The 72,089-nt window shown below is 46.5% G+C and overlaps 2 long non-coding RNA genes across 3 annotated transcripts; both read right to left on the minus strand.

Moving 5' to 3' along the window:
- Window positions 1–15,268: 15,268 nt before the first annotated feature.
- LOC123387044 lies at window positions 15,269–17,683 on the minus strand. The gene is made up of 2 exons (XR_006601408.1): window positions 16,025–17,683; window positions 15,269–15,937 (listed from the first exon to the last, which is right to left on the minus strand). It is a non-coding gene; the product is annotated as an uncharacterized LOC123387044 (long non-coding RNA).
- Window positions 17,684–21,684: 4,001 nt separating this feature from the next.
- Window positions 21,685–56,875, minus strand: LOC106004539. Of its 2 annotated transcripts, XR_001177576.2 has the most exons (4): window positions 49,961–56,875; window positions 40,413–40,628; window positions 37,146–37,459; window positions 21,685–25,067 (listed from the first exon to the last, which is right to left on the minus strand). It is a non-coding gene; the product is annotated as an uncharacterized LOC106004539 (long non-coding RNA). The 2 variants fall into 2 exon arrangements; XR_001177575.2 differs by lacking the exon at window positions 40,413–40,628.
- Window positions 56,876–72,089: the final 15,214 nt, after the last annotated feature.

The following is a 72,089-nucleotide window of genomic DNA, read 5'->3' on the forward strand; positions in this document are numbered from 1 at the left end:
ACTGATGGCTGGCACTTCAGCAGCCATCTTTGACCATAAGGTAACTGAAGACATAAGCCAAATACTGAATACAGGACATATAGAAATCTGTGTCCGTAAACAAACCATAGAGATAGTTCATGGGTCCTGGCCTGTTCACATTAGGAATTCATCTGTGTGAAATAAAAAAAGCTTCTAACCTGTTTCAGTTACTATTATCATGGGTTTTTCTGAAAAATGCAGCAGAGGCATTGCCTAATTGATACAATGCTCTTGGTATAGAAGCTTCACATTTCCATGTAATCAAATGTCACGTTTCATCAACTCTAAGACACATTTTTTTTCTCAACAATGCAAGTGCATCTAAAATCCATATCAAAATTCACCATCTTCTGTTGAACAATTCAGTGGCTTTTAGTAGAGCCACAATGCATTCATGCCAACAGTACCAATTCCAGAACAGGAAACCATGTACCTTTTAGGTAGTCACTCGCCATGCCCCCTTCTCCCAGTCCCTAGCAATCACTAATCTGCTTTCTGGCTCTGTGGATTGGCCTATTCTGGACATTTCATATCAATGTAATCATACAACATAGGGCTGTTTGACTTCTTTTGCTTTACATAATGTTTTCTAGGTTCATCCACATTGTAGCACGTATCAGTACTTCATTTTTTATGGCCAGATAATATTCCATTGTATGGATATAACACATTTTGTTCATTCATCAGTTGGTAAATGTTTGGGTTATTTCCACTTTTTGGCTATAAGAATAATGTTGCTACGAGTGCTTGTGTATTTTTTTTTTTTTTGAGGCTATGTGTTCTCATTTCTCTTCAGTACATATGAGGGAGTGGAATTTCTGGGTCATATGGTCATTCTGTGTTTAGCTTTTGGAGGAACTGCTGAACTGTTTTCCAGCATGGCGGCAACCACTTAACTTCTCACCAGCAATGTACCAGGGTTTCAATTTCTACACATCCTCACCAACACTTATCTTTTTTAAAAAATATTTTATTTATTTGACAGAGAGGGAGACAGCGAGATAGGGAACACAAGTAGTGGGAGTGACAGAGGGAGAAGCAGATCTCCCGCTGAGCAGGAAGCCCAACCAGGGGTTCCATCCCAGGACCCTGGGATCATGACCTGGAGCTGAAGGCAGATGATTAACAACTGAGCCACGCAGGTGCCCCAATCAACACTTACTTTTTAAAAAGTATTTTTATTTATTTGAGAGAGTGCATGTGCACAGAGAGAGAGGGAGAAACAGATTCTCTCTTGAGCAGGGAGCCTAACACGGGGCTTGATCCCAGGGCCCTGAGATCATGACATGAGCCAATTGCAGACACTTAACCAACTGAGCCACCCAGGCATCCTATTATTATCTGTCTTTTTTTTTTTTAAGATTTTATTTATTTATTTGACAGATCACAAGTAGGCAGAGAGGCAGGCAGAGTGAGAGAGGAGGAAGCAGGCTCCCCGCTGAGCAGAGAGCCTGATGTGGGGCTTGACCCCAGGACCCCGGGATCATGACCCCGGCTCAGTGGTTTAAAGCAAAGGCTTTAAACCACTGAGCCACCCAGGCACCCTATTATCTGTCTTTTGATTCTAGTCATCCTACTGGGCATGAACCATCTTTTATTTATCCACACCCCAGCTGATGGACATTTGGGTGGTTTCCATCTCTTTACTATTATGAATAATGCCACTACAAACATTTGTGTACAAGTTTTTGAATGTATGTTCTCAATTCCCTTGGGTATGTACCTAGGCATGACATTGCCAGGTCATATGTAATTCTGTGTGTAAATATTTGAATATTTGAAGAACAGTCAAGTGTTTTTTTTTTTTATAGCCACACCATTTTTATATTCTTGCCAACAATGGATAATTCTTCACACTCTCATCAACACTATTTTTATCAACATAATTTAAATGACAGATTTTAAATTTAGAAACAGAAGCTAAGATGTATGCAAAGTTGTATTGTTGCTATTGCATTTGGCTTTGAGCAACAAAGAACCATATTAAAAGTGTGGAAAGACATTTATTTCAAGTGGTAAGAGGTCCAGGGCTGGTCAAGGAGGCAGTGGTGCCATTCTGGACCTAAGCTTCCACCAGATTTCTCTGCCATCCTTTGCCCATACGCCTATTTGCTCATGCTTCTAACCTCATGGTTACAAAATAGCTGCTGTGGCGACAGGATTCCTATCAATACTCAAGGCAGGAAGCAAAAGCAGGGCTCAGATCAGGTTCTTGTCACAGGCCAGCCCTGTGCTGGGTGAGTAGTCTTAATGGGAAATATTCTCTCTTATCCTTCAAACAAAATTGGTATTCTGTTAGGCTGGGAAAGGAGAAAGGAGATGCCTACCACAAGGGTTATTAGAAATGTGGATTTTATGTACATTGATTCCTAGTAGTTTCAGAGTAGGTGAATGCTGGGAACTTACTTACAATTCTTTTCAAAGATTGAAGACAGAATGTGTACACGAGTCAGCAGGGGGAGCAGAGCAAGAGGGAGAGAAAAAATCTCAAGCAGACCCTGAGCTGAGCACGAGCCCCATGCAGGGTTGGATTTCAAAACCCTGATATCACGACCTGAGCTGAAACCAAGAGTCTGATGCTTAACCAACTGAGCCACACAGGCACCCCAAATTTATTCAGAAATTTTGACTACTCTAAAGAACACAGAGTACTGAGTGTCTACTTTTCATTGCTTTGTTGGTCACTATTTTGTTCATTCTGCACCACCAAGTATCTGGATTTCACTTCTCATTGCCCCTTTTTACTAATTCAAAAAGAATGTAAAATGTTAGAACTGATGAATATTTAACTAGGCACATGCTATCTTATGATGAATTTTCCAGGTATGTCTCCTGCCATAAACGTGCTGAAAACTTTATAGGTATAGGCTGTGGGGGTGTGGGAGGCAAGCACATGGGCTTAAGAAAATCTACCTTGTCATTTATTGTTTTGTGTTTGTAAGACAAGTCTTCTTTAGTGTCTCATATTATTAACGTGACTCCTAAGTGCTCCTTTCCAAGTTGAAAACGCTTAGCAATACGTGCGGGCTGGACCAGAAAGGGTGTGGTGCCTTTATAGACCATAACCGAGAGCTGAGTCATGGAGAAGCTGCACTTGAAACAGGAAGGAGGCTATCTGGACATGAAAGGAGAACATACATTAGATTCCACAGCAATTAGACTTTTCTATAAAAGCAGCAGAGGGCTGCCTTTTTTTTTTTTTTTTTTTTTTTTTGGTTAGGGCTGGTTTTGGAACTTGCAAGAAGAATAAAAAGAATTCGAAGCAGCTCTGGAGGAAAGCATCAGGACTCTCGTTAAGTCAGTAATTAACAAGCAAGTCCTGTGAAGAAAACCTGGCTTGTGCAGTGTCCTCCCTGAGCTACTGCCCAGGAACACCCTGCAACTGGGGCTGCACCTGCGCTCCAGCACTGTTAGCACAGAAAGAGCGTAGGTGTACACATGTGGCTTTGAGTCACTTTTAATACTCATTTATTGCAGTTTGTTTTATCCATTCCCCATTCTTCAATTCTATCTATTCTAGTATAGATCAGAGAAGCACTTCATCATCTCTAAGTGTCTCCTTGAATAGGTTATCTTTCCAGTGGAAGGATTTAGTTCCATGCTTGCTGGATTCTGGAATTTTTGAAACATGGATAAAAAAAAACCAACAACACTTGGATGGAGTGCTCTCTGACCTCAGATGACACAATGTGTGTGTCAAGCTTAACTCATATGCCTCTTTAGGAACAAGAATGGTTTCCTTCCCCACGGCCTGGCATCGCATCCCTGTCGGTGCACATGTTCTTGTGTAAGGGAGCTAGAGAGCGACCACATTGGACTGCTGTGAGGATGGACGAAGGCAGTTTCCATTGTACATGTGCTGCAGGGGGGATGCTCAGTAGATGCCAGCAATCTTCCCCCCCATCCTTCCAGAGCCATCTGCATGCTAAGTGTGTCTGCATTTGTATGGGTTTAGCCTTTGCCTTAGCAGGGCCATTACAGAGGAAGCCCAGAGAGGATTCTAGGACCAGGAGCTCTTCCTCCAGAGTCCTGGGGGACAGCCTCCAACCTCGTCTTGGAGGAGGTCTCAGACACTTGGACTAACACAGCTCAGAGATAGAGGACTCTTCTCATGTCACAGATTAGCAGACATCAAAAACCCACATGGGGAAAGAACCTACATCCAAAGTCAAAAGACACTTGATGGGATACGTTCAGAGTGAGCCCTATGGCTGTGGAGCTGGGTGTGGTCCAGGTGACACCTGGAGATAGAGGTGGGTGTATTATGGCATGGAGCTGGGGTTCCTACAGTTTTTTCTGTGGCTGACCTGAACACTGGTCTGAAAGCCCACTTGAGTGGGAGAAGGAAAATATTTTTTCTTAAAGATTTTTTTTTTTAGAGAAGTTTTACATTTACTGCAAAATTTAGAAGAAAGTTCAGAGATCTCCCATAACTCCCACATGCATAGCCTCTCCTGTTATCAGTATCCCCCACCAGAATGGTGTGTTTATCCCTAACCCTTGGCAACCGCCGATCTTTTCACTGCCACCATAGTTTTGTCTTTTCCAGAATGTCATATACAGCCTTTTCAGACTGGCTTCTTTCACTTGATAATATGCATTCAAATCTCCTCCATGTCTTTTCATCGATCCGTAACCTTTTTTTTTTTTTTTTTTTTTTTTTTTTTTTTTTTTTGGTTAGGGCTGAATAACATTCCCTTGTCTGGATATACCACAGTTGATTCATTCACCTGCTGAAGGACATCTTGGTTGCCTCCAAGTTTGGTCGATTGTGAACAATGGGGCTAAAAACAGCCAAGGGCAGGTTTCTGAGCAGACATAACTTTTCAGCTCCTTTGGGTAAATGCAAAAGAGAACAACTGCTAGATGTATGGTAATAGTAGGTTTAATTTTGCAAGAAACCACCAAACGGTCTTTCAAAGTGGCCATATATACCAATTTGCATTCCTACCTGCAATGAAAGAAAATTCCTGTTTGCTCCATATTCTTACCAGCATCTGGGGTTGTCAGTGTTCTGGATTTTGGCCATTCGAAAATGTGTGTAGTGCTATCACATTACTGTTTAAAAGGAGAATTCTTCAAGTAAAGATTCCCTTTGTTTTTCTCCTGCACAGAGGACTTCCTGGAAGCCCAAATTCATCCTCTCTTTGGCTCTGACCATGGTGCTGAATCCTCTAATCTTGAAAATTCAACTCCTGCAACGGCAGTGGATTCAAAGCCTTTCAGTTGTGGGATGTGTTAAAGTGATATATGGTTAGGATATGTGCTCCTTTTCTCTTGTGTAATTCTACTAGTTACATATTTAAGCTATAGAGTTCATCTATGCTCTTGAACCCTTCTTGAGGAATAGGACTGGGGGAGAATTTTTGCCTACAATTTACAGATTCAGATGCTCCTAGTATCTGAACTACATCTGAATAGGAGTAGAAGATTTTTGAGTAGTCCGATAACCATCTGGCACCAAAGTAAACTGAATTCAGGTCAAGAAGATTTCCCCCCTTCAATCTCGAGGGAACAGCAGCATCTATACCATAGTTCCTAAAACAGTGAGCATGAAGAGGCTTCTGCCTCTCTGAGTGGAAATCCCTGACTTTAATGCAGTCTGTTTCACTACTGACATCCAGCAAATTTGTGTTTACATAAGGCTCTCTCCTAGGTTAGATAGAGCCTTATGTATGCCTACTCTCCTAAAGGTTTTGTGGGAGCAGAATAGCATTTTTTCATGCTAATTCATCACAGAATGCCTACACGGTGCTAGGCATGTGGACCCAGACATCAAGAAGCTTACAGCTTATTAGGTAAGAAAAACATGAATAGGAGGGACTCTAACGCAGGGCAGAATGTACTCTGTGCTACGTGTTAGAAATGCCACATGTGAGAAAAATTGTGACAGTACAGTGATCCATTCTGACCTGGGATCTAACCAGAGAGAGCTCTCCAGAGTCTTGAGCTCTGGTCTTAACTGGGCAGACACATCTGAGTTGATTAAGTCTGGTCAGCCATAAACCTCTCTTTAGAGGTTTACGAGGTTTATGATGATATGCTGTGCGATGATATTCTCAGGACTCCTGCTTGCAGGGAGCTGGGGTGGACAGCAGTTGTGGGGACCACTGAGGGGACAGACACGGGCAGGTTGGGCAGATAGTATTAAGCTGTCCTACGGGCAAAAATGCAGCTCCATCTCCACCAGCTCTGTGCCAACAAGCAAAGCAGGGAGATTAGGGTTGGAGTAAACAAAGGGACACACAAGTTTAGGAGGGACAAACCATATGATCAGCCTCCCTTCAGCTGACTTTGGAGGACATGGATCAGGAACAGGATCAGAGTGTCTTTCATCTAATTAAACATTGGCTTTTCCTCCTACTGTTCATAGGATCTCTTCCATCAAACTTAAAGTACTTCAGAGAGAAAGTTATGGCATGCTCAGCCAGATGCTAGCTTTGTCTAGGAGAACAGCACAGATTTTTAAAATAACTGCATGAAAAGATAGCACTTGCGATAAGTTTTCCAGTACCTGGAGAGGGAAATGGCCCTGAGGAGCACAGGGGGACCCCATAGGCAGTGCCTACAACATTGTAGGCATTCCACTAATCTTTATTCAACCAAATTATTGCTGAGATACTAAGTGAATGGGGGATGGTTGCTTCCCAAGGCCAATGTTGCCCTCCAGAAGGCAAAGAGGAACCATTCATGAGTTTTGGTCCTTGGGGACACGCTCACCATCAATAGACGGTAATTCTGACGTTCTGTAGCATTGAGGAATTCCTACTGCTGGGATGAGAGGTGTGAGCTTGGGAGCAGTGTGCCCAGGGACTCAGTCTAAGCCATCTCTGCCACATCGTCTTCCATTGAAAAAGGTGAGTATACACATCTAGAACTCAACTGTTTCTCTTTATGGATGTTGCCACTTTCACCTTCAAGACATGTCAATGAGGTATTGCTACTGGCCTCACCTTTCAGTAGGAAAAAATGAAGTTACTGGTTCTTTTCATGCACATCCACACTGATGACCTTTCCAAGGTCATTTCAAAGTCATTCCCAGGTAGAGACCTCCCAAGAATCTCTTATCTGCTCACTGTTGAGTTGTCAAAGCCCTGTTCCCTTACATGTGTCCCAGCCTTTTCCCCCGACCCAAGTCTCTAATTCTGTTTGCTTTGTTCTCCACGTGCAGGAAGTCAGCGAGCTAGGATTAGAACATGGCTCTATGTACAGTCCACACCTCCTTCCTCTGTCCTTGTTCTACTGCCTGCCCTTGACCTTCCCCTCTGGCCTGTTCAGTCACAGGAAGGAAGCTTGAAGGGAGAGGCAGCTGTTTTCATAGACTAAAAATGCCTCCCACAAAAGTATACCTAAGGGCCGTGCTTATTTCCAAGACCAGTTCTGACAGCTAAGAAGGCCGGCGCCCAGCTGGCAAGCTCCGATTCCTTTGTCCTGTCACCTCCTGCCACATCAAGCCTTTGGCACAGTCCTGGCTACTCGGCCTGTGCCAGGCCTCCCCCAGCTCTGCCCAACCCACAGCGGGAGGTGGCCAACATGTTCGGGGTTGATAGATTGGTATGGGGCCATACTTTTCTGGCCTTTTCTTCCCCCCCGCCATGGAGCCAGGATTTGGAGAAGCACCACCATCCTCTGCCTGGCCCCTCTGACTTCTGATGAACAAGGTCTCCGTCCCCCTGCAGGCCCTCTCACCACCCAGGAGGAAGCGTTCTGGGTCCACTGCCCCTTATCCCCTCTCTGCTTTTAGAAAGCGCTCATCTTGAGACAGCAAGTCTGTACAGTTTGGCCTGAAGCTCCCCGACCGCACCCACATACCAGGGCAGGGCCAGCTCAGGCACCTACCTGTGCTTTCCACACAGTGGGCCGGGCTGGCCATCGGGCACTCAAGGCCGCCCGGGTGGAATGAGCCTTTTCAAAGCAGGATGGCTCCAAAGCCATTGGCTAGAGTTTATTCCCTGGCCCTTAGGACAGAAAGAGCAAAGCTGAGGGGTGTGGAGCCCAGAACTTCCCTAAGAGCAGACCATGGGGATTAAAACAACAAAAACAAAAAAAGTCAGTGCCAAAAAAATTCTTCAGTCAACGTATTAACAAAACACACTTTCCAAGAGATTCCAAGCTCCGTGCTCAGAAAAATCAAAACCCACAGCAACGGGTGGCCATTATGCCTTGATGAGGCAGAACAGAGACGATGCCTCCTCCCAACCCTCGCCGACCCACTATGTAGGTGTTACCACAACAGCTCTCCCTTCAGATACCTCCATTTCACCAGCTGTAGAATGGGCCAAATACTATTTTTATTTATTTATTTTTTTAAAGATTTATTTATTTATTTGACAGACAGAAATCACAAGTAGGCAGAGAGGCAGACAGAGAGAGAGGAGGAAGCAGGCTCCCTGCTGAGCAGAGAGCCCGATGTGGGGCTCGATCCCAGGACCCTGGGATCATGACCTGAGCCGAAAGCAGAGGCTTCAACCCACTGAGCTACCCATGCGCCCCCCAAATACTATTTTTAAAAAAGGTTTTGAAATAGGTTTTAAAGATGGTTTGGCTAGTAGAGCTGCTGCTTTTATTACAGGCTATAGGAAATAATCAACACGACTTTTATTCACTCACCAGACTCAACTCTCCATAGAAAACTAGAGCATGCAAAAAGAAAGAAAGAAAGAAGGAAAGAAAGAAAGAAAGGAAGAAAACAGAACAAAATGACTAGAGCACAGGAGGATGGCACAAAAGTCACAGGTATGTAGCATCCATCCAATCAATAATAATCCCACTGGGGCAGGACACCTGGGCTTCTGAGGTGCTTCAACCACATGGAAAAGGAAGACAATTAGCAGCACAGGGCTGACCTGAGCTCGCCGCAGGTCCAGAGATAAGGAACGGTAACTTCAGTATCGCTCCTGTTTCTGGGAAATCGCTTAGTGGAGACCCTTAACAATTCCTCCGAACCTACACTACAGACTGTGCCATCCTCCTCCACCTCCCCGCACCCCCCCCCCCACTTTCCCAGCAATACAGAAAACCGCTCCATTTGTTAACCACTTAACCCTCCACCCAAAGCAAGCGCGTCTTGCTCCTTAGCCGGATACGGTAGATCGTGCCCAGAATCCCAGGAGCTGGGCTGCCCCTCGGGTCCCGAAGAGCTGGAAATAAAGACCAAAAATCATGTAGGGCTGTCGGTACAGGGTAATACTATTAGCAAGTCTGTAGTTCAGGTTAGCCTGTTTTCTGACTTCATTGTCAGAATTGCCTGCCACGAGAGAGCATGGCCGAGGACGCCACTGCAAATGTCGCCTGTTCCAATCCGATGCCTGCTGGCCAAGCTGCGCGTCGATTTCTCACCATGATTCATTCCATGGCGTTTGTCACGGTGAGCAAACGAGAGAGGGTTTCTTTCATCTCTGCTCAGTCCTTCCACTGGCCGTGCCAATTAGCCGCCATCCACAGCCACTTAAATCTCGAAGCCTCTTGATTCTCTGAACTGAATTCAGACTAACTCTGGGACTTCAGCTTTTTTAGGGGGGAGGAGGGGCGAGGGAGGTGGGGGAGGTTTCCTAACAGTACATTGAAACTAACTTTTAAAAAGGCCAGCTTCAAATGTCACCTTTGAAATCTATTATTTTTAAGCCAGTGGCTTTGGGAATCAGAATGTCCGGTCTTAAAAGTGACCTCAGAGATGATCTGAACCTGGGGGTTAATGCCCTTGGAGGGTTGGTGGAAGCGTTGGGAGCCCATGAACCTTCTAGAACACATTCAATTTTGTATGCATGTGTACTATTTTTCTTAAACAGAGAGAGACCACAGCTTTCTTTAGCGTCTATTTCGAGACCCATCAGGGTACCAACTTGCTTTTAGAGAGCAGAAAACCAGCTCCTCACAAGTAAAATGGTGAGACCGCTAGAATAGGCCGCCTGACTTTGCGCTCTTTGCACTGTAAGATTCTGATCTTAAAAATCGCACAGACTTTCACTTAAACACAGTAACTCGTGGGCTTGTGGATGTCCTTCTGAAATCCCACTAATTTGACGATCAAGAAACAACCGAAGTAGGGACCAGCAAGGATGTAGAGAACATGTACTGTAGTCACAGCAGCAGGGGAGCCCGTGGGAACGCAGAGCAGAAAAAGCTGAAACCCAAGCCCCCAGAGAAGCAAGCCCGCGAGAAGCAACCCGTGCCCCATGGAAAGGCTCAGGAGCCAGGGCGGGGCTGAGAGCAGGACCAGGGAAGGCTCCGTGGAACCCGCCCTTCTCTCCCCTCCTCTCCAAGCCCAGTTCCGCTCTGCAGGGCTTGCACTGGAGAAGCCCTGGACTTAGGAGTATCAGGCACAACCAAGGAAAGAACAGAGGTGTTGCTACAAAGAGGGGCTCAGTTTGAGTCCATATTCCAAACAGTAGGACTCCCACCCTTTCCTTAAGCAGTTCAGCCTCCAGGACCCAGCAGCCAGGCTTGTCCCTCTATGCGGGACTATCTAGGACAGTCAACTTGCCACCATCACCAGCCCACGTATGGGTGGGAGCCACATTTCCCAGAACCCTCTCCCTGCATGGTTCCACGCTCCTGTTTTTGCCAATGAGAGAAAGGTGCGTGAGATTTGGGAGGCAGAAGGGACATGAACCATTATTTCAGTGTTGGACGTGGCGTCGTGGACGGCTCCCCACCAGCTTCCTCTCTCACCCCTCCCCCCACCTCCCACCTGGGGGCTCCATGCCACAGTTTCTGGGATTTTCCCAACTGCCAGCTTTTCTCACCCCAGGGCTGCAAGCGCAAGTCTTTGGTGACAATTTCACTAGTTGTCTGGCTGTAGCTTCCAAGACCCTCAGTCCCTCAGCAAACCCTGCATCGTGGACGCCATCATATCCATAACGAGACCCTTTATTCTTATAAACTTCGGAGAGACTCTGTTTGAGCCTGATACCACCCCCAGCAAGAGACTAAAGGATTCATCTCTGTGGAAACTAGACCAGACCAAGGGAGGAAAAAACCCCAAACTTACTAACAACAATATTGGGAGTCCTCAGTGAAACAGCTGAATCTCCCGTCACCTTATATCAGCTTTCTATGTCTGCTATCACATTCCACAAACTGAGCAGCTTAAAACAACACAGTTTTCTGGCTTACCGTTCTGAAGGCCAGAAGTCGATACAGGTCTCACTGGGGTAAAAGCTGGGTCCACACAGCTGGGTTCTCTTCTGGAAGCTCCAGATGAGACTGCCTCCTTGCTTTCTGCAGCTTCTAGAAGTCGGCTGTGTTCCTTGGCCCGCAATGCCACATCTAACCTCTCTTCTGTAGTCACGTCTCCCACTGACCACAGCTGGGAAAGGCACTCTGCTTATGAGGACTCACGTGACTGGATTGATCCCACCTGGGTAAAGCACGTTTCTTTCCCCGTCTCAGGGTCCTTAACTAGAAACACCTGTGCAAAACCCCTTTCGCCATCTAAAGCATGTTTTTGCAGATTCTAGGGATTGAGATGTGGGCACCTCTGGGAGCTCCTTCTTTTGCCTACCACACATCCTACAATGAGGCCCAAGAGTTGTTAAGTCCTGACGAGGCATAGAGTTTCCCACAGTTTTTGTTTTTAATTTTTTTTTTTTTTAATTTACTTGACAGAGGGAGATCACATGCAGGCAGAGAGGCTAGCAGAGAAAGAGGAGGAAGCAGGCTCCCTGCTGAGCAGAGAGCCCAATGCAGGGCTCGATCCCAGGACCCTGAGATCATGACCTGAGCTGAAGGCAGAGGCTTAACCCACTGAGCCACCCAGGTGCCCCAAGTTTCCCACAGTTTTAAAGGCCCCATTCGTAAGTATAAGCGGACAGTCAAGAATCCACAGACCTCTGAGAAAACTTCTACCACGAAAGATAAAACTAAAACCAGCACACAAAGAACCCAGAAGACACAGAGACAATGTCATGAACAGAAATTGTCAAAAAGGAAAAAAAAAAAGGTTTAACATCCTTAGAAACATTTCTGAATCCTCAAAACAAAACAAAATGCTAAGAAAAACCTTTCAGATGTTAAAAATACATTCGCAGAAATCAGAATTCAGTGTCAAGTTTTGGAAATAGCGCGGGGAGTGTGGGGGGGGATTTCCCCAGAAAAGTAGGACAAGATCAAAACAATGAAAAACTGGAAAGGAAACAAATGGGAAAACTCAGCATTATTCCGGGAGGGCCAATGTACAAAAAATATAGATTTTTTAGAAAGAGAACGGTGAGAATGAGGAAAGAGAATTATCTGAGGAATAAGAAGATTATTTTCTAGAATTAAAGACATAAGCCTCCAGAATGAAAGGGACATTAAACTCTTGGCCAAATAAGTGAAGATGCCCTTTATCCCGGCACATAATTGTGACATTTAAACTCAAGGGATAAACTGACTGTTCTAAAACTTCTGGAGAAAAAGAGCCAGAAATCAGCACTGTTTCAGACTTTCCAATAGCACGGGGAGTCAGAGATGGACATTAAAGTTCCCTAGCAAAGACCAGGCATTAAGTAAGTACATGGAAAATTAAAGAATTTTTTTTTTTAAAAAGGAAATTAAAAATTTCAGAATTTAAAGAGTTTTAAAAGGAAATGTCAAACTGCATCGTTACATGGTCAATAATATCGATACAAGTCTGATTGAACCCAAAATCATGCTGTAATGAAGTCGTGAGGTGGACAGAGTCGGAGGCATAAGAATGGTGGTGTTAAGAGCTAAGCCTTCCTTTCCACAGTAGAAAAGTAAAATGAAGTCAAAAGCAAGAAATAGCCATAGGAGAGTTTTGGGTGGGGGAAACAAAAGGGACCCATAAAGGGGCTCCAAGTGGCTGCTTTGAGGGAGGGCAGTGGACAGCCAACCCTTCGTTCCTGTAGGACTCGGTGCCGCTGACTTGTTGGTCTCTGGACACGTAGGATGTTGGCGGGATAAAAACATACATGTAAAGAACCCCCCAAATGTCCATCAAACAGACGGGTGGGTAAACTATTCCCATCACCCACATGATGGTACAGGATTCAGACTTAAAAAGGAATGAAGCGTGGACGCATGCTACAACATGGGTGAACCTTGACGTTATGCCAAGTGAAAGACGCCCATCACGAAAGGCCACATACTGTGTGATTCCTTTCTATGAACATCTAGAATAGGTAAATGCACAGAAAGCAAATTAGCAGTTGCCAGGAGCAATGAGGAGGGGTGCATGTGGGGTGTTTACTTAACGGCTATGGGGCTTCTTAGCGGGTGATGGGATTCGTTGTGATGGTGGCACAGTATCATCAATGTTCTAAAAGCCACGGAATCGTACACTTTTAAATTGGCCAAAATGGTGAATTTTATGTGAATTTTACCTCGATAATTAAAAAAACATAATGAATATAGTATAATGGATTCTCCCTAGTGTACAAATTCTATTTCATTTCGGCCTAAAGGAGAACTGTTTACAAAGTCTCTACAACATGTTTATACATTTTTCGGTTTCAATGAACACAGGACTATGAATTAGACGGAAGCTTTTGATGATTTACAGTTTCCACAGTATCTGCGGATCACCTGTCATTTTGAATGAGCCAAGATTATATTTCAGGCACAATAGGCAGAAAATGAATTATGTACTAACCTCAAATGTGGTATTAGAAATATTTGTGTGTGCAGTTCTTCAGTTAACCTAACAGCTTGATTTCTTGTAATCTGACACTTTGATTTCAAAGTTGAGAAGCGCAGAAAATGTAATGAATTCGGAGTTCTGGGAAGTAGTATGCTGTAAGTGAGGTTACATTGTGTTTTGCTCCCTTTTCCCCAATTAGATTTCATTTCTCTCTCCTTTCACACTCCCTCCTTTTCAAGCTTTTCCATTCTCTGTTTTTCTCAGGAGTCAGCTATTGAAAATCATTGAGTCTTTCTGGCAATGGAGAAAAGCTGGGCCCCTAGAGTCAAGCCTAGAAGCAAACCTCGGCCACTAAGATTTGGGGTCTTGTGTGCAGTAATTTCCAGACTTCAAATCTGTTTCTGTTATTTTATGACTTATTTGGGTTCTTTGGTAGATCACCAAGGAGATTTTTAAAGTCCTGTCTTGCTTAATGGCTTTTAAGGATCTACACAAAGCTTAAGGTCACCTGATTTTCTCATTATTCACCCTGTTAAAAAATTCAACCAGATTGTATATGGAAGTAGGATGTCTTTTCTCTTTCAAGCAGCATCACTCACTTTTCCCCAAAAGCTTTACTTTCGTCTTGCTTGTTAAGGATCATCTGGAAATGCTGCAAAATAATGCAGCTCAATGTTTAAGCAATCAGGAAATAGGAGTTTTTATTACCATTTTACAGTTTTATTTACAAAAGATCTACAATGATTAAGCATCTGTAGTACATGATTAATTCGTTGTAAAACTCTGATAATACAAACTGATACTACAGGAAAATCCAAGAAGACTAACTGACTTGGCCAAGATCACACCGCATAGGAATCAATAAAAAAGGAAACTTGTTCTCTTAGATGGACAGTTTCCATTTAAATACTTATGAGAAAATTAAGTAATTACGTATTATATAAATAAAAGTTAATTTGTACCAACATGGTAATGCAAAATAACCACTAGCCAATCTGATATTTGATATTCTTATTAAATAAAAATCAAAGTCTTCATTTATTAAAAAAGCATTATTGATTTTTTAAGTCAAGGTAGACTTGACATTTAGAAGTATTTTTGACTTGTTAGGGTATCATTTTTAATTTATAGCCCCCCCCACCTCCCCCTCAGTAATTTCCCATAATAGATTTTTTAAAAAAATACTTTATTGAGGGGCGCCTGGGTGGCTCAGTGGGTTAAAGCCTCTGCCTTTGGCTCAGGTCATGATCCCAGTGTCCTGGGATCGAGCCCCACATCAGGCTCTCTGCTCAGCAGAGAGCCTGCTTTCTCCTATCTCTCTGCCTGACTCTCTGCCTACTTGTAATCTCTGTCAAATAAATAAATAAATAAATAAATAAATCTTTTAAAAAAATTTATTGATTTATCTATTTAGAGAGTACGTGGAAGTGGGGGAAGGGGCGGGGGGAGGGGCAGAGGGAACAGGGGAGAGACACTCTGAAGCAGATTCCCCACTGAGCATGGGGCCCAAAACAGGGCTCAACCTCACAACTCTGAGACCATGACCTGAGCAGAAACCAAGAGTCAGATGCTTAACCAACTGAGCCACCCAGCTGCCCCTAGACATTTTTCATTAATGTAATGGTTATTTTTCCTAGTAATTATAAACAAGACCCCAGTTAAAGATCTTGCTAATATTCCTTTATTATCTGTGAGTAGATCCTCCAGATTTGAGCAAACATATATGTATTCTTCTTTCTTCCTACACACACGCACAGTTATGAGGCATGGTAGCTACTAGGCTTTGAGCAATTCTGGGGTAGAAAAAGGACATCAGTGGGGAAACTAGTGAGATATGAATGAATAAAGTCCGAAATTCAGTCACCAGGAAGTGCTAATGTTGGTTTCTTAGTATTGACAAACGTACCCTGGTTATGTTAAGATGTTAGTAACAGAGGAACCTGGATGAGGGACAGAAGACAACTCGATTACCTGTGCAGCTTGTCTGCTAATCTGAAGTGATTCTCCAACACAAAATGTTTATCTAAAAACAAATTAGGTACCGTAAGCAAAGTCCGAGTCTAGGTAGGAGTATCACAAGCTATAACAGTCCTCTCTTGCTGCCTAACAAGTAACCCCAGCATGCAGTGGCTTAAAATGAAAAACATTTATTAGGGGACAATTTCTGGGTCTCCCAGGGCTGTAGTAAGGGTGTTGGCTGGAGCTGTAGTCATCCCCACACGTGCTGAGAGAGCGAGTTCATTTCCAAGCTCGTGTGGCACTAGGCAGACAAGACATCAGTTCCTATCCACCTGGGCCTCTCCATGGGGCGGTTCCTGACATGCAGGTCCTTTCCTTAGTGAGAGAAAGAAAGAGCGAGTGAACACAAAAGCGTGACAGGATCAGCCCTTTCATAACCGAATCTTGGCAGTGACTCCTCACCTTCCCCGTGTTCTATCCAAGAGAAGTTTAAGTCACTTGGTCCAGCCCACGCGCCACGGGAGGGAACTGCACGTGGCGTGAACGCTGGCCGGCAGGGACCGATGGGGGCCATGTCAGAGGCTGCCTGGCCAGAGCAGCAGGCCGGTCATTACATCAACCACTATGAAGACAACAGTACTCCTTAAAAGCACGGGAACTGGCTTCGTACACCTGCCTGAAAGCTTGAATGTTACGTGATCGGGGACAAATGACTTTGTTCTTAGTGGGTTTTTTTTTCTCATCTGCAAAATGGGAGTGATGATAATTATAATACCGCCCTCCCATAAATAAATGCCTATCTTTATTTTGAAAGTTAGAGTAAATTAGATAATTTACATAAAATGCTCAGCAAGGAACAAAATAAGAGCTCAGTGTTGGCTGCTATCATCATCGTCATTGTTTATTATCCAATTTAGAATGCAAATCAAATGCCAACGCATTGTGAAACCCCAGGCAAGTGACTTTTCTGTGCTTCTACTTCCTCATCTACGACTTGGGGGAACTACCCACCTCGCAGGGCTGCTGGGTGTGATGGGCGCTGACTGCCCGGTGGGCACGCGGTCGCTGTAAATTATGATTTTTAATGGGCGCAGCCTTCTCGGCAAACATTTGCTGCCTGTTAAGAGTTAGGGCACATCTGTTTTCGTGGTTTTGGTATTCTCTAAAACAGGGACAAACATCCTTCCATAATAATTATTCTCCCCAAGGCTAACTCATTAAATGTTCAATTCCTAATACTTATGCATAGAAGGAAAAAAAAAAAACCCACCCAGATAATCCACAGTGGAACATCCATCAACATCGTATTTAAGAGTTTTAGAAAAGGATACATGCCCTCTGAAGCCCATTTACTGTCCTCTATTTAATGTAGATGACGACATCCCTGAGAGCAGTTTTCGTTCTCCGTGCCTTTGGCAAATGACCATGGGAGAGAGACCCTGAACTGGCTGAAAGGGGGAAGCACAGCTCAGAAGGAACACCTGCTGAAGAAGGAACATCTGCAACCTGTGAACGGAACGTACAGTGTGTGTGACTCCGATCCCTCTCCAACGCAAGGATCTCAAAGGCCAGCAGGGAAGACATGGGAAGTCAGTGACCACAGGACAATGTGGAGCGTGCCATCAGGTTCTCAGGACAGAGAAGGAAGCCCCTGCCAGTGCTCTAACCCTCAAAGAGGAAGACCGAGTGAAGGCCTCACAGACATGCACACACGCCAGCCAGGGGCGAAGAATTAGCTGGAGCGCCCAGGACGAGGAGGAGGAGTGTGGGTCGGAGGAGAGGGCCAGGCAGGGGAAACAGGGTACGCACACGCTTGGAACTATGGAGGTACTGGGAAGGGAAGCAGCGGCAAGGGGCTGGCTGAGCTCAGGGAACAGGCCGGGAGAGGAGTGTGAATCACGAAGGATGGAGAAGGGACAAGGTTGCACGCGCGCTGCAGAAAGGTAACTGGTAGAAACAGAAGCGGGACTGACGGTGGGAGGTGGGACGAGAACGCCACCGAGGCGGCTCAAGGATGGCTTTTATTTTATTGTATTAAAGATTTTATTTATTTGTCATAGAGAGAGCACAAGCAGGTAGAGTGGCAGGCAGAGGCTGAGAGAGAAGCAGGCTCCCTGCTGGACAAGGAGTCCGATGCGGAACTCGATCCCAGGACCCTGGGATCAGGACCTGAGCCGAAAGGCAGCGGCTTAACCGACTGAGCCACCCAGGTATTCCAAGGATGGATTTTATATTATTTATTTATTTATTTGACAGAGATCAGTAAGCAGAGAAACAGGCAGACAGAGGGAGGAGGAAGCAGACTCCCCGGTGAGCAGAGAGCCCAACTCGGGGCTCCATCCCAGACCAGGACCTGAGCCGAAGGCAGAGGCTTTAACCCACTGAGCCACCCAGGCACCCCGCAAGGATGGATTTTAACGGGTGGAAGGAGAACAGCCACAGGACTTGGTGAGGAGGGTGTCAGGGGGCAGCAGGGTAAGTGAGCGAGACCCGTCCTGCAAGTCTGTGGGGTCTAGCCTTAACCACGGGCTACAGCAGGGAGGGCGCGGAGAGAGAACGGGCATGGCTTTGGCATATTAAACTGAGCCAGGTGTAGACTAGCAGGTAGAACTATCTAGGAGCCCCTGAAAACGTGGCAATGGAGAGTTCTGGAAAACGGTCTGTAGCTAGCGCTCGGGTTCCGGGAAGATCCAGCCCCACTGGAAAGAGGGGCACGGGCAAGCTTAGTCAGGGAGGAGCGCGCCGTGGAGGAAAGCAACAGAGAGGGTTTTGGGGAAACAGTAACCACAGGACAGCAAAAGAAGAAGGGACATGACCTCATGTCCTGTGGGTGGTAGAACATTTTGGTTGCCGATTCCAAGTGCATGATTTCCAGACAAAGGAGGAGGGGGTTAACAGGAGGAAGTGGGCATGAGAAGGGGGGGAAGGTAGAGAGGTGAGTCCCGGCATCCACCTGGTGGCCCCCGCCCGGGTCGCTGGGACGCTGCGTGGAGACTCGAAGGGACAGCATCAGGCTGACCCTGGGCCAGAGGCTCAGTACGTGTGGCCACAAGCAGGAGGGATGAGCCCTGGGAGCTCATTCCAAAGCCTTTTCTCCCCGCCTTGCTTGGTTCTAGAAACCCAGGGCTGTTTTTTTTTTAACCTCACCACTTCCCTTCCATGGTAAGAAGATGTAATTTAGAAGAATAGTCCGAATACCACCTCTGGCGCCCCTGACCTTGTTTTCTGACAGAACGGAGCTGTGTTCACTTAGTTCTGTCCTAGACACAGAAACCTAGTTCTCTGTACCATTTTTCCTCCTGTGCCTCGTTAGACTGAACTTCTAGCCGGCTTGAGCCTGGTACTGCCTTTTACGAAGGTGACCTGGTTAACCAAGAACTGAGTTCCCCGCCAGGCCGGAGAGGGTTCGTAGATGAGGTCACACACGCATGTGTCCCACGGGGAACAAAATTTACTCCCTCGCTGTGCCTTTGTTTTGTTTTGTTTTACGTTGCTTTGTTTTTCCTTGCTGCTCCTTTTCAAATGACCCGAGGCAGTCTTTGATTTTATCCATTTTTTTCTAGGTATCTAGCATCCAAACAAAAGTCTTCAGAAATTCTGTGGAGTTTCTCTAAAATATAACGATGGGCATCTGCTAACAGTTAACCAGTTATCAGCATTATAACACACGCAATTCAGGGCAGTGAGAGTTAACTTAAAAACCAAAGCACTATTCTGTTATTTCTGCTCCATTATTTCCACTCTCTTGGTTATTATTCATGGCCTCATAGGTCATTGATACATTTTCTCTCTTTTCATCGGCTGCACGGTGCTCTTCCCCAATCATTATAACCGATTTCAGATGGTGCTAGAAAATTATATTGACTCTGAACACCAAAAGAAATCAGTCATCCTCTAAGGGGGTCACAGGAGGACGGGAGGGTCAGGAGGGACCAAGGAGGGATAAATCCACCATACGTTTGTCCTCTGACCCTCAGACGAGGAGTCTGTCCTGCAGGAGGGTTACATAAAACAAGCACTAAGAATAAAGACGTCCGTATACTGAGCTTTGTTAAATGTGACACCACGGCCGGGAGGGTGAGCAGCGTGTCTGCCGCATCAGGCAGACTCCCGTGGCTGTCTGGGCTCTGCGTTCAGGCACTCCGGGGCTGTCCCATTCATTCCCTTCACCACACGCAGTGCAGCTGGTCTCCCCCAAGAACACTGATTTCAAATGGTGCTAGACAATCACTATTTAAATCTAAACCACCATGTGAAACCAGCTTCCTGAAGAAGTTTTGCCATCTATTTCTTCTTTACAGTGAGCTCTTGTAACGGCCTCCAGACAACCTAGAAAGGAAAATGCTGAAACGTGGCTGTGGCTATGTCACTCTGTGGTCTGCACGGAGCTTCCCTGAATCACGTGGGCATATACTGCTGTCACCAAATCTGTGGCTGGGTGGTGGTGGTGGTGGGGGGGGCACACGCCTGTGGTTCTTTACGCTTGATCTGCCCAGATGCAGGCTCCGTGTTGTCACCCACAGCCAAGAGCACAAGTCAACCCCTTTACTCTTGATGGGAAGCAGCAGAGCTCTTCCAGGTGCAGATCTCGAGGACGTGGTGCTGATGGACCTGACCATGTACATGGAAAGACACACTGTAAGCGGGTGCTCTGGGAGAAACGGGAGAAAACCCTTTCTTAAGACTGACTTTCTCTTTGGGATAGTTTTGTTTGATTCAAAGGTTTACTCTGACTTTAGGGTCCAAGGACGACAAAAGGCTAGCTCAGAGGCAAAGTCACAGGCTGACACTAATGAGATCCTAAGGTTGTTTTCCAGATTAGAATTCCTTTGACCACATCTATGAGTTAAAGACTTTTGTTCGCTTTACTTACGAGTCTCCTCCTCTACAATCCAAAAGTCAGGCCTTGACCTCTCAATTTTCCTTGGCAAGTTATTTTTTGCCAGTTTTCTCCTTCCCATTAGGATTCCCAGTGTCCTTTTATTAGGAAGACTGTTGTCATCCCCCTTAGTGTTCTGAACCCAAGAAGATACTTCGTGCATCCAGGCCACGGGCCATCTAAGAAGAAAGGCATTCATTTTTTTAATTGTTATGAAAAACTTCAGACATGCATTACATTAAAAATGACATACCACTTCAACTCAACCACTATTCATTTTTGCCATTTTTGCTTTAGCTGTGCTACGTGTATGTAAGAAATATGCCTCTTTCTTTGCTGGACTATTTGAAAGCAAGCTGACAACCATCCCAACACTCTGCTCCTAACTTGAGCAGGTCTAAAAACACGAGGTCATTCTTCTACATAATTATAATACCTTTACCATAACGAAGAAAATGAACAACTCTTGGTATCCTCTAATAGCCATGCCAAATGCAACTTTTCCCATCAGCCCAGCTCCCATCAGGGTTCACTCACTCGGTCTTTTCACCTAAAATGTTCCCCTCACTTTTCCTTGGTTTTATCATGATAGCATCACCTTGGGAAGATGGGTTCTAATCCGGGGCACACCATTCACCGAGCCTGTCTGTTCTCTTGGCTTAAATAAATCCTCCAAATTTCCCAGCTTCCCCTCTTGACTTTCCACATGCGTCCTCCTGATTTATCATCTTCAAGGAGCATGAGAAGAACTAGCAGGAGCTGAGTCAGGAGAGGCAGGGGGCTTGGCTCAGGTCTGACGAAAGTTCTTGCCCCTGACTCTTCCTAGGAGATCCCAATACAAACTCTTCCTCCTTTAAGGAAAAATATCCACCGAACAGGATGTTCAGGACGCTCCTGGTCCCGGGCTGGTTGACTCGTCCTCTGTAAGTAGGAGAGTGAACACCATGGGCTCTCAAGGACATACAGCAAGGACATCACCGCGATGAAGCTGCCACACACTCATGGACTGTGAAGGAATGCGTCTACTCTGTGAAGCGACAGGCGGTTAGGCACCTGTTTCAACCGGAGAGTCAATTCAAGCATTTAAACCTTAAAAAGTACCGAGACAGGGGCGCCTGGGTGGCTCAGTGGGTTAAAGCCTCTGCCTTCGGCTCAGGTCATGATCCCAGGGTCCTGGGATGGAGCCCCACATCGGGCTCTCTGCTCCGTGGAGAGCCTGCTTCCTCCTCTCTCTCTGCCTGCCTCTCTGCCTCCTTGTGATCTCTGTCAAATAAATAAATAAATAAAATGTTTTTTAAAAAAGAAAAAGTACCGAGACAGAAGAACCCCTGCAACCCTTCAATAACTAGTTCGTGAATTTTGTGACTCATTTAGATATCCACTGCCTCCCTCCGTGTGTGCTATTAGAATTCGTAGTATCAGACTGATGCGTGCAAGCTTATTCTCACCGGTTCAAAAAACCCAAAATCTGAACAGAAAGGTCTGCTTATTTTTATTTTTATTTTTTTACAAGTGACTAGTCACAGCTTTTCCTTACTACCAGTTGGAAGCATTTTTCAAGTGACTGACACTTCAGTTACGGGGACAATTTTTCCTGAAGCATGAATTTCTTCCTTTTGTTTATGTCTGATAAGATCATGTGTATCTCCCACCTCAAATGCACATCCCACCCATATATACACAGACGTGTTTCATACACACACAGATGTGTTCCATACATGACCGTCCAGAACGTCCAGTTTGACTCCCTTAGCAGAAACAGATATGGTAAGGTTTTCTGCATTCTACCTTACTCCGGCTTTTCAAAACCCTCAGCAGAAGAGCAAAGGGAGGTGGACTCTCTTTTGTCTATCTTGGTCTCTTCCTGGGAGTGGTCTGCCAAGGCGTTTCCAGCAGACGGACTTAGTAAGCACAGCCATTGAACACACTTCTCTGCAGGTTTTAAGCCCTTTGGGTTAGAAACTGAGATACTGAGCTGGTAAGTCTGAAATGACTGAAAACAGGCTGAAACAGAGGTCTCGAGCTCAGGCCTCTGTTTTCACAACTTCATCCAAAGCACGAGGCTAATTTCTTAAAAATAAGTCTATGGGAGGAGACTGGCGAGCCAAAAAACATGCAGGGAAGGCTACACTGTTCACCAGTAGGAGATGAAAATGAGTTCGTTGATGAAACCAACAGGGGCCCCTTCATTCTCCTTCCAGGACATGCACAGGGAAACGGGGGGCCAGCGACCGGCTCCTGAACTGGGGTGAAGAAGTCTCTGCTTCCTTTGTTGAGTCTTTCAGAGACAGTCAACGACCAGGAAGGATGGTCGTCCGTGCACATGGGCAGGCTTCCGTGCCTCCGTGTCCTCCAACCTCTGACAATCAACCGGATTGTTCTGTATTTTTAGGCCAGGATACGGGAAGCGCTGAGTTTCTGTAACTTGGGGCGTTTCTATTTTTAACCATCAACCATTTTAAGGTCCTGTACCCTTTGAAAGGAGTGTTTTCTGGCCGGTTCTTTCTCACACACACAGAACACACACCTAGAATTGTTCACCACCTCCAGCCTGAACATAATCACCTTTTGAGGAAAAAAAAAAAAAAAAATCCTTCCTCGGCGTCTCTGGGCCCACAGGCTCTGAGAATGGGTCTCCATTTCAACATCCAGTCTGTACCGGCAGACTTCGTGCTGTTTTCAAGCAAGCTTGCCTTTTTGTAGTTTTCCTTCCAAATCTGATAGGAGACTTGGAGTCTGAAACCGTGAATCAAGAAACCACATGGCTGACTCCTGTGTGGCAGGAGCGGAACCAAGCAAGCACATTGTTTTCATGGCAGCACAATGCCAGTCCCTTCTTGCACGAGCAAGCCAGGTTAAGACAGCCTCCCTGGGGGTTTGAGGATTTCACAAGAAGACCGTATCTGCTCATAACACTTGTTTAAGAATGCGCCTTCAAGACGCTGCGGACCTCAGGACATGGCAGTCCTAACTGCAGCCCGGGCCAGGCTGGAAAGGTGAGCTGGGTCCCTCTGTTCTAAGTCATTCTCTGGCTGACTTGAATGCCCTCAAAGAACACTTTCTTCTTGTAAGAAGCAGACGAACGAGCGGTGTGGGATCTGGGTTGAAGTCCTGGCTGTGCTGGGTGCAGACTTTTCTGAGCCTTGGGATCCTGAGCTAGAGCAAGGAGATACGCGGTCGTATGCTGGGGTGGTGCTGAGGGTCAGGGGGGATTCAGCACGTGGAGACGGTCGATTTTTAAAGCACTACACCCTTATCTGTCATTTCATTAGATGGGTCAGAACTCTAGAGAGCCTTCCAGGGCAAAGGCTGGAATGGCCTCAGAAGTAGACGGGAAGACATTCAACGTGAGCTTCCGTTCTGGGAATGCCCCCTCCATCCCAGGCACCGCGTTTCCTGCTTCCTGTGCATTTTCTCAACACTCGCAACCACCACGGAACAGGGCTGGTGGTACCTCCCTTTCCCAGGTGAGAAAACAGAGATTTAGAGAGGGTACGTGACTTGTTGCTCTTGGTGACAAAGCTTACGAATGGCAAATCCAAACCCCAATTTGCCCAATTCCAAGCCCAGGCTTGTAGCCACCATTTCTTCCCTGCCCAGTGCTTTACAGGCCCTGTCACAGCCCATCTTCCACGGCCGCCTGGACCTCTGGGCACACACGGGCTCCGAACTCCAGGGTTTCATCAATGGGCACATGAGCAAATCGGTAAAACCAGCGTGGGTTTTGATTAGCAGAAGCACCACCAAAGCAGCCCACCAAACAGGAGGAGAAAACCTAGAAATGGGCAGGACCTGGCTAGCACTGAAGGAATGTGACAGGACAAAATACCGGCTCCAAAATACAGCCCAGCCGCTTCTCCTTCTGCAGTTCCCGTTTCTGCAGGGCAGTGGGGCAGGAGGGGCCGTGTGGGCTTCTGGATCAGCTAGCTCCCCGAATTGCCTCGGCTGGGTTATTTTGACCCTGGGCCTCAGTCTCCTCACCTGTAGAATCAGGGTAACAGCAGCACCTGCTGCACAAGGCTGTGAGAACGGAGATACAGAAGGAAAAGCAACTTGAGTTAGAAAGAGCACATGGTAAACATTCAGTAAATGGCGGCTATGAGGCTCGAAGTAAGAAATCACACTTCCTCCGCACACCGTTAGCAGAGATGAAAGGACAGGGCTCACAGATCCTGCCTGCATCTGTTTTGCTGTACATGGACGCATTCCAGAGTGGCTAACTACAAAGGTGTCTGGAGAATACTCAAATCTGGAAAAGATGCCCTGGGATGTCCAGATGGCATCTCCTGCTGAATTAACTGAAATGAGTATTTTTAGTATTTTCTAACTCCTTCTCCTGTTCCCATTCTCAGACCCAAATATGGGATCAATACCCTTGCTTTTAAGCAGGCCCAATAGTAAATCGGGAACTGAGTGTTTAAGAGAAAAGGTATAGAGATCAAACACTGATGACTGTTTAAAACAGTTTTACCGGGGAATCATCCAGGAACAAAGTAAAACAGAACTCCCTTAAGGTTGATTTACGAGCACAAGCCTCTACTTACACAGGGATGTGAACGCAATCTGCTGACAGATATTTTCCAGACTCAGAAATCCTCAGGAGGCATTCGTTCACGAAATCGGCACCTGGAATTTAAATGACAGCGTGAACCCTTAGGAAGTATCCCAGAGCAACAGAGAAAGTATAAGTCAGTTGTTTTCTCTTACTGCTTCACCAATGACCTGAAGAGATGAATTAAAAACAAACAAAAACAAACCCAGGAAATAAACAGCACTTTCTCTTTCCTGCTTAAGACGTGGAGGTTGTGGGGAAGTTCCTGTGCGGAAAGGGACCTCCCGCTGGTGTCTGTCCTGGGGGCTGCTGCTATGGAAACCGTCTGCAGCGCACGAACCCCTGCGTTTCGCAGAATGTCAGGGTTTGCTCAGCAAGATGTCATACGGAATAATATACGGTATAAGCCTCTCGCTCCAGTCACGGGAGAAGGCATAAGAGCAGCCTGCCCAGAAGACGTGAAGAAGTTTCTATTTTAAAAGCAGACTCTGCACCCTCACAAGGCACAGCCCGGGCTCCTGACAGCCAGCAGAGGGCAGCACTAGTCTGTAGGTACCACCCCACCGCTCCAGAGGTGGGCGGAGGGCCATTTAGAACCCAAACCGCAAGACTTTCTCCCCTCCGTGGTCTGACTTTTAAAGCAGGAATGCACCTTTCACCACATCACAGAAAAGGAAGCCCATCAGAGGTTTCTGAAAGGCAATCATTCAAGGGCACTTTAGTCTTCTGACATGGGACAAGCTGCAGCCAAGGAGTGGGGTGGGGTGGGGAATGCCTACGTAAGAGCTCCCAGGAGGGATCTTCACGAGGGGCTTCTATCCCAGACTGCGAGAGGCTGAGTGACTCAGCAGTGTGTGAAGAGTCCCACGTGTCAAGTTACCACCTACTGCAATGTCTAAGTTAATGATTACACTGCCACAGAGGACCTTAAACACAGCTGAGGCCACAGAGCATGCCACGCTTATCGTGGACGGGGTGATACAGCCTAGCAGAGCTGATCGACTGTGGTTCCCAGGTGTGCTCTTTAAGCCGAGTTCTCCCAAACACGTTCTCGAAGTTACTGCCTGAGCACTTGAAGATGCCATCAAAACCGGGACCTATTACACTGGGAGCATTCTTGAGAGTTGGGACTGAAATTCAAGGAGGTCCTGACAAGAGGAGTGGTCAAGAGAAGCCGCAGTTATATTCAATACTGTCTTGGAAGAGAAAAACGCATCTAAAAAATTCAACTAGAGAAGTACAAACGAGAAGGAAGGTCTGTCAGGGTAAACATAAAATTCAAACCAATGGGACTAACCGATCACACATGATTCTGAAATATTTACACCCTGTCATCAGATAGCATGTTTCCACAATTGTCTGATCACAAAAATGAAGACAGGACCCCAAGTAAGAGACGAACTCTTGCCCTTTTCAACAGTAACGAAGATATAGGCCAAACTGTGAGGAATGCCAGGCTGAAGTTTTTCTGGAGCTTTTCAGTATTTGGAAAAGCACTGGGAATAGTTCGTTCAAGCTGCTGAGAAGTACTGCTTTAATTGACCTTGTCTTATAAATGCACATGATAAGGCCTGATTCTGAGCATGCTGTTCCCATCCCTGCCAAGGCTCCTCCGTGAGCACTCACCTGCAGCCCCCCTCGGGTTCAGATGTCTGTGCATTATTTATAGACAGGAAGACCAGAGCACAAGAAGGTAGGGTTAAGAACTGTAGGAGTTAGTGATAAGGTTTCTCAGTTATGAGGATAGGAGTTTGACATGCATTTTCAGCTTTCCACTAGCATCCCTGCCTCCCTGATAAACACTGGGAATCTGTGCCTTCCACAGTGGCTCTTAGTGGTTCTGATCTAAGTGTAGAGCTGAGGCCTGGAGCAAACCTCTCCCCGGAGCTGAGAGCGGCCAACACGAGTGCTTCACCACTGGGATTCCTGCAGCTTTCTTGAAAGGGAGTCAAAGGTCAAGCTGCCCTTTCAACAGGACAGCCTTGATCCCAGAGACAGCCCTGAAACTTTAAGGTCTTAGAAGCAGATCTCTATCAATCCCTGATTAGAACCAAACCTACCAATAAATATCTTTTCCTCTGCCTTTCCTCACCAGCCCGTCTGAGTTAACATGCTTACATGTTATTTGTTATTTATTGCTTTTTAATTTTTAAATTAAGTTTTATTTCATCATTATTATTTTTTAAAGCGACAGAAGTTTACTAAGTGAAGATACAGAAAAAGCTCTCAAGAGTGACAGGGGTCCCGAAAGGGTTGACCTAATTTTTGAAACTTTTTAAAATTTAAATTCAGTTAATTGACATATACTATATTATTGGTTTCAGAAGTAGAGGTCAGTGACTCATCAGGCTTATGTAACACCCAGTGCTCATAATATCATGTGCCCTCCTTAATGTCCATCACCCAGTTATCCCATCCCCCATGCCCTCCGGCTGTCTTTTTAATGTCAAGTGCAATGAAGTGACTGCCCATTTAATGGCACCTTTAAACTGGAAATAAGAGGCAAGCTGCATAAGGCTGGGGACCAGAAAGACCTGAATTCAAATTCTCCCTCGGTCTCCTCTTACACAGCTTAGACAAGCCATTTACCCCTTCTGAGCTTTGGTTTCTTCATATTTGAAGTGGAAATCATAACGTTAATTCTTAGAGTTGTGAAAATGTAACTAACTCAGACCGCAAGGTACACAGATCTTCAATAAATGTGAACCCCGCTCCCCCATCAAGGGGATACACGTCCAACGTTCTGCGTACATGTCCAAAGTGTGTTACGTGTGATGTGTTAGACTAACCTAACGTTGGCTTCAGTCCACAGAGGCTGTGGGTCTGGGGGCTTCTCTCAGGGCAAAGGGTAGTGTACAAACCAAGGATGCGCCAACAGGAAAAGACACACGACCGGGAGTGGGACGAGGATAGTGCAATATCTCTAGTCGCCCATTCCCGCACCACTGACTGGTGGAGTTCACTGTGTCCCAGGAGCTGTATGAGGCTCAGAGGGTACGTATCCAAACAAGGCAGAGGAGTCAGGTGTAAGTACACACGGAGAGAGAGGAGGACAGAGCATAGCAGGACTCCAAAGGGAAATGGCCGGCGACAGGGCAAACACCCCCACTCTGGGGGTGGGGCGTCCTACTGGGGCAGCTGCATCCTTCACAGAGGGACTGGCCAACAGCGATGCGGCGGGCGGGGAGTTCCTGCTCAACACTATCAATAGAGACCGATCTGTTAAGATCCATCGACTGCCATTCCCTGATGGGCTCCTGAGAGCCCAAGAGCTGTAACAGACACACTTGAAAAATACACAAGTAAATGATGGGACGACTCTCACGTGGGGCCTTTAGCTGTGGAAAGGAGTCTAATGTGTGCCACAGCGCTGAGGCATGGGACAGAGACAAGGGTCATTTAGGATTAGATGAGCTTGAGACAGGAGGACTAGTCCGGGGGCTTCAAAGAGGAAAGGGGCCTCCCCTGGGCTCTGCAGGGTGGTCTGAGCCGGGGAAGGAAGGAGAGGCCTCCAGGGAGGGGACGGTACATCGTGTTACACGCAGGAGGGAGAGGAAGATGGGTGAGAACGGGGGAAGCCACTGCCATGTGGACGGGGGACCTTCAGGGAGCGAGACTGCAGAGGGCTTGCGAGAACAGTGGACTGCAGGAGGAGAGGGACGGTGCACCCACGGTGAGAATCTGAGAATCAGGGATGGCACAAGAAGAGAAGAAAGGTGAAATGTAGACGAGCAGGAGACAAAGATGTCTGCTAAGACCCAGCAAGTGGGAAGCACTGGAGACACAAAGGGAAGACAGGGTAGCAGTCCTCCGGGAGCTGCTGGGCTAGCAGGGGTACGGACAAGTCAACAGGCAGGATCAAGACAACAGGAAAGGTACTAGAGACAGGAAACTGAGGGGGCTGTGAGAGCCACAGGAGAGGCACCAGACTCTGGGGTCAGGAGGAGCCTTCCCGAGGGCCTCCCATTCTCTGTCTCACAGAGGAATGGGCCAGATGAGATGGGGTGGTCATTTCCCATGGGTTTCCTAGCGGGGCTTGGGGCGCCCTTTCTCAGGATGCCTCGACAAAACGCAGTTTGGGCTGGGGAGAGAACAGACTGCATGCTTCCCTGTAAGATGCCCTCAGTGCGACAGGAGTCCCGCTCCCTGACCCCAAGCCTCGAGGAGGCCAGAGGGAGAGGACTGTGTCCCTGGATGCTGAACTACACGCACGCCGAGGTGAAGCACCCATGAGCTTAGCCGTTTCCACAAGCCTGCGAGTGCCAGGGCCATTCGCTAGGACTGCCCCAGAACCACTGCAGGGGAGGCGGCCTCTCACATCCTCTCCCCCGTCCCCACCGCCTCCCACAAGAAGACCCTGAACCCAGCACCGCCCCAAGGAAGAACCAGCAAGGGCGGGTGAAGGGACACGCTCATCCAAAATGAACACAAGTGTCTTAAGAAAAAACAACGCAAGCTGCTTTCGATTCCCTCTTTCCCAGCTTCCGGAGAAATTTTCTATCAGGAGCATCTTACCCACGGCTTAAATTTCAAACACCTGCTGGATGATCATTTTTTTAAAGTACATACAAATATAATGAAACCAGAAAAAAAAATATCCAAGATGGATTTAAGTCAAAGCACTGCCCGTGCGCCCGTCCGTCACTCACGCCTGCACTGCACGGAACCGGCCCCAGATCCCCACACCAGCGGTCCTCGGGGCAGGCCATGTGGACAAAGGGCACCCCCCCCCCCGCCAAACATCGCTCCTGCCTAGCTCTGTACAAAATGAACTGTCCAACTTAACAACGGAGACAATACAGGTGATGACGGGGTGGTGGTGGTGGTGGTATTGTTATTTCTGTCCAGAATCACGCTAAGATTTTTTCCTCCACATTGTCTCCACCGGCTGGAAAGAGGGAAGAGTGGCTCTTGCTGTTGTAGGACTAAGACCAGTTCCCTCTTAGGCAAAGCTCTTGCTGGAAATGCTTCACCTATGACATATTTTAGTTTGCACTCTTAGGGCAAAATGCGTTTTGTAATAATCATGCCATTACCATAACAAAGCAATGAATGACAGCTGCTTGACTGCTTCCTGGAAAGACGGGTGCAGGATCTGCTCCCCGTGAGGGCTCAAGGGCTTGCAAGGCAGGAATCTGGTGCAAAGCCCGGCTCTCTTACTGGCTTTTCCCCCTTAAGATAGATTCTTTCAGTCCTTGGTTCAGGTCATTGCCCTTCTACGAATAAAGGCAGCGCCTTCTTCCTGGGAAAGCCGCTGTGAGACACCATGCAGGGACCTGCCTGCCCTCTGCTTTTCCAGCTCCTGTGGACAGTGCAGGTTGCACGGGGTCTGTGGGAGAAACAGACCTAACTGGATCAGTGGGCCCAGCAGGGTCACCAGCTCACACCCTGGCTTCTGGGGTAATGAGTCTTTCCTGGGGCCTTCTGGACACCCTCAAGTCCTCTGCCCAGCAGGAGGGTATGCCCGCTGCCCTTCCAAAGCCCTCCTCCTCCAGTCTGTCCCACTTCTCGGCCCCGTCCTTCCCCCCAACTGCACCCCCCTTTATTCTAGAGGGACTTTCAAACTTCTAGAGCATCTTCTAAATACGACATTTACTCAGTGCCCCAAAGAGGACAACATGTTCTTAGAACATTGCTCAATTCTTTCTCCTGTGGGGAGGATTCAAAGTTTGTTTTATTAAGATCTAGTATGGCACAAGTTAATTCTCATCCAAAAAAAGAAGAAGAAAGAGAGAGAGGGAGAGAGAGAGACAGGGGTGTAGCAGGTCTCTTACTCTGGCATGGAGATAGAAATGTTGTTATTTCCACCCAGGATCCAACAAATTCACAACGTTGACAGAAGAGACTGAAAAAGCTGCTAATGATAAATAAACCACTGATTATTTCCTTTTTGTAAGAAATGAAGTTCTCTGTTCCGACCTAAGTATTTTTCTAAACATTCCTCAAAGGGCAGGTGTCCTCTCCTGGCTGGGAGGCCAAAGGCACATGGGAGTCTCCTCCCCAGGCTCGGACGAGGGGCTGTGTGGCCCAAGGAAGGAGGCCTGGCACAGGAGGGCCTCTCCTTCACTCTGCGGCCCCTGGCAGTCCGAAGCCCCTGCCTTGGTCTCCTCTCTGAAACAAGAAGCTGCACTGGATTGTCTACCCTTTGCTCTAAAATATGACAGTGAGTCTCAGGCTGGTTTTTGCTTTGGACCTCACCTAAAGGGTTTTCAGTCATAAGTCCGCGTGTGGGGAGAGAGAACATTCTGAATCATTCAAAACCATTAAGAATGTTGGCTCCAACTTCTGAAGGGCAGGATAAACAAACCCGTGCCCAGGCGGGAACTCACTTACTGGATGCCTCTGCCTTTTTAACTCCTCAGAGCTCAACTGCTTCCCAAGTACCTTCTTCCATGCTTCCTGCTGTCCCTCGGGTCCTATGAAAGCACCCTTCTGGAAGGCTGGGCATCCAGATGGCTTTCAGTGCTGAATGCTAACTTCTCTGTATATTCATCTGATTGGCTTTTCTGCAACCTTTATCCAAATGCGGGTTAGTTCTCCCACCCCAAAGAGGTCAGAGAATCAATAAAGCTTCTTTAAAAAAATCCTCTTTCCCTAAACTGCACTCCAAACCCAGTGCGTCTAGACATTCTTTTGACTGAAATGGATTCTAGTACAATCAACGGACATCTCACCTCCAAATGCATCTGGATACGAGCCATTATTGATCTGAAGTCACAAAGGTCATAGAGATCGTTTCTAGTAGAACCCGTCTCAATTCTTCCGCCTTACAAAAACCGAGGGGAGCTTTTAATGGGTCCTGTTTTTCTGTGGCTAATTTCTTAGACATCCAGCGTTTATGGCAAGTGAAGAGAAGAACAGAAGAGGAAACTTGAGCACTATCTGCCTTGGCCCCAGGGAGCTCACAGGGCGTGTGTATACTACCCAGAAACTCATAGAGGAGTATCTGTTCAAGAAAATGGCCAGGTTACGTTTTTGTCTTCAGAGACATGCAGCTGTATAGAATTAACTGGGGACATGATGGGTAAAGTGTAAAAAACAAACAAACAAACAAACAAACAAACCGAAACACGAAGAAACAAAAAACTCAACTTCGAAGCTAAGAAAATTCCACACCCAAGAAGCAGTAAATGTGATGCTACTTTCTGTAAGTTTGAAAGCTCACAGGAGTGACAGCAGAGTCAGGCATGCACGACATCTGCCATCAGGCAACTGACTAATTGTCACCAGACTTTTTTCCTGGCCTTATAGGAACTGAGTAAGCTGATAGTATTTCCTAAGAATTATTGTTCAGTTGTGAAAATGCAGAGAGCTTTCTGCTTTGTTTTCTGGAAAATCCCAATCAGATGAAATGTCGACTGGGTAGTCAGACTTGCCCTTCTGCTACTTGATAAAGGCTTACTCCGCCAAGCAAGGAGAGCTATTACAGTTGACTTGTTTTTTTGTTTTTTCTTTCTCTCTCTCTCTTTTTTTTTTTTTGACTGAGGTCATCTCTGTTCATTGGTGTAGTAAACAAGCCAGACTTTTTTTTAAAGCCTCCTTTCAAAAGCAACAGTACATTTTTATCTTTCTTGGGCATGAAATACAAGCATCGTAATTTAAAAAAAACGACATCCATCAGAGTATTTATGAATAATAAAAAATGTAAAACAAAAACAAAAACAAAAATCCCAACCCTCCATCTCATTTGATCATTTCCTAGAATATGGACAGCTTACGTGGCTCTCTTGTTTTAGTCCTTGAGCTCGCTCTCTTAACTCACAAGCTTAAAGAGAACTTTGAAACATTGTTTTAAAATCTTCTTCATTCCATTTTTAAAGATATCTGGAAATGGATAATTTTGGTGTGTTTAAATAAAACCACCACAGGCTGTAACGGTCATCGGGAGAAAACCTCTTTGTGCCATGCCCAAGGCACCAGCTAGGGACCCCCATTAGGATCAGTTCCCTTTTGGCTCTTCAATGAGCTTTACTGTACTTTCCCATCAGCTTTGGTGCGACACTGCGTTTCCACCAAGGAATCCACTTCTCTGTCGCTCCGGCGGCCGCTCTGAGAGCCCTTACAGAGCCGGGCGAGGTGGAGAGCTCCGGGTTGGCCCAGGCCTCCCAAGGGCACCGTTCCCAGGGTGGTGACTCAGCTCTGTGGGCCACCTGCTGCGTGGGTGCTGCCACCTTCCGGGTCATTACCAGTCACGAGGGGAGAGGAACTGGGTAGAGCTAAACTGACCCAAAAGGTCAACAGCTCAGAGTCAGGTCAAGGGCAGCGCCAGAAGGAAAAGCTTTGTTTTACCAAAGATCCGCCCCCTCCCAGGTGAGGCATTAAATCACCAAAGGGCTTCACGCCTCGATCCAAGTTCTCCGTCTCCCCAAGAGCTTCAAAGCTGTGATATAAAGTGAAGGCAGAGCCACGGGGCAGCGCCCACGTTCACCACCACTTACGGTCCCTGCTCCGTTTCCAAAGCAGAAAATGGCGCCCGCGGCCTGCAAGGTCTCGCCTCCAGCGGAGTCCAGACCGCCTTCCGGGCACTCTCTCTACTTCCCTGAGATAAACCCTTTGCTCCAAATAAAGGAAATAAAGGAAGCTGCCTCCGCTCCCCTGCTAGGCAGGGCTTCCCTGGCTGCGGTGTTTTGAGAAGCAGACGAAGCGTGAGCTGTCACAGACAGCGAGCTATCTGCCTGCAATTCCTTTTTATTCTTTGCCCGTTTTAACGTTGGGTTCGATAGTTCCCACTTGCCCTGATGAGCCTCCCTGGACCATCCTGGCGCTCACAACACTCCTGTCCTAACCATGTAAAGCCGACGGATGTTCCCCGCGTCCTGCACTGAAGGGACACGTCCGCGTGTCAGACGCTGTGTTAGGTGCCGGGAGCATGAAGGAAAAACACAGGGTCCCTCAGAGGCTGAGAGCAGTGCACGTGGGGAGCCCTGGGGGACGAGGGAGTGCGGAGGCACGGCAGGGGGAGTGGCAGGTCTACTGAGGAACTCTAGGCTGAGTCTTCAAGGGGGGCAGAGTTTTAAAGGAAGAAGAAGCTAGACAAGGAAGGGAGATGAGGAGGAGCGAACCGTGCGAAGGCCCCTTCTCCTCAGTACCGCTGCAGCTTGGGGTTCAAGGCTAGGGGGCCCATGGTCCATGCAAGGGAGGGGCAGGCGGCAGCACTGCCTGGAACTGGGAATATTACAGCGAGGAGGCACTTCCACAACTACCATGTCTCATCACTGCCACATTCTGGAGCCATTGATTTGGCAATTAATCACAGACCGCCTGGTGACACGTTCATTTCTGCTGTCTCGTTCCTTAAGGTCTCCTGCATTTTGTTGTTGTTGTTTTCGCCCTTCTCCTGGACTATCAGCTCTCCGCAGGCACCCAACAACACCTTTTTTCCAGATGATTCCAGAAGGATTGGCACAGCTGCTTACACCCACAGACATACAATAACGTAGGTCTTCAGTGAAATTTTAGCGTGTGCTTTTGTCATACTGCCTATCAAGGAAGTCATTCAATCCATCGGCAAATAATTCTCGAGTCTTCACATTCAGATGGTCCTTAAGGGCATGTATAAGAAGGGGCGTGAAATACTGGGAAGGTGGGGTCATGCTGGGAGCTCCTGGAGGGCCGGGCTAAGGCACGTGGAAGTCTCGTGTAGAAGGGTTTTGAGCAGGGAAGTGATCGTGACGGAAGCACGCGCAGAAGAGACTACTCTGGCAGTAGGGTAGGCTGACGCAGCAGGGACTAGTACAGGAGGGGTTAACGAGCATTGCTTCAAGAGGTGAGAGTTTTCCTAGCATCTGCAGGGACACAAGGGCCTTTGCTTCCGGGCCACTTGGCCTTAACTTTGTTCCTGAGCTCTAGCACACCTAAGAGGGACACTTGCTGACGCGGGTCTTTGCCTGCTTTTCTTCCCCTTCCCTTTATTCCTTTCTAATAATTAGTGAGCCACAGTTATATACCAGACACTGATTCAGAGACGTGAGTCTAATACCTAATATAGGGCAGAGGATTTCCCGAAGGAGGCGAAACAGGAGATAATCTTCAGAATGCGTAGGTGTTACCAGTTACACAGAAGAGGAAGAGAGATGGGCACATGCAAAGACACGGCCTAGGGCCAAGGAGCTGGGCTTGGGGATCGCCCGGAGAGATGTGCTGGAACCCGGAAAAGGAGAAGCCATTAAAGGACTTTAAAGAGAAAGCCATTAAAGAGAAAGACAATTTACATTTTACCAAGATGGGTCTGGAGCCCGAAGGTAGTGGGACCCTGGAGTCGAAGAAAGGACAACGAACGGATGTGACAGACACAGAATGGCTAAGTCCTGGAAATGGAATATGGGTCGGGAAAGGGTGACTGAGAAAAGTCTTTGCAAAAGACCTTTAAAATGGATACCTTTCACACACGGGGGTCCAGCAACAGGTAACACATGCACTGCCGGCCGCTGGCCACAAGGTGGCAGCCGCACACAGCCATGCTCGCGGCGGGCCCTCCCACGTTTGCAAAAAAACTGGGGACATTTGGTTTTGACCACCAGAAGTGCCTGACTCTTCTTAGGCTTTCTGGAAGAACGATTCTGAGTGATAAAAAACACTTACCATTCTCATAGCTTAGTTTGCTGTGAAGTCAGTTTGAGACATTTAGCTATTCAGGGTGAGATCTGACCTTGACCCCGTGACAAACATTTCACGTTTGTGACCTCCTTGCAAGAGAGTCACACAACTTCAGTGCCCTCATCTCGTGTCTCTATCCCTAGACTGCTTGCTGGGTTAGCCCCCCTCAGATCTGTAATGCCACCGGCCAGTGGACCAAAGGGACCTCCCTTTGCCCGGGGGTCAGGGTCAGGGGCAGCTTTTAATGAGGTCATTCTCCGTGGAAGAGTGGATGCAGCCACCCAAACTGAAGAGAACAGGGCTCTCCCCCACGCAGGGCAGAAGAGTGAAGTACATTCTGGAAGGGCGCCACGGGCTTTGTAAGCTGGCTCCACAAACACGCTTTCCTCCCTCTGTAAACCTTGGAAGGCAGAAGCCGTGAAGTATCAACCGATTCGGGGGGAAGCAGCCTGAAAACTAGCGCTCTTCTTCCCTCTCAGTGGGGCTATTGTAAGGGCGCCCAGCTGAGCCCTCAGAGAAGCGTGCTGGGAGTCTGAACAGCGCAGGCTGAGGAGGAAGTTTCCGTGAAAGGGTTTTCATCCTGGAGAACCAGCTAGTAAAGAGCTCGGCTGCCACGCTGAGGTCTGACAAGGGCCCTCGAGAGTGCAGGAAAACTGGCGAGTGCTGCTGGGGATCCCCAGCAAGCGTGGGGGCCGCTGGGCCCAGGTCCGCGACCACGGCCTCCCTGAGCTGCGGTTCAGACCCGGCGGCCTAGCTTCACAGCCTGCCTGCTCTCTGCGGCCTCGTCTCCTCAACGGGGCTAGAGGGAGCCCAGGTACCCTGGAGAACCATCCCGGGCACTCATGGGCCTGGAAGAGGGAAGACTCTGGAGGGAAGAAACCAGACTCTGACCTCCTAATCCCACCCCAACGCGTCCGTCCTGCACGTGTCATCTCTCCTACGTTCGACGGCCAGGGAGAGGCAGATGGAGCCTCCCTCGAAACGCTGACCGGCCAAGCAGCAGCTCGCGGGGAGCAGCTTTCCCACTTTTCTTGTTGCACGCAAAAGCCCTTCAGCTCTTGCAAGTGCTTCTGGAGAGGGCTCCTCCGCCCCAGACAGGACTCCTTCCCTCAGCTTCCCTTAAGCTGGACTTGATTCATCACCGCACTGAAGTTTTTAGTTGGTACACGGCCAGTGGTTTAAATCAGCGCCCCGAAAGTTCGAAGAACCTCCCGGCAGAGGTCACGTTGCCCTCAACATTCAGGCCTGCTGGAATCATCTCACAGGAAAAGAGAAACAGAGCAAACCATGTCCCCAGGCCCCGACTTCCAGGCGAAAACCATGCTTCTGAGGCAGAGGAGGGGTCTCCCTGCGACTGTGGGACACGGGGGCCACCCCCCCCCCCGGAGGTCCTCTGCGGTAACACCACCCATTCGGGCTGCGTCAAAAACCAATCCCACAACGTGGGCTTCAAAGCTACTCCTTTGTCAAGTCAGCAGCCCACCAGGCCTCATGAATATTCTGCAGTAGATGCGGAAGCCATGCGTTCCCCACTGGATTAGAGCAGATGCACTTACCGCTGAACACCCCGCTGGAGTGACTCGGGAGGGGGGCGGCCAGAACCAGTGCTTCCAAGCAGCCCTGAAGCGCTAAAAATATCTCTGACTTCTCCTTTCATCTGTCTGGTCACTGTCCCAGACGCAAGCTCAGCACCGCCTGGTCCACCGGACCTGCTGAACCGCCGTCTACCTCCACTTGTGGACAGAGACAGAGCATTCCCCGGCGGGAGCGCGATGCCCCAGATGACCAACAGGGTGACGTCGCGCTCAGACACAGCTGTTGGAGAGAAGGCTTCAGACGGGCATCGCAAGAAAACTTGGAAAGTAGGGTCCTTTTTTTAAGAAAAAGGAAAAAAGGGGAGAAAAAAAGAGGATCGATTACTTTCACTCCGAACTGGTGAGAACAGCTCACTCCAGAGATCCAGCTCAGGGTTCGCTCTACAAGTTCCTAACGATTCTCCAGCAAATGAGATCTCACAAAGGGAAACTTGTGCGTAATGTGCCTGTGGACAAGCTGCTCTGACCTCCTCCTGCGGCTTCAAAGATATCCTGCTCTATTGCATAACCCCTAGCCTTGAAAAAAAATCAGCTTTTCCTGCCAGCAGCTTCGCTGCATCCACCTGTCCCTACAGGTAGTAAAAGATTAGAAAGATCAGAACCGCAGTGTTTACACAACACTTTCCAGAGCTCTCTTCCTTCTAGCCCCCACTCCACCCCCAAGTTCAAAGTTCACTTCTTCTAAACGAGGGGCAGAGGTGGTTCACAGGGGACACAGGTTAAGAGTGAAGGAGATGCAGGCTTGCTACCAGACTGCCCCACCCCCACGCCCCACCGTGTCACAGGTGGGGGGCGGGTCACAGGCAAAAGGGAGGCCCTGGGGACCCGGCCAGCACCAGAGCAGGGGAGGGGAGAGGGGCTCGTGAGGCGAGCAGGCCCCGAGGCCATCCAGATGCTCACTTGGGATCCCCAAACTTGCGGAAGTTTAAAATTAGAAAGGGGGCCCGGATGATGGTCCCTGAGGAAGCAGATTCACGGCCTGCAGGGGATGACCTTCCCCAGCACCACAGGGGGAGTGGGGAGGGGGCAACTCTGCAGGTTTCACTTTTCAGAAGAACCAAATTGTGTTTCTCTTCCTACCGCCTTGCTGTGTTCACCACCCAGTTCTTTAGCTCACAAGACCCGTGTGTGGGAGCCACAGTGGAGCGAACCCCCTCCATTTAAAGTCATTTTATAGTCCCTGGGGCCTATTTTTCATGCTTTTTAGCACCTGAAATGGCTCCTGGTTTCAAGTTCACTAAAATCTGCTCTCACTATTATGTCTTTATTCCCCCTGACAAGGGACACGAACAGAAGAGGAGCATGGCAGGCAGTCTCTTGGGGATGAGGGCTTTCCTGAGAGGCTGGGGGATGCCCTGGGCTGGGGACTTACCAGGGGTTATGAAGAGACCCCAGGAGACTCCGGGGATGGATGCTTTCCAGAGCAGAGGCAGACCAAACGAGGGGCCATAGCTGCTCGCCCCTCCAACCCTCCTCCTGGGCCACACCTGCTGCCTTCTTGATCCCCAAAGGCCAAACACGTCTCCCCTCCAGAGCCTTCCAGATGTGCCGTTCTCTATGTTCAGAAACTTCACCCCCAACTTCTCCACCCACACACTCCTTTCTCAACCTTTGGCTCCCACCTTAGAAATTACCTCTTCAGAGAACCACTCAAAAGAGAGCCCCCCCCCCTTTCATCTTAAAGCACCTTTTCCCTCACAGCATGCAGCCTGAGGGTATTTTTGTTTTTGTTTTTTTATTTTTTGTTGTTTTTTTTTTTAAGCCCACTCTTCTGGGCACTTACTTGGCTTCCATGACTGAACAGAGACCACGCTTGTTTTTTTAATCCCCACCACCATCATTATCACCCTGGTGCCAACCAGAGCCTGGCACCGAGGGGGTGCTCACGAGAGCCCTAACAAGGGAATGAACAGTGACAAGAGCCTTCTCCAAACTCCCTGAGCTGCTTTGATCTCTGAATGGCCTAGAGGAGGTCCCTCTAACCATAGCTCCGGTGACCTGCCCCCACTTCCCTCACACCCAATAAAACCGTAATAAATGCTGGTGTATCTTCTGACTGCAAATAACCAGGTATAAAAGGAGAAGTTTATAACGAACACTCCCAAACAACTGCTCAAAGGATTTATGAACTTGGCCTGAGTTCTACGGTCAGGGCAAAAATTAACTTCTCCATGAAATTAAAAATTCCTCCCTTGGCCACAGTGCTGGGAGCACTTAGACCAGAGCAGAGCTGAAGATGAAATTCTGAATTTTGCAGCTTAGGAAATGCTGCCCCTGGTCGCTCTCCCTCCCTCTAATTGTGCACTATTCCTTGGACTACCTGCTTGCGGGAATGATGCAGGCCCTGTCTCCCAGGTAAGTCATTCCCATCTAGTTCTGTGTGTCCAATGATGCTGTCAGCTCACTTGCACCCACTCTGGTCCCCCACAGACCTGTGCAGAACACCCCCGTCTGTAATGAAGATTTGTTCAGGGTTTAATTACAACGCCCCTCCAGCCAGCAATCTCTCTACAGCCTCTTCCTAGCCAACCTGGTCAGCCCCCAACTCACATCCTCTTGCTGACTTTCTCACTGCTCGGGGACACACATCTCCTACTTGATTCACTTCTCACTCCCCAACACCCCTTGAGCTTACACAGTCAACACACCCAGGGACTCCATCTGAACTCTGGCTCTCCACTTCTCCAAAAAAAGCTCAAAGCCCAAAGAAGGAAGAGCTTCAGCCAGCCTGGGCTGAATACAAACAAGAGATTCACCACCAGCACCTTGAAACTGGAAAGAATCCGTCCCTTGTCAGTGTGAGGCTCTCACTGGGGTCTCTGGGAGGTAGGAAGATGCCAAGAGGGAAAGGGACAGAAATTCAAGTCTGTTGATTCTCCCTTTGGATCTTGCTGGTTAGGATAAGAATGATATTGCCTTTTTTTTTTTTTGGAGATTTTTGTTTATTTGAGAGAGAGTGCGTGTAAGTGACAGCAGGGGGAGGGGCAGAGAGAGAAGACTACAGAGCAGGGAGCCTGACTTGGGATTCCATCCCAGGACCTGGAGGTCATGACCCGAGCCAAAGGCAGACACTTCACCGACCGAGCCTCCCAGACACCCCAAGGATGACACTGCTTTTGTTACAGATTCTAACATCTGTTTTACCTAGAGGTGATATTCACGCGGTACATTAGAACATAAGATCTGGGGTCAGAAGACGGAGGCTCAAATCCAGTCGTCCCCACTCACCCACAGTTTCACTTTCCAGCTGCCCAGGGTCTCAGTGACCTGTGATCACCCACAGTCTGGGAGCTGATGATCTTCCTTCTGACTTATCACAAGGTCAGTGATAGCGGAAGGCTATGGCACATTGCTTCTGTCATTCACCTCACCGTATCTCATCACAGATCCATTTTATCACCTCGCGTCATCACAAGAAGGGTGAGTCCAGTACAGTAAGCTATTCTGAGAGAAAGATACATTTATATAACTTTTACTACAGTAATTATAATCATTCTACTTCATTATTAGTTATGGTTGTCAATCTCTTACTCAGCTTCATTTATAAATTAAACTTTATCATAGGTATATAGGAAAAAAACAGCTTATAGGGTTTGGCACTATCTGAGGTTTCAGGCATCCCCTGGGAGGGGGCGGTCCTGGAGCACGCTCCCCCACCAGGAAGCAGGGACCACCGTACTGTGTATATACACCAGGGTAAGCAGGTATTTCCAGCTTAGTGCAATGGGGATTAAGAAATCTACTCCCCAGAGCTGCTGTGAGGATTCAGGAAAATAACGTATACCAAAGTCCCTTATAATCCATAAATATTAGACACTGTGCTAGTTCCCATTGTCACCAAGTATGTCATTTCTATCTCTCGCTCATTCAAACACTTGCTGACTGTCTGGCATCGTCAGGCACCGTCTTCTGGGTCAGGGTGTTCATCCAAAAGTAAACCGTACCCCTGCTGGCTCTTACGGTGCCAGTGCCAATCAGGGAGGCCAGATAAGAAACAGGAAGTTGGAGCCTCGTATGTACGTGCACAAAGGGTAAGCAGAGGGTGCTGTGGAAGCAAGCGGGGCACCTGACCCGGTCCTGGGCAGTCAGGGGAGGCTACCTGGAGGAGGGTTCATTTGAAAGGAACAATAGTGGTTGGATCGGAAGAGAGGAAAAGAAAAAGCTTCCATGCAACAGGCAATCATGAGCAGCTCCATCTGGCTAGTCCAGAGACCACTGTAGAGGGGTAAAGATGGGGGGAGGGGGAGTGTCAAGAAAAGAGAGCAGAGCACGAAGGGCCTTTGTGCCACGTGGTGGAAGGGCAGCCTTCCTGGATGAGATGCTCTGCAGCCAACTCCGCAACAAGCATTTCACAAGACAACAGATTCTGGGGTCCTGACAGTGGGCCTGAACCTACTGGAAGGCACAAGGTTAACAAGCTTGTTCCTTTCCAAAAAGGAAAGAAAAGGGATTCCATCACGGGCCATAACCAAGTTGGTTCGTTCAGCACTGGGATAGCTGCTTTGTTAATTCCATTTTTTGGACATACTCGAACCACCAGCACATTGGGCTGGAGCCCCGGGGGTGGGCTGTGGTTCTACACACCACTCATAACAAGCTGTAATCAGCTGATCCAGGACAAGCTACGACACCAGCATGCCCAGGGTTGGGGGATGCACCATAAAAGATAACTGACCACATGTGGCCCCAAAGGATAAAAATGCCTCCTAAACAGGAAAAACCGAGGCTCAGGAGCCAGACTGCTGTGATCTGAACCCTGGCTCCCCCACATACTTGCTGCATCGTTTTGGGAGAAAGGACCGATCTTCTCCGAGCCTTAGTTTTCCATCAGAAAAGTGGGTATGATGAGAGCACCCGCCTCGCAGGATCATTTATCCAACCGACGCACAGTGCTCAGCCCACAGTGCGGGCTCCTGCTGCTACTGCTGTGTCATGGCGAGCCCCCCGGGTTGGGACACGTCTGTTCACGCCTACAGCTGATGTGAGTGAAAAAGGGCAGAATGAACACAGAAACAAGTGGTCCCTGTCAACCCTGACCCCAGAACACAGGTGCAACAGGAAATACCACAGGAAATGCCCCGGCAGTGTGCTGGCCTTCTGGATCAGTCATGGTCAGTACAGACTCGGTCAGAGCTCACGGACACTGTCTCACCAGAGGAGAGATCCTTCAGCTTCACAGGAGAGCGCTCGAGGCTCAATCAGCCCATGAGAAAGGCTACACTAGAAAATACTCATTGATCTAACACATTGTTTCTGGGCCCAGTGTTGACCTTTTTTTTTTTTTTTTTAAAGATTTTTGTTTTGTTTTTTAATTTATTTACTCGACAGAGAGATAGAGCCCAAGTAGGCAGAGAGGGAGAGAGAGAAGCAGACTCCTGCTGAGCAAGGAGCCTGACACAGGAATCGATCCCAGGACTCTGGGATCATGACCCAAGCTGAAGGTAGACGCTCAACTGACCGAGCCACCCAGGCGCCCCATGTGGATGTTTTAAAAAACCCTTGAGAGTGACACCATGGTGTGTTTCATTCGAGCTATCTTAGATGTTCAAGGATGTACCTCAAATACCTCGTGTTTTCCTTCCTAACCTGTTAAGTAATCCCACTGCCTGTGAATATACCCAAACTTTATGTTTTAATATAAACTCATCTTAAAGCTATTTATATTTTTGGCATGTTGACACCTTTGCAGACACCAGGTTCCACACGGGCGTGACTCACTTGTGATGCGGCCTCCTCAGGACTTCGAGGGGTAACATACTGGGATCTGGTAAATTAACTTCATACTCACTCTGTAGCATTTATGATCTCACAACCTCTGTCCTGCAGATCTAGCCTGGAAGCGAAATTTTAAAGGGAGCCTGCGGACTGGGGAGATGTTCAGAAACCCGATGCAGAGCATGGCAGTGACTGGTGGGAAGAGTCAGCCTTCCTCACATTTTAACGGTAAGGAAAATAACAGGTTACAGGAGCGCTTTCCAACTACCCTCCCTTGCTCCCGGCAAGGAGAACACCAAGAAACTCAGCCCGTGAGCACTGGCGGATCTGCAGTGTGAAAGGCAGCCCTGGGCTGGGAGCAGGTACCATGGTGGGGCTCCTCTGGGCCGGAAAGGGGGCCACAAGTACGGATGGGGGGGAGCTGCTTCTCAAAGACAGGGTAACAGGAAACGGCTGGGCAGGTGTGGGAAGCAACAAGCTGACTCTTGCTGGAGGACAAACACTTGAGAGGGAACAGCAGCAAGAGAAAAACGCAGTTTATTTCATCGTTTTTTCTGAAAATCATTCAGGGGCGCCTGCGTGGCTCAGTAGGTTAAGTGGTGAAGCGTCTGCCTTTGGCTCAGGTCAGGATCCCAAGTCCTGGGATGGAGCCTCACGTCTGGTTCCCTGCTGAGCAGGGACCCTGCTTCTCTCTCTCTCTCCCCCTACTGCTCCCTCTGCTTGTGTGTGCATGCTGTCAAATAAATATAATCTTTAAAAAAGAAAAGAAAAGAGAGTCATTCACTCAAAGAGGATGCCTCTTTTGAATACTGATGTTATAAGAATACCAACTTAGGTTATGTTAAGTTTTTTCTGTGAAGCTATCCTTAAATGCCTAAGCAATGAAGCTGGCTAGACTTCTAAAATCCCACAGCATTGCTCACTAAGGGCGAGGAATTTAGAACAAAGGTGACACCAGACCACCACAGAGTGAATCTCCTGGAGGTCAAGGGGGAACGTGCTCGGTAAGCAGCTAGTCAGCGAATCGGCTTCCTGTGAGTAAGGCTTCCTCTGAATGATCTCGGGAAGGCCCCCTCAACCCTTGCACAGGAGCTAACAGCTTTAACATCCCAGCCCCGGGGGCCAGGTCTGGAGAACTTGAACTTCATCAGTAGGCCTACGCTGGAAAGTATTAATCAGAGAAACTGAAACAAACAAACAAACAAACAAACAAACAAAAAGAACGGTCTTCCCAGATTTCTGAGATAGGCGTGGATCCTGACCTACAGTCAATGTTCTAGATTAAAATCACAGATTTTCAATAAAGAAAAAAAAATGTTCTCCACGATCTCATAAAATCAACTTATTTTACAAATAGGAAACTGAGGCTCAGAAGGCAGGGAGGAAAACCCTGTACAAAAATTAAACCACCATTTATGTCTAGTGCCGGCCAAAGGCCAGTCTTTATCAGGCTCTGCATTTTCCGTTCAGCTGGGTGTACGCGCGACTACGAGGCAGATGTTGGTAGGTCAGTCTACTGTTAAGACACAGCTGCAAACCCATCTCTACGACTGGGACGCTATCAGGCCTCCAAAACTCATGGGAATTTAGGGAGCTCAACCAATAGGCTGGGAGAGGTCATTAAACTCCTTGATATAAGGTTTGACCTAATCACCCACAGTGAACCAGGGACACTCGATGCCACACGCCAGTAGAGGTCTGAAGTGATGGGCTGCCCAGGGCAGAGCAGTCTCTATGCTAAGGGATCCCATGGCAGAGCCTGACGATGGCCACTTGGGAAGGTGACCTGACTCTTTCAAACCCTGCTGTGCCCAGGCAGCCCCCTTGCTGGCGCGGACAAGGCCCCCTCATCAGACCTCTACAAGCCTCTCAGTGCCTACTGTGCACCCTCCTCTCTTAAATGTACTCTTCAGCTCCAACCAAAGGAACAGAAAGCAAGTCTCTTGCATATGGGAAGATGGAACCCTTCCTAGGGAGTAATGTTTGCAAAACAAATTTATCACATGTGAATAATCATCATAAGCCTTAAAAATCAAACCGTATTCATAGAATTAGAGGACCAAAACATAGATGGAAAGCAGCTTCCCTCGGTATGTATTATCATACCCACTACTTTACTGTACTGACATAAAGAGCTGAAAGTTTCCTGGAAATCAAACCTACAAATTAGAGGGAAAAAAAAAAAAACAGAATGAAAGAAAATGTCTTTGATATGCCACTTGAAATCAAATCATGATTCAGGAGTTTTAAAAACTGTCACATGAATAGGTAAATAATAAAGGTGAAAAAAATGGTAAAATATTAACTGTAGAATCCAGCTGAGGTATAGGTGGGGGTTCACTGTGAAAATTTTTCAACCTTACTGTATACTTGAGGCTTTTAATAATAAAATGTTGGGAAAAAAAATTATCACACCATCCACTCAGGTACCAGTATTCCCCAAATTTCATGGGCTCTTACGGTTAGATGTAATGGTGAAAGGTCTTAAAGAATAAAATAAAAAAAGCACTAAAAATTAACTGGGGAAAAGACAAGTGACTCCATTAAGGATACTTGGGGGACTGACTATGTGAAAAAAAAGATTCCTTTACACCTTACTTCTAATTTGGTGAGCTTGATACAAAAAATGAAATTATTTAAAAAAAAATCAGAAGAATATCTTCTAACTTCTTGGTAGGAACCTAAGCCCATGCTAACAGTAGAGTCACAGAGGAAAAAAAAAAAAACCAAAAATCACTTATTTAGAATGTAAATGTTCTGTGTCACCAAAGAATCAAAAAGTTTTAAAAAAATCAAAGAAGCCGAGAAAAATATTTGCCCAAATAGCACTAACATACACAAACTTGCCCCTCAAATAAATGATAAGAACAATTGCACGTTGACAGAAAAGTTGATTAAGGGACACGAACAGAAATTTACAAAAAGAAATGATGGATTCACAAACCCAGGAAAAAGTTAACCTTTCCTGGAAGCAACTTCAGAATGCCATGTATTTAGCACAGAGTGGGACGCCATTACACAGCTGCCAAGGGGCGCCTGAGTGGCTCAGGTGGTTGAGCATCTGACTCCTGATCTCAGCTAAGGTCTTGATCTTAGGGCTTTGAGTTCAAGCCTCATGTTGGGCTCCACACTGGGCGTGGCATTACTTTAAAAAAAAAAAAAAAAGCTGTTGAATAAATGAGCCAAAAATAGCGTAACATTTTTCTGTACAAGGTAATACTCGGTATGGATGAAGATACGGCAGGAGGGCCATTTCATTCATTGCTAGAATGCGGGTAACTTGTTAACAAGCTTTCTAGGTAACAGTTTGGCCAGGGTTATCAAGAACCTTTAAGAAGTTTAATTCTGGGGTGACTGCATGGCTCAGTCAGTAGAGCATGGGACTCTTAGTTTCAGGGCTGTGAGTTCGAGCCCCAGGTGGGGCATGAAATCTACTTAAAATGAGAAGAATAAATACAAAGTTTTAATTCTTTCAACTTAATAAGCTCACTGCAAAGAATCTATCCTAAGAAAGTTATGTTCATTGGCTATTTAATATTAATACATTATTTTATTATATTAATGTTATCAATGTTTTATCAATATAGGATATTAATATTATTACATTATTTAAATATATTTTTATGAGAACTATCCAAGATTCATGTATTTAAAAGGATCATTATTATAATGTACAACTGGCTTTTTAAAAGAAAAAGGAAGATCTGGGCACCTGGGTAGCTCAGTCAGTTAGGCATCTGACTCTTGATTTCGGCTCATGTCATGATCTCAAGGTCGTGAGATCGAGCCCCAGTCAGGCTCTCTATTCAGCATGGAGTCTGCTTGTCTCCCTCTCCCTCTGCCCCTCCCCTTGCACGTGGGCATGCATGCATTCTCTCTAAAGAGAAGAAAATGAAAGCTAACTAAACACTCCCCCCAATTCGGCACTGTTAAAAATGTTTTTAAAGCATTTTAAGCACTTGGGAGAAAATGCTCATTTAAGAAATGGGATATGAAAGTTCCTACAAAGAATGATGCTAATTCCGTAAACTCTGTGTGTGTGCAGGAAAATACTGAAAGGAAATACACACAAATGTTGGGTGACGGGATCAGAGATCATTTACCTTTTTTCTTTATACGCTTTCATATTTTAAACAAGTTTTACTACACGTTAAGTTAGAAAAAACAAATACCATATAAAAAGTTTTGGAGGAGTGATCCACTGCTTTAGAAACAGGTCTCACACAGGTCAAGACCAGTAAGATAATGACTTCGAGCGGGACCTCGGGAAACCCATACAAACCACTGGCCTCTCCCGGTCTCCCACAGGCCGGCCTGTCGGTGCCCACTCTGCCACGTCCAAACGCTCCCTTACCTTCCCTCAGACCTGCTTCTCCTCTGGTGTTTCATCTTGTGGTGAAAGGTACCCCTTCACCACCTCAGCCACCATCCTTAGGTCTCTTCCCCCCTTTCTCGCTCACTAACCTCCCCCTGAATCCACTGTCCTGGGCCGCCGCCTCGTCGTCTGCTCTACTGGAGGACTCCAGCTGGGGCAGCTTCTCGCTGTCCTGCCTCGCCTGACCTGGCCCAGTGGGCCACCTTCCCCTGCTGGACAGAGGCCTTCAGGCAGACGGCGAGTGATGCCGTGGGCCTGTGGTCAGGGTCTCCCCTCCCATATCACCTTCTCATCATGCGCCTCTCCCAAGCCCTCCACCGGACCTCGCAGCCTCTGCGGCTCAGAGCCTTGCCACAATGCTTGCCTCCCCTGTCTGGCTAACTCCCTTGAAGGCTGTCCCGCAGGAGTCCATCAGACATGACCTTCAGCAGGAAGCCTCACAGAAAGGGGCTAGGTGCCACCCGGTCCCACAGCATGCTGATCTTATGCAACCTCAGGACTAACCGTACACTGTGATCTGTGTGTTTGCACCTTGGCCTCCTTTCCCAGAATGTGAGCCCCTAACAAAGTAGAACCTCAGTGTTTGTTGAATGAATTAAGAAATGTTTCCACCATCTCAGACAAAGTAGACAGAGTTAACCTATTCTCATCTTGGGAAAGATCTCAACCCAAGATTTCCTCACTTCCCTCAGCTCACCACTCATCTAACTGGATCACTGTCGCAACTGAGGTCATCTTTCTGATCTATTCATTAGCCAACAAATTTATTTATTATAGACCTTATGTCTTGACAGTATCTCTTTGGTTTTACTGGAATCCATCTGCTCCCACCCATCCTATCAAAGAAGTGCTACCAACATCCCCACATGGGACGCTCATTTAAAGCTCTGCAATTTACTGAAAGCAAGGCAGTGTGTGAGCCACCAGGGATATAAAGATAAATCAGACTCTTACTACTCAAAGACCATTAACAAGAAATCCCTTAGCCTTTTTCAGGCTGGAACTCTGAGGCACTTTATCTTTTGCTGGAAGGGTGTACGACTTCTGTTGCTGGTGGATCCGCTCTTCGCAATTCCCCAAAATCTTTTTTCAAATGTGACTCAGTTGGACACAGTAATGAGTGTGACTAATGCAAGTCTTGTTTTCTTACTCTTCTATGTCATACTTCTGTTAATACACCCAAGATTCATGTCTATTTTTTTCTACAACAGCCTTACAGTACTGTCCTGAATTTACTTGATGGGCATTAAGGGCTACAGTTCTTTTAAATGGTGGTTTTCTGTACTCAACTGAACTACCTTCCATCTATCCCTACCGGACTTCTTGTGCTAATGGAGACTCATTCTCCAGTTGGTTACAATTGTTTTCAATTACATGTCTGGAGTTCGGATGATTTGTAGTCCTGTCTAATTTGGTAGCGTACACAATGGAAAAGGAAAAAGAAAGAAAAGAGATTTCATTATGTATGAGAAAAACTCGCTGCAACTGTTAACCGTGAGACTTAAAGTCTCTACCAGAATTCATGATGTACTCTACAGATTTCCTGGTTAAATGCTTAGGGAATCCCAGGGTATCTGTTCAAAGTTCTGAGAATATTACCCATTCTCTTTATTTATTTAATATTAGTCACCTATTTTTGCCACCTTTCCTCCTTTTCCCTAAGCATTGTTCCCTACCTCTCCAGGCCCAGCTAGCAAACAGAGAATGACTTCTTTCTGACTTGGATTCCTCCGCTTTTAAAAATCTGAGTGTTTGCTGGCAAGCTCACAAATGAGAGAATCACGCCTGGCTTTGGGCCGGTGTCCTTAACCTGGGGAACACAGATGAGCCTTAGTGAGCTGCAGATGCCCCCCAAAAGGCAGGCAAATGTTGGTGTATGAATGTGGCCAGAGGATTCAAGGCTTCTACCATAATCTCAAAGGGGCCCAACACCCCGACAAGCTCTCAGGCACTGAGCCGTAATAAAGCAGTACACTGACATAGCAACGATAAAATGACTGAGTCAACCCTCTGCCATGCCATTTCCAAAGAGAGAGAGAAATTCTACAGTAATTATACATTAAGCATCTTTTGCATTAACAGAGACCATGACTTAAGTGTGTGACTTGGGAATCCAGCACATATAAAATAACACAGAGGCAATCATCCAACCCTTCTGAGTATCTATCACTTCCAGTACCTGAGTTTCTACTTCTCACAAACTTTGGCCCCTTTCTTTGTCCTCTTTTGCTACCTCCAGCTTAGCTGGTAACATTGATTTAAAACCTAGACATCAGGAGATCAGAAGTGTCTCTGCACATAAAGGTTACTAACCAAAAACATGTATCTCTCACCAACTATCAATGACTGTATTATAATTTTTGCTAGAAGGTACTGTTATCTTCCATACTTGGGTTTTAAAGAACATCAACAAAAAACACCACAAATATGTCAAAATCAAAACTGCCTTCAGAAAAGAAGCTGCAAAACTGAATGTATCTCAGCTCATGACTTCTATTGTCATCTGTAGGTTATGCTATCTATGGTTATCACCACATCCAGAGTATTTTTCTACGTCAATGTGAAACCCAGCATGAACGGGTCAGGAAAAGACACACTCTAAAAGCTTATCCTTTGACGAAATGCCATTTAGAAATTTAGAAGCAAGAGCCAGTGAAAATCAGAAACTGCCGCCATCTGTACTCACCACTGTGCAGGACACAAAGGATCCTGAAGTCAGGCTGGACCTGTCCTGGAAGGAAGGGATTGAATTCCATTAGGAGAGCAGGCAAGCAGAGACAGCGAGTGGCAACACCACCTTTCTCCAGCTCCTCTTATTTGCAGACACACAGATTTTGGAATCTTCCAGGACTAACAATGAAAACCACACTAGGTTGTTTTCCCAATTCCTATGAAATGAGTCAGTAGGTCAAACAACTTCTCTACTTGGGAGAGAGAACAATTCCTTCAGCTGCACTCACTGTTTCCAGGGAGGGGACTCCCTCCCTGCGCCCCCTGGATCAAAGCGTGGCCAAAGGAAGCCACGGAGCACCCACCACGTGAGCCACATCACAGGGACTGCCGGGAGGTCTGTCTTCTTCATGGGACAGTTTCTCCTCGGGAATATTGAGGAGGACAAAAATCCGGTGAGGAGGAGGATGTGGCTGAATTCTCTTCATTGAGAAGGAGTTGGCAGAAATTTTTCTCTGCTGAGACCAAGGAGTCATTTACTTGTATCTCCTAAATATTAGAAGAGCAGTAACTAGACCTCGAAAAGCGCCCCCCGCCCAAACCGTTCCTGCTGTAAGATAGCCTTTCCTCCTCAAGAAGGACTGCATTACTCAAAAAATCCAATGATTATTCAATCAATCCACATTCTGAAAAACCCTTCCCAGGCTTCCGTGAGTCCCACTATTCAGACCCTTAAATCAGATAAAGCAGAAGTATTTAAGAGCTTGCTAGCAGTCTTTTGAATCCACAACTCGAGACCATGAACACTGGTGCAGCCGTCATCATCGGACTCTACCGCCTACTCACCGGAGAGAACCTTTCTTGTCCGTTAGCGACCTTCTGCGTTGGAAATCACCAGCACCCCGCAGTGCGTGCTGAGAACTCACACACATTCAGGCAAGTGCACGGACGCTGTGTCTCTCAATACAGGTACGCAGGTCTTCTGTGACAGTTCTTCCCTCGGAGACTGGAAATACTTTTGCTTTCTCTATCGAGAGTACTTTCTTTCCTTTTCAAGAAGAGGTTTCGTTTTGATCTTGAGAAATTCTGATAAAACCACCAACTGAAAACCTGCCATTATAAGCGAGGGATTTCACAACGTTCATTCCAGAAAGACAGTGGCTGTTCATTTCTGGAAGTGATTCACTGCGAAAGAATCGCTGTTGGCGGCAGAGGGAGCGTTCACTTGTAGAAGGCAGCCTGCCCTCCGAGCAGAGCCCGCGGACCCGGCGGCCACGTGCCTGGCTGACCCCATCGTAGCTCCCTGAATCACCGTCCCTGGAGATGACACGCAATGACCAATTTCCTCTTCTAAACTCCCTCACTGTACAAAAAACCCCTTTGGTCTACACACCCTGAATTAATCCTCTGCTCGGGTGGAAACGTGCAAATAAATCTGGGGAGGGCTACAGCCGTCTTCTCCACCTGTCAACGCTCAGTCGCTGGCGAGTAACCAGCATATGGATACTCACTTCCTGTGAGTATTTCTAAAAGAGCTTATGATATTTCCTTTGGTCGGGGGGAAGCAGGGAGAAAAGCAACGCAGGGAGAAGTAACTCCAACAAAACTAAAAGCATGCAATGTGATCACTGTTTACCAGCCACGCCTAATTTTAATTTGGTTTCTCAACCCCTGCGTAATTAAGACAGCCAAGAGAACAGCATCAGGAGAAAGAAGAAGAAGGGGAGAAAAAAAAAAGACATTTCACAAATGCTTAGACCTTCAGTGCGCGTGACCAGAAAAGTAATTTTAGGATTCGAGTGAACCAATCCGAAGCTGGTGAGAGCATTAACCCTTCAAGGAAAGAGAAAGAGTTCTTTCCACTTCTCCCCCAAATTTCAAATACGGAAATCATCTCCCTCCCCCTGCTGGGCACAGAGACACTGAAGGCACAGGCTCTGAGTGCCAAGCCGAGGGTCTGTGAAAAGAAAGAAGTTTTTCAGATTTGTGTGTGAAGGGGGCAGTAAATAGTTATTTATAGGACGCGTCACATTTACAGGGCGGGCATGTGGCTTTCACAGCAGAGCACCCTCAGAAAACAGGCCACGATGGGCTCCAATAGAACTTTCTGTATTTCTCTTGGTGTTGGCCAAACCTGATCACTTATGCCAGAGAAGACTAGAATTTCTTCACTGCGCAGATTGAGGAGGATTGTTTTTATCGCACCTTGGAGAGGATCAGTGGGAACAGAGTTCACTTTCTGAGGGGACTAGCAGACATTCTGCTGAAAGAGAAGCTTAAAAAAAAAAAAAAAAATCCTGTCCTTTATTTCCAGGCTACTAATGTGCTTCTGTCTTGGGTGGAAATGGTGGGAGGGGAAGCTCCTGAAGGTAGGAGAGGAAAAACAGAAGCTTTCACTTGGGGCAGACGGAGGCTGAAGGCCAAAGAATCAAATGCAGACACACAGCCGGGACACGGCGGTTTTGGCCCTTCGTTTCTGACAAGGTAACACTTGGTCACTTTCACCCTGACTCCTCTATTTCTCATTTTTGAGTGCTCAAGAGAAACATGAAGACAGACACGAAAATTTTTAATAAAGCCAACTGTATTTTATACTATGGAAGGAAATTTTCACCCATGTGCTATGGATTTAATCATTGCCAAACTGCTCTTTTCAAAAGAACGGTATGGGAACCGCTCACACAGTATGAATACACTCTTCAAATTGGGAGTGAGTGAAAACAGCACTGATAACTGATATGAAGATTTTAATTTGCACCAACAACACTACACAACAGTCACCCCTCTGCCCTCACTCCCACGACCTTGTGAACCTCCCCAGTGGCAAGAGCAACACTCTATAAAATATCAAAAGAACAGCAGGAACCTATCTATTGTAAGGACAGCAGTTTTAAATACCTACAATTCCAAAAAATCCTATTGCTTCTGGGCTTGGCGAGCCGAAAAGCAATGATTAGAGGCCTGACAACTACTCAAATATTAGTACCCCTAATTTCCTCACTTACTGAAAAGTCTGCTTCCCTCTCCCACTGGGTCATGGTCACACACATGCCCACAGGTCTCAAAGCTTCTGTGTACTTTGTTCCTGTTTCAGATCGTGCTTTATAGGAAAGTTCCTCTCTTAAGGCCTGTGAGGTCAACACAGACAGTTTGAGAAGAGAAAGGAAAAGCAGAGCAACACAGATAGAAAGATCTGAACTACGTGCTTGGGGGGCATCGAGGGGACAACAGACAGAACATGAGCCCAACAGATGTAGCCAGCGCCAAGAAGCTGCGGCCTGTTAGGACATCCTGGGCACTGTGGGGGCTGAGAGGGTGACTTCTCAGGTTGGGTATTTTGAACGTGACTGAACTACAGAGACTACCCAGGTCTGGCTGCTGAGCTGTGGACATGACTCAGGGGCAAATTTACAGATTCTGTGTTCCCTCTCCAGACCTCTGGGCCCGCTGTCCCCCATCCCCACCCCCATTCTCCCCAAACAAAATAAAACCCTGTGACAAACGTTCTCTATATTTGACTTGATTCCAAGCTTTCTTTTAAGCAATCCGAAGGAGTGCACTCTTCAGTGGCACTTTTCTAGAAAGGAAGGGGGGTGTGGCCTCACGTGGGAAGGGCACCACACTACAGGTAATCAGAGGGCCCATGTTTTGAGTCTTGGCTCCTCCTTTGGCTACGCTTTGCTCTGGTCCAGATCACCCAACCTCCTTAAGTCAGTTTAATCATCAGTGTTAAGAGCATAATGACAGGCAGGGCTGGCTCAGACACTACCAGGAGCTAGACACAGACCTGCTCATTAAATTTTCACTGCAACCCCAAATTCCATTACTGTCCATTACAGACAAGGAAACTGAGTCCTGGGGAGTTTAGGGATTTGACCAGGATCATGCAATCAGTAGGTGGTAAGGCCAGCATTCAAAATCAGGGAGCCCCGCCTTGACCACTCTGCTCCGGAACCTTCCATCAGGATGTATGGCAGTCACACCAGGCTGAGGTGTATGTGGAGTAACACAGCACTTAACTTAGGAAACTACCTTGTAAGTTATGCCTGGGGCAGATTTGTCATCATGCCTCACACAAATATTTTCTGCAGAACTTAGAAGAAATTGAGGACAACTCCGTATTGATAACTCGAACACAGTCATGTGTCCTTGAGAACAGCTCTGTATCATCAGCAAGTTACTCTGCAAAATCTGTGATATGGAGTTTTAAGACAAGAAGTATGGAGAGACCGTTTTCCATCAGTGTGGTTAAGGGAAGGTCAACGTCACAGGGTTAAAGCTGGACTCTCCATCCAGTGACGCTGGGAGTGGTACTGCGTCACAGCCCACAGGGGCTGGGGGTACACATGGAACTAGGAGACCCTTCAGGGGCATTTTCATCTGACTGACTGGCCTCGGTCCATTCATGTGATGGGCGTGTTTGTAACCCTGTTCTCAGAACAAGCACCAGTTATAAACTTTCTTCTGACTACAAGCTCCTCGGACTTGAAGAGGAAAAGCGAAAGATGAGAAAAATCTTTTCTTTCCATTACTACTATTGCTATGATTACTATTATTTTAAGTCAGGGAAAAACGAGGCCCCCATGAAAGATCTGCCTGTAAGGAACATCACTGAAGTTTTACCCAATTCTTTCTTTTCTTTAAACTCACTCAGAGGCGGACTCTTCGATGTGAAACAAACTATGTTTCCCACATGCACACTGAACGGACCACAAGAGTAAAGGAAGTTGGGGGATTCCTCTGCTTCGATGGTGAATGATGATCTAGTCCTTTACTCTTCAAGGAAACAGAAGGTTCCTACGTAGGGTCTTCAAAGCTTTTCATGCTATCTATTCTACAAAGTCGACTGCATTCACTTAGAACTTTCTGAATGGTTCCCTATCACGTTGGGTCACACCAAAACACTGAAAATACCTATGCCTAAAACAAAGACATCTGTTGACAAGAGAAGTTTAAGAAGAGAAAGAAGTAAGACCACATTCTGGTGTGATTTCCACTTGAAAGGGCAAAGAGTCTGGGAAACCTACGTACATTAGATTTCGAAGCCGGCACTTGTTTCTCCCCCAAAGTCTACTGGGCGTGAAAAGCTACTTCCTATACTATAGTCATAAAGTCAGATGCTATTTGCTCCTATCATAACCATTCACATACTTCCTGTCATAAAAACTTGAACTCTGCTGGAATACTTGAGAATACATGCCCAAAAAACTACAGGCAGGAAGTGACCATACAGATATATATTGTAAGTTCATATACCAATCTTAGCAAGGGACGAATCCTCTTTTCTTGGAAAACCAGTATTGTGCTTTATTGTCTTGGGTGACTAATTCCATTTATGGCCCACAGAGTGAACTTTCAGTATAAAAAGAGCTTTATTTACTGAGCTTAATCGATAGTTTTGTGGCAGCTTTAAGGATGTCTCTTAGAGGTACAGTGTGTGTACTGGGCTGCAAAGTACTTGCAGAGTTTCCTGGCCTGGAGCTAAAATCATGAAGATTCAAAACCTTATATGGGGTAGATGTGCACATTCTAAACGCACATGCAATGTTTTTTTTTTTTTTTTTTTTTTTTTGCTGCCTTCGTACCTCTAAAAGAAAACAGGCTTCTCAATTCCTAGGCTCCCGTGTGTCTGGAGAGAAAAGCAGAGCCAGCTGCACACACCCAGTGATAGAAGAAAGTGTGCACGAACAGATTTGTTTACAAAACAGGGCCCCGCAAAGTCTGTCTCTCAGTGCCACAGCAGGATCCATCCAACAAAACAAACACACAAATGCAGAAGAATCTATGGGGACAACTCTTCCTGCTGATGAAGGTACAAGGGTTAGTGACTTACAGTGCAACAGTGCGGCCCGGTCTTGAACTCGGAATAGGTCACAAAGCCCAGGTGCACATACTTAGACAAAGTATGGTTTCAGTGCTCCTTCTTTGGCATTTAAAAGTCTCAAATTTATTTCTTCAGCGTTGGCATGCTGTCCTACTTGGAATCCCGCGTATTTCTATCTGGATAGGGTGGTCCCTTTAAACTCATCAGGAAACAACAAAACCAACACATTCTATTTATTTGACTTCAATTGACTGTTTGGCCATGCAGCCAGGTTTGCAAGTTCAGCCTTTGACTCCCTTATTGATGGAGCCAAGTACAAGCAGCACCTATTTTCAATGACGACTAACTCTGTCCTCCTGCCTCCCTTTCCCACTGCCAATAAACATGGTGGACCTTTATCACTTCGTTCTTGGACAAGCATGACAGCCTCTGTAATTGGCTCCATGGCCAGTGAGCAACTATGTGATGGAAAAACACAGTAAAGTGAGAGAAGATGGGGTTCTGGGTTTGGGTCTGCCAGATACAAACCACGTGATCCCAAGAAAATTGTGTCATCTCCTCAGAACTCAGCATTCCCATCTGCAGCATGAAGAAAATGGCCATCAAATCCCAGGGCGTCATCCATTATGAACACAGTCACCAAATATGATCTTTTGAAATTCAGCTTCCTCAGATCATGGCACATGTTAAAAAATCTTTAGGGATTTTGCTAAAATTTCAGTTCTTCAGCTTGAATTAAACATGAGAGTCTTCTATAAACTGGAAGGCACCACACAATGCATCCCCCTACAGGGGGTCATTTCTTGAGTTGCATGCACTAAGTATTATCCAGGACTTTTATATATTTTTAGACACATAGGCTCTAAGTCCCATGGCCATTCTGGAAGGCTGGTTTCATAACTCTACATTACATATCAAGAACCTGAGGATCTGTGAATAATATACCCAAGGTTACGTAACCTCGTTAGGTGCAGGAAAGTACGTACAAACCTACACGTGCTTAATTATCAAGCCTACTAAGCCATACTGAATGCTTTGTTTTTTAAGATTTATTTATTTGTTTAGAGAGAGAGAGTGTGCACACATACATAAGCACACAGGGGAGGGCCAGAGGGAGAAAGGGAATCTCAAGCAGATTCCCCGCTGAGCGCAGAGCCTGACTTGACTACGGGTTGGATCCCATGACCCTGAGATCATGACCCGAGCCCAGACCAGGAGTCAGATGTTTATGTGACTGCCCCACCCTGGCAGCCCGAGTGCTTTAACTGGAACATAATAGTGTGTGTGTGGGGGTATTTTTCCTAATTACATGAGTCATCATTCTCTAAGTCCCCAGAATGATCAGGCTGTATAAGGAAGGGCAGATCATCATAACATAAAAACGTTGACAAATAAAGTGATCACCTCATACTTCATCCTCAACCCCAGCCATCTATTTCTGCTCATTTTTTAGGCTGGTAAACATCACAGAATACAAACGCAAATGCAGTGTAATTTACTTGTTGACAGTTAACTTGTTCAACAGTTAACCGAGGAAGTCAGAGTCAATGGAGATGATCTCACGAGAGGTAGACTCTTCCAAGAGAACGGTGTGTATACCCAAAGACTACGAGTGGCCCTTGGGAAAATGTGAATGCTCACCCCAAAATCACTCTCTTTATGATTCTACCACAGAACTCACCAATTTTTGTTAAAAGAAATAACACGCTGTTGCATCATACCCTAAATTTCTGTTCTATAATGTGAACCAAACTTAGATTCCATTTCTTTTGAACTCCTCAAAACTGAGTCCTAATAAAATCTCTTTAATTTCTTTTTCTTTTTAACTGTTTGCTTTAAATGTTTGATTCCTTTCAAGCTGATTCTCTTAGTTTTCTGGTACTAGTTACCTTCAATAATAAGGACCTTCTGAAATGACAGGAATAGAAAAAGGAAGAATGAAAGAATTATTGATAGTTTCCTGCTGATCCTTGTTTTTTTTAAATCATCTGTTTATATATAACAGTTTGTAATTTGGAAGAATTTGGTCTTATAAGACTTCACTTTGGAAGGACCCCACTGTATCAAGATCCTTCCCGACATAAAATGTGCATATATACTTGTATATAAAACTAAATGGTTTTGCACAAGAAAAAACAAGCATTGGCAAGGATGTTGAGAAAAAGTAACGCACATGCACTGTTGGTGGGAAGGCAAACTGGTGCAGCCACCATGGGAAACAATATGGAGGTTCTTCAAAAAATTAAAAAAAGAACAATCCTATGACCCAGTAATCGTACTACTGGGTACTTCGCCAAAAAATACAAAAACACTGATTCGAAGAGCTATGTGCACCCCTATGTATACTGCAGCATTATTTACAAGAGCCAAATTCTGGAAAGAGCCCAAGTGTCCCTCCACAGATAACTAGATAAGGAAGAGGTGGCAGATATGTACACAATGGGATATTATTCGGCCATAAAAAGGACATTTGCAGTGACATCGATGGAGCCAGAGAGTATCATGCTAAGTGAAATAAGTCAGTCAGAGAAAGACAAATACTGTATGATCTCACTCATAACGTGGAATTTAAGAAACAAAAGAACACAGGAGAAAGAGATAAAGAAAGCAAGAGATAGACTTTTAAATTTATTATTAGTTTTTAATTTGACAGACAGAGCTCACAAGTAAGCAGAGAGGCAGGCAGAGAGAGAGGAGGAAGCAGGCTCCCCGCTGAGCAGAGAGCCCGAAGCGGGGTTTGATCCCAGAACCCTGGGATCATGACTTGAGCTGAAGGCAGAGGCTTTAACCTACTGAGCCACCCAGGTGCCCCAAGACAGACTTTTAACTGTAGAGAACAAACTGAGGGTCACCAGAGGGAGGTGAGTGGAGGGCAGAGGAAAGAGGGGTGGGGATTAAAAAGTGCACTTAACTACGGTGAGGAAAAATACACAACTAAGTGGCTTTGGTTCCTGCAAATATCCTTCAAGCAAAGGTTCAGACAAGGGCTATTCTGAGAATGATTTAATGGGATTTATACTATAAAACCTCAAACGCGTATTGACTTAACCAAGACGACTCTGGAAACAAAGTGTGATTACTATGCTTTTTCTAGTGACTATAATACCCACTTCCAAGAATCTAATAAAATAATGTGTCCCATGCCAGAAAGAAACCCAAGAAGGCATGCCCTCAGAAGACCTAGTCTTAAGCTGGTAAATTTGGACTGTGAGCAATCAGAACACTACTGGTGAGCTTTCCGTCCTGCAGAATTGTTGTCTGCTGTAGGGATCTCGAATTGTTCCTCAACAGACAACAGTTCTCTTGATAGCTCCTTCCCTCTGAAAAGCAAAAGGTGCTACTCTTCATTAAGGAAAATTGAGAGCCTGTGATCTACACGTCCCAGTAGAGATCCTTTTCCCCTAGGCAAAGGATGGACAGAAGCTCAGTAAGGCGCAGTCCAAAATTAACACGTAAGTACATCTAAGAGCCTTTCCTAGATGTCAGCCATCTGGGACTGGGGAATGGGGAGAGCAGAAGTGGGATGGGAAGGAAGAGGGGGCAACTCAACAGCTCTGGACTTCCATGATTCCGAAAGCATGTTTAACACAGGACCGAATGCTTTCCAAAGGGGATTCTCCAGCACTGATGCCAAAGGTGGCCTAATGATGTTGTCGCCGTGTATGTTCCCGAAAGCCGCCAGTAACAGTGCTCTCTCTTTAAGCCAGAGCAGAAGCTGACAAGCGGACAACATGGGGCCGTGTTGCAGCAGCACTGACAGTCCTCGCAAGCAGCGAGGCCCGTGCTTCAGAAGCTCGGGGCGGAAAGCTTGTTCTGGAGAGCACCCAGCAGAGAGCATTGGGTTTCCTCCATCTAACCAGGTCACCCAGGCATGGAATGCACAGCTCTGCCAGACAGAGAGCATTTTGGATGCCTGAGAAACAACAGCTTGTCCGGGCTACTGATGCGGAGAGAGGCCATGGTTTCCTTTTCCTCTGCTTTGGGTGGCGTCCTTGACGTCACAACGGCAAGGAACCACTGTGGGGACAGACGACAGGGCGCAGGCCAAGAGCGCCCTGCTCCGTCCTAGGGCGGCTTTCATCTCATTCTGACATCTTCTCGGGCTGCAGAGAGTTGGCGCAAAAAGAGGTGAAGGGTTGCAGCTTAATAATAAAGGCCATCTCTGGGCTGAGCAAACAGACCTCTGGGCACGCTAACCGTCACCTTTGAGAAACTTCCACTGTGTTTCAGACAGAGCAGACTTCCCAGGGAATGTCTGCAAGGATTCTGCTGATGGTGCAGACATCTGTGCTTTCCCTAAGAGCTCAACTTCTTGGATATCAAAACATAGCCTCTCCTAAGAGGCGCATTAACTCCTGAGAGAGGCGAGGAGCTTGGGAGAGCAGGCAGACGATCCTTGCAAGAGACGTGTCCTGCTCTCCGGGATAAAAATACCCTTTGAGGGATTTTATAACTTAAGTTCGAGCAATTAAACATGTGCATTAGTCCCCCAACTGCAGGTGTTTGGACAAATGGCGAACGCTGTTCACACGCTGGCGGGTTCTACTCACCATTATTTAAAACGAGTTGTCTGTATCAGTCCTCAGAGCACATTGAAAAGCACGATCTTTCGTGTTTTAACCTCACATCAAAATTATAAATTATATTTAGCTACATGAGTGTCAGATCATTTATTTCCATTATAAACGCAATGCTAACTCCAGACGTACCAGGCAATGTGCAGACAGCATCTGAAAGCATCAGCCCACCGCTTTCATAAGCAGAGAACAGTCTTCTGTTGCCACAGCTTTGCTCTAGGCTCAGTCTTCTGCCTTGGGAGCACTCACGGCTCTCACCAAGCCTGAGCCCTAGCCTTTGGGGTCCTTTGGGACAGATGAAGCTAGAACACCGAGGTCAGAGGGGCTGGTTCTGGGGGGTGGGGTGGTGTGTGTGTGTGTGTGTGTGAGAGAGAGAGAGAGAGAGAGAGAGAGAGAGAGAGAGAGGTGTGATTTGGGGCAGAGCACAGCATACGGAGAGCAAGGGGTACACCTGTTCCCAGGACTTCTGTGCTTGTATTTGGAAAAGCAGTTCAGCAGAAGGAACAACATTTCTGAGCTACCCTGCCCTTTTATCAGCTTTTCCTTTTCTTAATTAAGAGGAACACTCCCAGTGTGGCCCCTGGGCCAATCCTGTTTCAACAGAATGATCCGCTACGAAGACTGACTTACTTTCAAAGGTAAAAGAGGGTAGAATTCTGACCTCAACTCTCATTTGAGACCCCTACAACAATACCACTCTTCTGCCTCCAGGCTGTCCGGAACAACCCTCACCTTCTACAGGTGTCTCAGGCCCTGCTCTGGAAACTCGTCTTTGGGCTCAAGTGCTCTTACCTGGGTAGATAACAAACTCTGGGTCTCATTCCTACTGTTAAAAAAACAAACCAAAACAAAACTCTCAGTATGTTCAGTGATTAAACAATGGAGAAGATGCGGCCAACATTACTTTTTACCTACATTTTTTTCCCCACCAAATGCTGGTTATACTCAAGAGGTGAAACTTATTCTAGCCCTACCTGTGTTTTTATTTTATAAGAGCTCTTTATGGTTTAAGAACCATAGTTAAATCTCCTCTGAACTGATTTATTAAACTTAAGTTTTCAAGAAGACAACGAAGAGATTTCTCAAACTTATGGGAGACGATTTATTTTTATCTGATGTAAAGAGAGCGACAAATAATTTCTTGCCATTCGTATCTTGATTAGAATTTTCTAATGCTCAAATTCCTGGTTATAAGCCACAGTAAACAATCAGTCCTTCATTCAGGAGCAACTACTGAAAAGGCGATATTTAAAAGGGGAAAAATAAAACATGATGTGATTAAAACCCTATGCACGTCTTCACTTCAAGGCAAACGCTGTGCCCATCTGGGTATTTAAAAGGTGCCAAATATCATTGGGATCTAGATTTAATTCATGTCATAAAGAAAGCACCGTATTTAATTTGTTCACAAAAGACCTAGAACCTCATGGAAATGATGGTGGTGATAAGGACAGTGAAGTGAACGATCATTAAAATGAGGTATTCATTTTTAAATTATTTAAATGCAGGATCAATCACAAACGTGAACACACTTTCAATGATCTAGTGTTCCACTCCTAATGAGAAAGGGCAATTTTGAAGATAATTTTCAGCTTTAGTAGGTTTCTGCCCTAATTTGCTCCTCTGTTGGGAAATCTTTTAAAAAATTAGTGGGTTTAAAAATCCTGGCTGCGTTCAGTCGGGAGGCCAAAGAGGGAGAGACAACACTTGTTCCCAGGGGCCTCAAAGACAGAGCCTGAGAACTTGGAGACGCAAACACATGACCCGAGTGGAAGGCACTGTTTTCGTTCGCTTTAGTGGGTACTGAGGACCAGGGAGAACCTGAGAACACAACCATCTTTTCGAGTGAGAGGAAACCAGACATGCGCCGGGCCACCCTGCCCCTGCACAAATGCAGAGGTACCCATGTTTAGAAGTGACCGCTGTGCCCTCCGACCTGCCTCTCAGGGTGGCCACCTTCAGGGCTGCTGGTTTCCTCATGTCCACACTCTCTTGCCCACTGAGTCTTTTTTTTTTTTTTTTTTTTTTAAAGATTTTATTTATTTATTTGTAAGAGAGAGAGAGTGAGAGCAAGCACAGGCAGACAGAGTGGAAGGCAGAGTCAGAGGGAGAAGCAGGCTCCCTGCAGAGCAAGGAACCCGATGTGGGACTCGATCCCAGGACGCTGGGATCATGACCTGAGCCGAAGGCAGCTGCTTAACCAACTGAGCCACCCAGGCGTCCCTTGCCCACTGAGTCTTACAAGGAACTGCAGCCCTGATCCCTGTTTTCAGTCCAAGGACTCTGATGGGATTTCGTTATGAATCTTCCTTAGACCCAACAGCCAGAGACAGAGACGACCTCTCCCTTCTCCAATCGCCCTTTGAAAATGGTAGAGAATAGGTCTATCCAGTTCTAACTGTATGGGTAAAAAATAAAATAAGATTTAGGGGAACCTGGGTGGCTCAGTGGGTTAAAGCCTCTGCCTTCACAGCTCAGATCATGATCTCAGGGTCCTGGGATCGAGCTCCGCATTGGTCTCTCTGCTCAGCAGGGAGCCTGCTTCCCTTCCTCTCTCTCTGCCTGCCTCTCTGCCTACTTGTGATCTCTCTGTCAAATAAATAAATAAAATCTTTTAAAAATAAATAAATAAAATTTAAAAAGAGTTCTCCTCCAGTCTATCCGAACTCAACCAACAGTCATCATCCGATCCTATAATGCACACATGAGAAATCCGTTTTCACAGACTGTCACTTGTGCTTGTTACAAAGAACTTTCTACATAAGCAACTATGTGTTCTTTTCCTTCACAGCACATTATAACCTGCAGCTGCCTTTGTGCTTACATGCTTCCTGTTTCCTCCACTAGGCTGTACATTCCATGAAGGCAGGATTAATGTCTGTGTGATCCTTGCGGCAACACTGTGGATGAAGGGAGGGAGGGGGAGGGGAAGGGAGTAGGGGGGAGGAGTGAGGGAAGAAGAGAAGCAGCAGGAAAAGCAAAGGAAGGAAAGGGAAGACTAACCCAACAGCAGCTAGGCTGGTTTTGGTAAACAGAGGAGGACTTGCGCAGTTTGATCAAATTTTACATTCACAGAATTTAAAATTATTCGTCACGATAATCCCATCAAGTTTCATTACCTCAAGTCATCTTTTAACATTAAATTAAATTAAATTAATTTAACATTAAATTAAAATTATTACTTCCGACACAGAAGCATGGAAGTGAGGAGTAAATCGCTTCCCGATCTTTTTTGTTGGGTCTATACAACAGCCACTGAAGGAGGTCCTTCTGCTTACTGGCCTTTTAAGTCGCCTGTTTTTAAATACAAAGCTCCTTCTCTAGGTGGACGGTTTAAGGATTGTGATAAAGGCCCCACATTTCTTCCTTTTTAATCATAACCCTATCTTGGAAACACAAAGCCTCACTTTTAACTTTGGATACGTTTACTACAAGGAAGAACTAGTTCTCGAGAAACCCTTCTCATTTTTACCACTCAAGTAACAATGTAGTTCCTGGTAAAGGGACACCAGTCAATGAAGAAACCACGTGCCAACAATAAGCAGAGTCACAGGGTCAGGGCCACCTCAGACCTGACAGCTAGAAAGGCAGTTGTGTCACTAAGAGGGTTCTCATGAGCCCTGATGCCCTGGCTTGGGGAGGGGGAAGTCCCCGAGGTGTTCATCCTCGGACAACGTATCCCACACCAGGCACCATACAGGCTCCCGCCGCCCCAGCTCCCCGAGGCTGCACACACCTCCCCGTGGGCCTCAGGGCTCAGTCTCTGCAAGGGACAGGGCTGTAGGAAGCAGTGACAGAATCACGTGCGCCACAGATGAAGTGTGAACGCTAACTCTTTTCGAGGGAAAGAAAAGTTCAAATGGACCAGTATGGTTTTGAAGCCATCCGTCCAGGAACGGCGACGGGCCAGAGAATTTAGCCTGCTGAGCTGAGAGCAGGCCCCGTCTGGCCTCCTGCTGAGGCAGAGACAAGCATAAACGCATGAACTCGAATCCTCGGGAGGTCACCGGCCTGGGAATTGTGAGAATTAACAGAACGAACGCGCGCCTTTCGCGTCTGAGTCCTGCGGGTCCCCTGGGATCATCTCCCCGTGAAAAACACATCCAAGGACAGATCACGGTCTGGCCTTCCCACACTCAAGTCGTTTAGAATCCAGATGCTCGCCTCCCTTCTCCTGGATGGTGGCATCTTCTTCTTGACTGACACGGCGTTCACAAACCCAGGGAGCTACCGGAGCTACCCTCGGGACACCCATCACAGGGCACGAGAGGCAGTGAGGTCTCCCTCCTGACAGCTGGGCTAATTCCCTTGGGTCCGGGCCTGCGTCACCCGAGTCCTAGGAATGTAACCTTCGCCACCACGCCCTCTGATGGCAATCAGCTGTGACGTGCTCATGCTGAGGTAGGATGTCACGCATGCAGGGGTCTTAACACCTCCAGCAAGCCCCACTGGGAGACGGGACTCGAAGCCAACAATCTATAATTAATCCTAGTGCCAATGTGGGTTTGTTAAAGGCCCCCAGAGCAAATCGTGTTTTCCCTGACTAGGGCTTGGCTTCCTTGCTTTAAAAAGGATTCTTAGTATTTATTGCAGTAAAATTAAGCACTTTCAAATTTCTGCCAGATCCCCTGGAGAAATACGGTTTATTAATACCAAACAAATGGGATGCTTGAAAGGCAGGAGACCCAGATTCTAGTCCCTGGCCTGCTACTGACTCACTGGGTGGCTTCAGGCAAATCACTTAAATCAAGTAGACATCATAGTCAACAGGCACAGAATGGTGCCTTGGTAGGTGGGCAGTGCCCTGTGAGGTCTGAGGCCAGGTTCAATGGTGAAACTAAGTCAGTACAGACAAAGCCCTCTGCTAGCGGCCACTGCCTGGAGCGCCATTTCTGTAGCTGGGATCAAAGCGGCCACCCTGAAAGACGACCTTACAGTTTTTTTAGTTCTTGAAGCTGAAGAAATGGTGTGAAACTTATTTAAAAGAGGGGCAGTCCAACATAGGAAGGAGCCAAGAGCACAGCTTCTAGAAGCGAACTCTGTGGATCTGAATCCTGGGTCTACCACTTGTGAGCATTTGTTTTCTCATCTGTAATATAGACACAAACAGTAGCTACTGGTCACATGTAGATGGGTGTGAAGATTTCAGGAGTTACTACTTGTACTGGGGGGTGAACAGGAGCTCTTGGCTATACAAGTTAACGAGACAGCAAAATCAAGTAAAGTTAATATTCTCTGGAATACGAAATAAATTTATAAACTTGCATTTGCAAATAACCTTTATACTATGGAGTTCACAGAAATGCTTTTCCCCCTATTTTCTTGGAAGCTCATACTCTCATTGATGCTTTTACAAAATCACGCTTCAACAAAGTTGCCAGGCAGATTGGGGAAAAAAGCAAAAATAAAAAGAAGCCTTAAGAAAAAAAAATTCTAAAATAAAAAATCCCAATTGATGGATGAACCAGCCTTCTAGGAAGAGCTGGAGAACTAACCACCTAGATGCCATCCACGTACTGCTCTCTCTACTTCAGACCTCTCTTCTGAATCACAGACTTCAGTATCCACCCGTCTGCCCAACACCTCCATGAGAATTCTAACAGCCATCTCAAAGTCAACAGGTCGAAAACAGAACTCCTGGTTTTGCTCCCCTCCCCCCATAAACCAGATAGTGGGTACGGTACCATGGGATACATTCACACACACCCGAACACTGTAGAAGGAACAGCTAGATCCCCAACAACATGAATGAATTTTATAAACATAATATGGAGGAAAAACATATAGCTGCAAAAAACTGCACACGTGTTTATACGTCTCAAAGTACCTTTAGCAATGCACATTTATGTGATAACATATATACGTTTGTTTTTTTAAAAAAAAATCAAGAGAATTACAGACACCAATTTCAGAATTGTGAGGAAACCACAGAAGTACAGAGAGATCCGAAAGTATTTGTAATGTTTTGATTCTTAAATGGGGTGGTGGTTCACTAGAGCACTTTTTAATTGTCCTTTAGAGCTTATTTTTATGTTGCATATCATCTTTTGTATATATATAAAATGATCAAATTAAAAAAAAATACAACCCATAAAAATGAATTCTATTGAAAGTTGTATTTCAAAATAAAAAGATAGTAAGTTATATTTCAAAACAATAAACTAAGCAGCGTAGAAAAGTAAATCTTGCTAAAAATAGGAAGAAATTAATGTATACTAATACCGCTGGTTATGGAATATAATTAGTTGATCAAGGTGATTAAGACACACATGTAGTGAGTGTATCAAATGCCAAGGAAAAACTATTCTGACCAGGTTCACAGGTCAGAACAAATTTATTTATCAGGAATGTGTTTCCTAATTTGCTAGGTTTTCTTTCTTAAAAACAAAATGGATTAGCATTCCTCGTTAGCAGGACCATCTGGGCCTGCAAAGGATGAGGAGGTCTCCCAACCCTGCCCCCATTCGAGGCCAAGGGTTTTAGGAGAAGCTCAGAGCCACACCTGTTGAAGGCTCATGATTTTAGATTTTACTCTTCTTTCCTGCATCAGCACGGATGACAGACAGTTGCTGTAGCCAGGCTCAAAATACGCTTCCTTCTGTTTAGAACATCTGAGTTGAAGTCTTAACTGAGCACAGTATGAGAGTCTGTTTTCGAAGGGAAGTGACCGAGCTCAGAGCAGCGCTAAGCATGATGTTTACCTATCTGTCCCAACAGGCAGAAGACAAAAAGAGGCCTGTGCATTTCTTGTCCTTTTCCAACAGGAGCTGGATCTCTCTGAATGGCCAGGGAGGAGAAGAGAGTCTGATTTAGAGTTGGCATGGATTTATGGGAAGAAATGTCTTTGTAGCTCGTCCTAAATATTATGGTAACTTGGACTGAGTTAGTCTCCAAGGGAGAAGTCGCCACATGTTATAACAGAAGCCACTGGGCTTGGCAAGGAAGGAATGAAAGAATTGCAATTAAAGCAGTGCCATTTCTCCATCATGGAGAAGACAGGAGGGCCAGGAGGATACCCTGTCCTCTTTTTCCAAGGCCGGTCCAATTAAACCCTGCCCTCTTAAATCAGCCTTCCCCATACTCTAAAGAGGACTAAATGCTGAGATGAATTTTAATTTGTCATCAATTCTTAAGGAGAGCTTTTTCTTCCTTCCTACTAAAAAAAGAAAAAACAAGTCAACAGACAGATTCAAAAACAGGAGGGCCAGAAAAAAGATCTGAGCTTGAGAAGGTTGCGAAGGTACAGTTTTCAAATGTATCTATTACTTTTGTGGCTCTAAATAAGATAAGATTGTGTTCTGTTTTGATGTATACCCCACCACCCCACCATTTAATTTTTGAAAAATTACATCCTTGCCCCTATCTGCCTTGCTATTTTGATGGGTCATTCCCAAACATAAAATGCCCTACTTTGAGGCTTTCCAAAGCTACGAGAAGTGCATTCTGGTACAAAGCAGGCTGTTAATGAGTTTTTACTGAGTGAACCTGCATTCTTTCCTGGCCTTGATTTGGATATAAATTATAAGGCTTCGTAGACAAACAATAATGTAGTTTCTAGCCAGCCAGGTTTCTTCTTAAGGTGAAAACAAATTATAAAAGGCATAAACCTTGGTTCATAGATTAAGTATATACACAGACCCATGTATTTTATGAAACACAGGAGCCCAGAGGTGACTCTGCTATGTCATACCAATTTTTTTATAAATAAAAAAAGAAAATTCACATTATTTACTATAGGTCTGCAGAAATCATCATACACTTGCATGATTAAAGCCAAGATTATAAAGCAAAGTATTGAATGCTACTTATGCTTGTATTTCTTGATCAAACTCATCATAATTTACTATTTCTAAGAGGAAAAACAAGCTTATATAATGGTACTCATTACCATATCTAATTTCCAGTTATGAGAAGCAAAGGGAATGAGTTTTGAGGGGAAAAAAGAAAGAGACAGAGGTGCCTGGGTAGCTCAGTCATTAAGCATCTGCCTTCAGCTCAGGTCATGATCCCGGGGTCCTGGGATCGAGCCCCGCATTGGGCTCCCTGCTCTGCGGGAGGCCTGCTTTTCCCTCTCCCACTCCCTCTGGCTGTCTTCTCTATCAAACAAATAAAATCTTTTTTAAAAAAGAGGGAGGACAAAATATAAATGTAAATAACACAGTTTGGGTTTACAAAGTGGTTTTCCATGTATCTCATTTGAAAAGAAAGGAGATGTGTTAACTAGACAGGTGAGGAACCAAGGGGGTGTGTGTCTGTGACTATGTGAGTGTGAGTGCACAGGTGAGTGTGAATGTACGTGGGTGGGTGTGAATGTGTGTGCATGAGTGTGAATGTGAGTGTCAGTGCACGTGTGAAAGACACAGGAGAGAAAGAGAGTGGGAGAGATCTAGAATAACTGGAAGAAACAAGAGCCCTTTAGGAATGTTCAAAAAACATGTAATTTGGTGTCTCCTTAAAAAGCACCAATATTATTTAGATACTGTCCTAGGTTGGTACAGAGTATAAGGTACGGAACAGTAGTCCTGAGTGCTGATGACAGGGGTGTACAGAACGTGATTTAGAGGTCTCTGGGGAGGGTGATTTACTGGCAGACTCCTGCCATAGCTAATTGAAGGCCAGGCTGATACATTCATCCGGACACCCAGAGAAAACACCCTCCAACAGGCGCCGGAGGGCTCATTCAGCAGAAATTCAGAGTACCCCCACCAGGTCAGGGCTCCCTCCCTGGCCCACAGCAAAGGCTGGTGGTGATCACAGGAACAGAGTGATCCACATCCACGCATTAAGGACCTACTATGTGTCAGGCAGTGCACGTGGCAGATGCTGAAATGTGGTGGTGAAGGCAATGAAGAAAAAGTTCCTGCCCTCAGGGAGCTTACACTTTAGCTGGGCATGCTTCCCAGCATGTCCCAGGGAGGGACAGCAGGGACACGGATGGCGCTGGCTGGTGTCATTAAGACAAGAGTTTAAATCTTGCTCTGCTGCTGACCATGGAGACATTCTTGAACTCCCTAATCATGGCTTTCTTTACATGTGAAATGGGGTGATCACGTTGAAAAGACCGTGGGAGGAATGTCTGTCTGTCAAGCACTTGTGAGTTCTGGTGCACACGGAGCCCAGCAAGTGGCGGCTACACAACAAAGGACACACACAGAAGCTTGCTCTCTTTCCCCAGAGCACTCCCCGAACTGTTGGACAAGGAGCTAAACCACATCATCCCTTCACCAAAGTTCTGTACGATTTGGGCCAGTCAGATGGCCACCAGCGCTACGGGGCTAGACAGGCAAGTCTAGTTGCTCAAATAGACCCCAGCAAGAGGCCCAAAGTGCTGCTGTAATGGGTACGTTTTCGGTTTCTTCAGGAGGTAGCAAGCAGGTATTATCAGATGGCCTCTAGTAACTTCAATAACTTATAAGCATTTTCTCTTTTAAAACAAACCTAGGACTCTTCTTTCAATAAAGATGCTTTAACAAAATAATAAAAAATAATAATAATAAAACAAACCCCCTAAGCCTGGGTGGCTCAGTCCTTTAAGCATCTGTCTGCCTTCGGCTCAGATCATGATCTCGGGGGTCCTGGGATCGAGCCCAGCGCCGGGGGAGGGGGGTGTCCCTGCTCAGCGGGGAGCCTGCTTCTCCCTCTGCCTCTGCTGCTCCCCATGCCTGTGCGCACATATGCGCTCCTCTCTCTTAACTACGTAAAATATTTTTAAAAAACAAATACAACAAACCCTATAAAAAGTACCACCACCACAGTGAATGTTCTGGATGATGACGCCACAAGGAAAGATGAAGAGCTCCACTCAGGACCCCCATGCTGGGAGGCCGTAGAGGGGAACGGCTGGAGGAGTACTGCCTGGCCCCCCAGCACCCCCTATCCTTCACTGCTGTACAGCAACGACCATGCTGCTCCCTGGCACACAGCGCTTTAAATCTGTCACAGGGGGTATCGAGCTCACTGGGCAGTTGTAAGGATTAAAATCACAAACATCTGCAGAGCAATCAAGTGAATACCCAACATACAGAAAATAGGACATAAATGTTAGTGACCATTACTCATGGCAAATCCAGTAATGTTATTATCTTGCTAATAAAAACACGGGAGCCAAGCATCAAGACAACAACTGAACCACGGCAGAGGAAACCGAGTTCTTTCTTTGGTTCTCGGGCCAAGTTGATACATCGCAGTGTGTACGCCCCATCCCTTCTGCAATCCACTTCCCTCACCTACACAAGTTACGTACAAACAGAAGCACAAATCTGTCTATGTGCGTGAAGGTCTATGTGCACACACACCCACAGGGAGGCCTGAAGAGATCTGGCACAGTCTTGTTAATATCCACCGCGGCTGAGCCACTGACACGTCGGTACTCTCCCATTAGGATGCTCAGGGTTCTTCAGAGAAACAGGAACAAACAAGGTGTGTGTTGTGTGTGTGTGTGTGTGAGAGAGAGAGAAAGAGAGAGAGAGAGGGGGGGGGGGAGACTGTCTCTGTGCAAGTATGGCAGAGAGAAAGATGGAGAATGATAGAGAGATTTTTCTTAAGGAATTAACTGGCTCAGGCAGTTACAGGGATTGGCAAATCTGAAATCCGCAATCAGGCTGGCGACCCAGGGAAGCGCTGGGTGGCAGTCCGAACTGGACGGTCATCGGGAGACAGAATTCCTTGTTTGGGGGTGGGAGGAGGACCCATCTTTTTCTCTTAAGGCTGTCAACTGCATGAGGGTAATTATGGAGGGTAATTTGCTTTACTCAGATCTACTTTAAGTGTTTAACCTCATCTAAAAATACATCCACTGTGACATCTATCTCAGTGTTTCACCAAGTATCTGGGTACCATGACCCAGCTAAGCCGACACATAAAATTAACCATCACGCTCTCCTTGCGAGAAAGGTGACATTTGGATGGTTCTCCGCCACAGGAAAAGCCCCTAGAATGCATAAACATTTCACTCTCTGCCATCAGATTAAAAGCAAGATATTCGGGGCGCCTGGGTGGCTCAGTGGGTTAAAGCCTCTGCCTTCGGCTCAGGTCATGATCCCAGGGTCCTAGGATCAAGCCCCACATCAGGCTCTCTACTCAGCAGGGAGCCTGCTTCCCCCCTCTCTCTCTGCCTGCCTCTCTGTCTACTTGTGATCTCTATCTGTCAAATGAATAAATAAAATCTTAAAAAAAAAACCAAAAAAGGCAGGATATTCACACGAAGCACGCACTTCTCTCGGGGTGAAATCGATACCTGAACACAACCGGTGAAGCAGATGCAGAAGACGACGGCGCAGGGACAGCAGGACAAGGCGGGGAATGAAAGCGCTCCAGTCCACAGAAGCGACGGGCCTCTTGAAGGAGGGCTGCGAACTCAGTGCCGGGCAGAGCCAGGCGTGTAACACAGAGGACTGACACAGTGTCAGGGGTGCCTGGAGGGCACAGGGCATCCAGGAGAGCTACCCCCTGCTGCTCGCCGCAGAAGCCTCCACGTCCACCATCCTTGTCCACCATCCTTTCCGCACCGGCCCCAGGAGGCAGCATGGCTCAGGGGCAGGGCCACCGACCTCCACTGAGACAAGAGGGGGCCCCGGCTCCCAGCCCGACAACCCGTCAGCAGCCCAACCTGGAGTGAGTTCCCTACAACAACGCCCTAAGCCTCTGTTTCCCTGGCGGTGCAGAGTGATGGGGAATACTCAGAGAATCTAACGCTTCTTAAAGCAGGATGACATGTGTACGTTATATATGACATGTAATAAAGA

This window comes from Mustela putorius, unplaced genomic scaffold (assembly GCF_011764305.1).
Source record: "Mustela putorius furo isolate JIRA1106 unplaced genomic scaffold, ASM1176430v1.1 tig00003845_pilon_pilon_pilon, whole genome shotgun sequence".
Lineage (NCBI taxonomy): Eukaryota > Metazoa > Chordata > Mammalia > Carnivora > Mustelidae > Mustela > Mustela putorius.